The sequence below is a fragment of the Meles meles genome, chromosome 5 (assembly GCF_922984935.1).
Source record: "Meles meles chromosome 5, mMelMel3.1 paternal haplotype, whole genome shotgun sequence".
NCBI lineage: Eukaryota > Metazoa > Chordata > Mammalia > Carnivora > Mustelidae > Meles > Meles meles.
Genome location: NC_060070.1, coordinates 42272272 through 42343553, shown reverse-complemented (window position 1 = coordinate 42343553; position 71282 = coordinate 42272272). Strand labels below are relative to the sequence as shown.

General features: G+C 45.8%; 1 protein-coding gene across 1 annotated transcript; it reads right to left on the bottom strand.

Moving 5' to 3' along the window:
- Window positions 1-26109: 26109 nt before the first annotated feature.
- GABRR2 (gamma-aminobutyric acid type A receptor subunit rho2) lies at window positions 26110-67701 on the bottom strand. Its single transcript, XM_046004323.1, has 9 exons — window positions 67523-67701; window positions 62372-62478; window positions 36805-36872; window positions 35057-35280; window positions 34132-34214; window positions 33793-33933; window positions 30429-30581; window positions 29237-29433; window positions 26110-26616 (listed from the first exon to the last, which is right to left on the bottom strand). Exons 1-9 carry the CDS (start codon window positions 67633-67635, stop codon window positions 26305-26307), a joined length of 1398 nt encoding a protein of 465 aa, XP_045860279.1. The 5' UTR covers window positions 67636-67701; the 3' UTR covers window positions 26110-26304.
- Window positions 67702-71282: the final 3581 nt, after the last annotated feature.

The window sequence follows — 71282 nt, the reverse complement described above, 5'->3', positions numbered from 1 at the left end:
TAGAAGTCACCTAATTAGCACTAGTTAGTAACCTGCCTGATAGACCCTTGCCACCCCCTAAAGGAAAGTAACCTTGTAGTAACGAGTCTACTTTTTCATCTAGTATAACTTCCTTGTCCCATCCCTTTTCTGCTTATACACATCTTTCATTTTATATAGTTCTTCAGAACTCCTTTCTATCCGCTGGATTAGATGCTGCCTGATTGGTGAATCATTGACTAAAGCCAATAAGAGCTTCAAAATTTACTCGGTTGAGTTTTTTAAACACCGTATATAATTTTTCTTTTTCTTTAATGCTTATTCAAAGCATGATATAAGCAATGGGCCAGCGTTTGTTTCTTCATAAAAAAAGGGCACTCCCAGACCTTGTGGACGACGATAGCACAAGGTCTTTCAAACCATTGACTCTTCAAATCTCAGCTGACATGGCTTGGATAACTTTCAGAGGATATCGGTGGAACTTAGTCAGGATTTCCAAGACTCTTTATAGCTGAAAAGCAGACAGTTCCATGAAACTGCTAACCCATCATCCATAAGAAAGAGAATTAATTATGTAAGACCAAACAAATTGGTGCAGGAAATTTTATTGAGGTTATTTGGAACACTGTTGACTTGTTTTAATGTCCTATTTGTTGGATGTGTAAGGAAGCCTTTCCTTTTTTCTTCTTATGCTATATGCAATTCACAATAAATTTGTAAATTCTACTGTCATAAACTAAAACAAAACATTTAAAAATGACATGCGGTTCTAACTGACACAATTAATTGCCCTCCTCGGGTAATTCAAAAACTGACTTAGTCTCTTTACTTTCAATATAATTGTTTACATATGTTCAGTAAGTATCTGTCCTCCTTTGTGCCAAGACATAATTGGAAGAGTCCATTATGCAAGCAATGCCTTGCCTGGAATATTGTAGTTGAGAATGATGCTCAGTTAAATAGATGTGACAAGCCATTCTAAAGAACGAAGTGTGGGGGCCCCCGGCTGGCTCAGTAGATAGGGCATCCAACTCTCGACCTAGGGATTGAAAGTTTGAGCCCCACGTTGAGTGTAGAGATTACTTAAAAAGAAAACCTTTTTTAAATTTTTTGAAAAGAATAAAGAACAAAGTTTGGCTGCAATTATGGAGTCAAAGCTTATAAAGTCCTCCCAGGAAAACTGACCTGAATGAGTTCATAGAGTCCAGCCTGATAGATAGTAAGGAAGTTCACTTCAAAAGCAAGCCATTGGGATATTTTTTCAAAACCTCAAGAAGAAAGGAATTTACCCAGATGCAAAGGTACTGCAGCTAAAGTCTGGTGGAGTATCTTGGGACAACAAAGAAGATGTGTTTTTCCAAGTTTCTTTACGAACACTTACAGACAGAAGTTAATTTGGGACCATTCAATACTGTATGACTCTAGATTTCTCCAAGTAGGCTGAGAGGAGGCCTGTCTAATCAATAAACAATTGTGATGCACCTATCTAATTAATCAGCCAAACCTAATGAGACCAGCTTTTTTTGATGACCAAGAATAATCTTTAAATTATGTGTGTTCACAGGGGGGAGGAAGTCTGCTAGGAGAAACTGTCAGATACTGAAAGGGACAAAAGAGATTATTGGGTGTCCTTGCAGTAGAATGCTAAGCCTTGTCCAGCGGACCCTCCAGGGATTGTGTCATCCTCTAGGGATGTGGCCCTTGATTGTCTTTGACCAGATTATTTTACAACTCTGTCCAAGTAGACATCAACATGTTCAGAGATGATAGTAATGTATCTTTTCTGTCTATAGCTTTGCAAAGTATTCCTTTTGTTCAGTACAGAATATAAATCTCTATAAATCAAATCCTCATATGAACTAGTTGTAACATCTTACTAGTCCTCTTGCTAATTAATGATCTAAATAAAAACTTTGATATGTGTTCATTTTTATAGTTAGATGAGAGTTATAATTAGATCTTCTTATATAAATTATCCTTTAACAGCAGTCAATAAACAGATGTTGAAAATAATTCAATATATAGAAATAAGGGCAGAATATGTGATGTTCCAGAAGTCAATGCAAGCCAAGCATGATTAGATACTCAATTGGTAGTGACTTGCTGACCTGAAGAATCAAAGTGGCAAAGGGGAAACATCCTGGGGCTGAGTACACAAAAATCTCTAGGCCAAGAAGGTATTGAGGGGTCCATTAAAGAATCTTTGGTGCTCATGTTGTAATATTGGAAAATGTGTTTCTTTCTAGTTTGGAAGACCCTGGACATAACCAAAGAGGGTAAATCCAGATGGCCTCAAATACCCATTTCTTACCTTCTCTCAGTAGTTTAGCAGAGAGCGGGCTCAACAGGTCTGAGTTTAGCTCAATGCAAGGACAGTCTGATGCTAGATGCCCAGCCTTCCTAACAAGGCCACTTCTTCCACCAGGCAGAACCCCATGGGGTGAGGTACTGTCTTGGAGCCCTTTCTGCATCTGGGCCTAGCCAATCATATCCAGCCCAAGCGCCCTTCGTGGGGGATCATGAGGGCTCAGAAATACTCAGAAAGTATTGTGCCTTCCCTACTTATAAGTGCTCTTACTAATGGTTTCCCCTCACTAACACCATGTGACTCTACAGCAGAGTATCCATGCCATTTTTGCAAGATAAAGATATAGGAGGACTTTGTAAGATGACATGGGGCCTGACACAACCAGCTGGGGCTAGCATCCAGATTCAGGAAGAGAGACGGAGTTGGAAATCATGATCCAAGAATTACTGAGGACCCAGACTGACTTACTCAAGTATGGTATTTCCAGACCAATTTTAAATACCACTGTTTTTGACCAAATTCTCCTTTTCCTTTATTCAGCATACCAGTTTCCTTTATTTCTAACTTCTTCTTCCTCTCTCTCTTTCTCTCTTTAGATTTATTTATTTATTTGAGAACAAGAGAGTGCACATGCCAGCAGGGATAGGGGCAGAGGGAGAGAGAGAAACTCAAGCAGACTCCCTCCTGAGCAAAGAGCCTGATGCAGGACTCAATCTCACAACCCTGAGATCATGACTGAGCTGAAATCAAGAGTCAGATGCTCAACCAAATGAGCCACCCAGGCACCGCTCTAACTTCTTTTTTTTTTAATTCCTCACTCATCATGGCCTTCTCTATACCAATGCAGGACCTCCAGGTTTGTATTCCTTCAGTGGAGAAATGATCATGTAGTAGTTGAGGCCAGGTTGCTTTCTCCTTGCCATTTCTAGGCTCTTCAAGTGTCCCCTTGCCTCCAGCCCTCAGAACGAGCCCAACATTCACTGACCAAGAAGGTCAACTTCAGACACCACATCCTGGCTGTTCCAAGACAATGGACCTAGGTCTTCATCAATTGTTTTCAAGTTACTCACTCTAGAGCATCGCTAGCAACATGCACCCCAGTCTTGCTCTAGCTTTGAACTCAGTGCCTAAATGTGGTTTCCTGGCATTGGACTGAAACTTGCCAGGTAGGTAATTAGAGATAAGAGAGCAAAGAAAATGAATTGGATGAAACAATGACTGGAAGAGTCATTTTTCAGTTCCTGATGCAGATACTTATTTACTCACTGTATTGCTTAACCTACAATTTAAACTGTTGTATAATTGAGACATTCAAAAACCAACAATAAGATAGAATATTGTTTCTTTCTCCATAACAGTTCAGAGGCAAGAAGTCCAGGTTGATGGGCAAGTCTGATCCACACAATGTTTGTTCCATCTTGTTCCCTCTTCCTAGGCTGCATGGTTCATAGGGTCTTTATATGCGTGGTTAAAGCTGGGCTGCCCGGGTCATGGGGAGAGGCAAAGAGAAGAAATGAAAGGCAAACAATTTCCTTTTAGAAAATGACACAAGAGGGGCGCCTGGGTGGCTCAGTGGGTTAAGCCTCTGCCTTCAGCTCAGATCATGATCTCAGGGTCCTGGGAACAAGCCCCGCATCGGGCTCTCTGCTCAGCGGGGAGCCTGCTTCCCCCTTTCTCTCTCTGCCTGCCTCTCTGCCTACTTGTGATCTCTGTCTGTCAAATAAATAAACAAAATCTTTAAAAAAAGAAAAAGAGAAAATGACACAAGAGCTGAACTCATCACTGCTATTCACATTCTCCTGGCAAGAAGTAGACCATTTCCCAACTGTGAGGAGTCTGAGAAGGGCACTTTCTTGAAGAGTCACCTTATGCCTAGTTAAAACTCCCTCATTATGTAAAAACAGGAGAATACATTTGGGGGAACAGTCAGCAGTCTGACAAACTCAAGTTTTTCTCTCCAACCCAGGAGTCACATAGCAGTGACTTGAATCACAACTTTTATTCCTATAAACCCACTTTGTTGGGCTCTTTTTCCCCTTGGCCCCTTCACATCTGGAGATCGGTCAGAGCAGCCAGCTGAAACAAAGAGGGAACAAAATGTCCATCAGACCATTAATATCAGGCATACCAAGAAGGCTGTGATATTTACAGCAGACACCGACTGCCATCACCCCTGTTCTGCATCAGCAATTTTAGTTCAGTCCAATTCCCTGATCTCTAGGTCTTTTAAAGCCCATCTGTAATGTAATGTGTCATTTTCCTGTTGAATTACTAATCCATAAACCAGCTGGTATTGATGTCACACCGAAACCACTTAAATTACTTAAGTATTTAATATGGTGGTTATAAGAGGCTATTTGGAGATTGCCTACCATCTATTTTACAATTTTTGTGATGGATGGGATGTCTAGATTAGTAAGAATCCTCAGTTAGGGACCCCTGGGTGGCCCTGTCAGTTGGGAATCTGCCTTCAGCTCGGGTCATGATTCCAGGGTCCTGGGATCGAGTCCGTGTCGGGCTCCTTGCTCGGTGGGGAGCCTGCTTCTCCCTCTGCCTCTGCCCTCCCCCTGCTTGTGCTCTCTCTCTCTGACAAATAAATAAATAAAACATTTTTTAAAAAAAGAAGAAGAAGCAGCCTCAGTTAACTGGATTGAGTTTTCCACTGTCTAAGTTTTTGGGTATGAACAAACCCAGCCAAGAGTTCCACAACGGCTCCAGCCACAACTACAGTGCCAAGGGTCAACAGACCATCAGAATATAACCCTTTGATAGCACAGTCTGAATTTTATCCACACATATTTTTTCCTCATGAGAATCATCACAAGCTTGGTGCCTGACCCTTGATAGAAATCAGTGAGTATTTACTGCATGAGTCGATGTCTTTGTCTAGATTCACTTTTGCTTTTCTTTCTTCTCGCTGTGTATGTGCGTCTGTGTGCCTGTGTGTGCGTGTGGAGGCACAGTTGTTCCAGCACCATTTGTTGAAAAAACTATCCTTTCTCCATCAAATGGCTTTTGCTCCTTTGTTGGAAATCAGACAACTATATTTGTATGGGTCTATTTCTGGCCTCTCTATTCTGTTCCATCAGTCTGTGGTCTACTCTTTCACAAATACCTTACTGTCATGATTACTGTAGCTGTAAGGTAGATCTTGAAGTTGGGTAGAGTCAGTCCTCTAACTTTGTTCTTCTTCGATATTTTAATGGCGAGTCAGGATCTTTGCCTTTCCATATAAACTTTAGAATCACTTTCCTTTTATGGTTTTCTGAAGCACTTCGAATAAAAGCTAAACCCTGTATCCTGGCTTTGAGACTTCTGCCCATATTCCCAAGTTTATTGGGTTACCTTCTCTCATCTCATCATGCTCTGGACTTCGTGTTAGATGTGACAGTTTCCTGCTATGGTGTTTTATGTGTCATCTTGGAAAGGCCATACAACCCAGTTATTTAATCACACATTAATCTAGATCTTGCTGGGAAGGCATTCTGTAGATGATGTTCACATCTACCATCAGTTGACTGACTTTAAGTAAAGGAGATTACCTTTGATAATGTGGGTGGGCCTTATCCAATCAGTTGAAAGAACTTAAGAGTAAACCTGAGTTTTCCAGAAGAAATTCTGCCTTGTGACTACAACATCATCTCCTGCCTGAGAACTCCAGCTTACCGGCCTGCCCTATAAACTCTGGACTTCCTGCTCCAACAATCACATAAACTGATTCCTTGAAATAAATAAGGTAGGGGATAGATAGTTAGATAAATACAGATATGTAGAAACATAGATCTGTATCCTATAGATTCTGTTTTCTCGAGAACCTTGGCTGATACATATGGGTGCCTCAAACTCAGCCTCAGGGACTGCCTGGAGCTCTGCTGGCTCTTCTCATTCTTTAAATCTTAACTGAACATTGCCTTTTCCAAGAAGGCCCCCAACCACCTTACCTAATTAGATTTTGTGTCCTTCCCTTTCTAGCTACTCTGAACAAGATTTCTTTTGCTCATCACTTAGAATCTTTGCTGGCTCACAGTAGGTGCTCAGTAAATATTTAGTGAATGAGTAATGAACCTATTCAATGCCCAGTGCTTTTATTTCCTAAGGAAGAAAGAAATAAATACATTGACAATGTTTTCTAGTTTAATTTTGAAACCTTCCGAAAAATAAGAAACAATTTCAGATGTTCATGTAGGGATACATTTTAGGAAAACGATCAACAATGTTTGAAATGAAAATTATTTTTGATTAGCATTGATTTAGTTTTTTAAACATGATATCATAATTGCCCCAATTTTCTCACCTTCGAAGTTCACCCAAATCCAAACCATCCTGTGTAGCTCATCTTTTTTGAAGATTTATTTATTTATTTATTTCACAGACAGAGATCACAAGTAGGCAAAGAGGCAGGCAGAGAGAGAGGGAGGAAGCAGGCTCCCTGCTGAGCAGAGAGCCCGATGCGGGGGCTCGATCCCAGGACCCCGAGATCCTGACCTGAGGGGAAGGCAGAGGCTTTAACCCACTGAGCCACCCAGGTGCCCCTGTAGCTCATCTTTTTTATAAAATAACCTTTCATGACCACAATAGCTCATCTTGAGCTTTCTTTCTCCATGTACTGATAGCGCTTACTCTGCACCACAAACTTTAGTATTTCATTATCTGCTAGTTAAAGTGGTTGGCTACTTGTCTCACATACACTGTGTTAACCTTCTTTCTCTAAGGACAATATAAAATGTCATCAACTGTATCTTATTCATCTTTTTATCACACCAGCACCCAGCACAAGACTTTGTACACTGTTGGTTGAAAAATTACATTCTTTTTTGATGCTATATTTCTCAACATTATGGTAAAATAATAAATGTCTCAGGAATGCTTAGACAAATTATCTGGTGATTCTCTGAAACAACAATCCCTTGAACATTAGGCCCAAATCCTTGGGACGTTGGACATTCAGTCTCCCTCCTGTGAGGCAACCCCTACTCTCGGCTTTGGCAAGTTCTTTCCAAAAGGAGCCACAAGTGGGTTTTTTTAAATGTGATGTTTAGTTTAAATTGATTAGAGGTTATAAACATAAACTAGCAACAAAAGGCAGTAAGAAAAACATATATGTAATTCCCCACCCTTGAAAAAGAGAATGAAGGCAGCAGTAAACATTCCTATTTTTTTAAAACTACCATGGTTTGTTATTTTAGATGATTTGAATTTTTCCCTCCATAAGGTGAGAACTTGAATTTTTCCCTCTGTAAGTAATGAGAGGAGGACTTACTATATACAGAGTATATCCAACACAGTAATGGACATCTTGGGTGACTCTGGATATTTTTTGACTTGTTGTACTGTAATCTCTCATTTGGAGAGAGTTACAGCTGAGTTACAGCTCCATCTAGGACTAACAGTAAATAATAAGTATCTGTAAAGTGCTATGTCCATGGAAAGAATAATACCACAGAAATAATTTGCAACAATTCCTCAACAAGTGACCCATGGAAAACCTATAGACAGTTTAAAATAAAAAGTAGTCAAGGGGCACCTGGGTGGCTCAGTTGGTTAAGCGTCTGACTCTTGATCTCAGGGTCATGAGTTCAAGCCCTGTGAAAAGTAGCAAAAATAGTGGCTCTCAAGAAACAGAGTCTTGGGGTGCCTGAGTGGATCAGTGGGTTAAAGCCTCTGCCTTCAGCTCAGGTCATGATCCCGGGGTGCTGGGATCGAGCCCCGCATTGGGCTCTCTGCTTGGTGGGGAGCCTGCTTCCCTTCCTCTCTCTCTGCCTGTCTCTCTGCCTCCTTGTGATCTCTGTCTGTAGAATGAATAAATAAAATCTTTTTAAAAAAAAAGTCTTAACTATAGAGAACAAACTGATCGTTATCAGAGGGGAGGTGGGTTGGGGGATGGGTGAAATAATTGAGGGGGGTTAAAGAGGGCACTTATCATGATGAGCACTCAGTAATATATAGAAGTGTTGAATCACTATATTTTGTGCATGAAACTGATGTAACACTGTATATTAACTATAGTGGCATTCTAAAAAAAATTTTTTTTAAAACTAAAAAAGGAAAGAAGTAATATCTCTCAATCACTATTTCAACCCACCCAATGGACTGAAGACCACTGGGTGCCCTTGGAGAAAACAAATGGAGTCCAGCGGTCTATAAATGTACTGTATCTGCAAAAAATAAAGGCTTGACTCAAGCAGGCTTAAAAAGAAATGTATTATCTCACAATAACAAGAAATCCAGGCTCCAGGGTTGTTTAATTTAGTGGCGTCATCTAAAACTCAGGTTCCTGGGGGCGCCTGGGTGGCTCAGTTGGTTGGGCGACTGCCTTCAGCTCAGGTCATGATCCTGGAGTCCTGGGATCAAGTCCCACATCAGGCTCCCTGCTTGACAAGGAGTCTGCTTCTCCCGCTGACCTCTCCCCTCTCCTTCTCTCTCTCTCATTCTCTCTCTCTCTCTCTCTCTCACATAATACATAAATAAAATCTTAAAAAAAATAAAAATAAAAAATAAAACTCAGGTTCTTAAAGAACAACAACAGCTCAGGTTCTTTCCTTCCATCATTCTTCCACGTGTCTTCTATTTCCTTTCCCATGGTTGACTACGGCTGCCAACAGCAACACATTTCCTCATTCATATCCAATGGGAGAGAAAGAGAAAACCTCTTCCCAGAGTATGGAAGATAAGCCCTTCCCTTCAGTTTGACTGGGCCAACCAAGTAAGGTCGTAAGTCTACCCCTAGACCATTTACCTTCTTCAGGGGAACATGTGATCCGAATGGCTCAGATGAATCAGAATCCCCCTCTGCCCTGGGAACGGGGTGGACACTTGAACAAAACTGGGGCTGTGACTCAGGAAGGAAGAAAACAGGGTGCCAGCTGGCTCAGCCTCCAGTGGTGCCTGCCACAGGTGGGAAGCCTCTGGGGATGGAATGTACGACCCATCTTGGCCGCTATTGCCCAAATGCCCTAGTGGCTCCTGTGGTCAATAAAATGCAAACCCATTTTGAAAGTGTTTTGGAAGTGCAGCTGAATTCATAAGGGCCTTTAAAGATTTTATTTATTTATTTATTTAAGAGAGAGAGTGAGAGAGAGCATGAGAGCAGGATGAGGGGCAGAGGGAGAAGCAGACTCCCCACTGAGCAGGGGGCTGGATGCGGAGCTCCATCCCTGGGTGCCGGAGGCAGACACTTAACCGACTGAGCCATCCAGGTCCTCATAAGGGTCTTGAGCTATATATTTCCTGTTAGTGATGTAAACCTGTGAATGATAGCGCTGGTCCTGTGGGCACTCCGTGCAGGCCTGTCTCCCTCTGCTGGACTCATGATCAAATTGTTACCGCAACTTCTTATCATTTCCAAGCCTGTCTTTAACTGAAACACACAGGCTTCCAGGTTCCAGTATAACTTACACAAACACAAAAAGTCCCCTAGTTCTTGTTGATGGAGTTTGATATGCTCATCCCAGCTCTACGGGAGTCTTTGCGGAGAAAGAAGGAAATACTGTGATATCAGTCTATGCCTAAAGCCACAGTGACCACTCAGAGCCCTTCACGGGGTGTGTTGGGATGAAAGAGGGGGGTGTTGATGTGGGGGTGCCCTCAGTGGCACTTTGTGGTCTGAGGACTGAATGCAAAACACAAGGACTTCTTTCATCCGCCCAAAGCCACCCAACCGCTGGGTAACTCCAGCTTGTAGCTGAACGGCCCTGTGGCATTTATGAAACATTTTACTTCCGTGGTTCCATTTGACCCCAAGACCCGGCCCCGGAAGTTGGCACAGCAGATTACTACGTCTACTTCATGGGTGAGGAGGCTGAGGCTCCAACACATTCAGTTATTTTCCGCAGGACATGTGGTTAATAAACAGGAAAACTTGGGCTTCTGATCCCAAAGCCTGTGCTTTTCCATTGACTCTAACTCCTCCCTCTTCCTGAAATGGCTGTTGTGTGTGCAAAAAGATTTGTCACACAGTCTTCTTATCTAACATGTTGTCCAAGGCATTTTGAAGACATCTTAGATATTTTAGTTAATTAGTTCCAGATTATTCCCTGCTAATTAGGGAAAATGATCCATTTAAATGAAGAAGGCTTTTTGGCCATGGTAAGAATGAATTCTTTGAATGAGAAGCCACATTTGGAGCTCTTCAACTCTTGAAGAAAAGAAAGAATGTAATTTAATTTTACCATAAAATAAACAACAGGCCTAGGCTGAACTCAGCAGCAGAAAAGAAGGACATAATAGTTGTGCAATGTAATGTATGACTATTGGACTTTTTTCAGCATGAGACTGTCTTGACTCACAGATTAACTTTGGTTGGCTTATAATTCCTTAAAAATAAGCTGACACAAATTCCACTCTCTGGATCTGTGGAAAAATCAAAACAAAATAGCCAGCCTCACCGTGTATTCCTTTGTCTCCACTTTTTCAATGACTTGGTTCTTTGCTTTAAGGAGAGAGAAAACACTGGGGATCCTTAAAAGTCAGTGAAATGAACACTTTTTGTGGATTTGTGTCCACTTTCTGCCCTCTGACTGTCAGGGTTGGCTTTCTTTAGGGCCTTTTTTTTTTTTAATTAAAAAAAAATTTTTTTAAGATTTTGTTTGTCAGAGAGAGAATGCACAAGCAGGGGGAACAGCGGTCTCCCCACTGAGTGAGGAGCCCAATGCAGGGACTTGATCCCAGGACCCTGGAATCATGACCTGAGCCGAAGACAGAGGCTTAACCGACTGAGCCACCCAGGCGCCCACTTTATGAAACTGACGCACTGCCTACTGCGCTAAGGAGGCACCCCAGGTGCCCACTTTAGGGGCTTCTGAAATCATCCTGAATCTTGCTCCACACCCTGCTATCCCACCAGGAGAACATCCAGGACAGCTCCAGATGAACACAAGAGACGGGTTTGTGGAGGGTTGCCGTCCCTAACCGTTGGTGGCATCTCCTAGAATCATGACCCTACCAGCTGGAGGAGGTGTTAGCGCTCTCCAAGTTAATTTGCCTCATTTAGGAAGAGAAAACAGGTCCAGATGGGTAATTTGGTTTGGGTCGCTTTTCCCAAGTGGCTACAAAGTTGTAGGAGGTTCTTGCTCTTATTAGCTCCATTTTGGTACACCTGGTGATTTCCTGTCTTAGTCAATGCTGAAGATAGAGCCAGCCAATCCCTGGTGATGTGGTTTTAGAGCCCATGACTCCTGCTTCTAATTATTCTGTAGAAAATACTAAAGAAAGCAGCACAGGTGGTTTTCTCAGCAGATTCTTCTAGAGTTGAATGTTCGGTTTCCGGAGTCACTGAGTTAAGCTTCACCCAACTTTAGAACTTCCACAGTGTTAAACCTCAGTGTTAACTCTGAAACCTCAGTGTTAGGGACATGTAATATTTTAGACAACCATGATAATTTTGCTTAAAAACTGAACTTTACTTTGGGTCCACCTGAAGGTATCAGTTAGTATTAATTAGCAATGTTATTGTATTTTATTTCTTTTGTTTTACTTTATTTTTAAAGTTTTTATGTATTCATTCATTTAAGTAATCTCTACACCCAACATAGGACTCAAACTCATGACCCTGAGATCAAGGGTTCCATGTTGTTCGGACTGAGGTACCTAGGTGGCCCCCGGCTTTTTAAAGAGTGGTCGCTGGTAATTTCAAAAGAAAAAAGAAAAAGAAATGTCGTGCTGCCCGCCCACCCACCCACCCTGCTGTCCTCACCTGGTCATGCAAGGAGCCTTCCAACTCAGTTATCCACAGCCTCAGACAAAAGGGGGTTTAACTTAAGGTGCACAAGTGGTCTATGAGAAGCAAGGCCAAATGTCCAGGTGAGGACAGAGACATTCCAGTAAGTGACCAAAGGGCCTTGGACACGGGGATGCTTCCTTCTCAGCATTCAGTGCTACAGTGTACTTCCCAGCTCAGCTGGACACCTTGGTGTGTCCTGGGAAAGATGGCCTCAAGTAGGAGCTCCCAGGATCTGTTCCGTCCTGCGGGTGGTTCTGATTGTCTCATAAATAGAGTATTTGCTGAGAGCGTGGCTGACCCAGCAGTCTCCCTGCAAACCTCCAGGAAGATCAAAATGGGAAATCCCTGAGATTTTAGGCAAGCTTTCAGCCTCCTTCTCATATCTTACAGACAGCAGGCCAACAAATCTGAATATAGCAACCCTCCCACAAGGAAATAAAGGCTGTAGATGTAGACAATTACTGTAAAGTGAGCTGTAGGGAGGAGGTATAATGACATCTTTTTAGAAAGGCAGATGGTACAATAGTAACAGCTCAGATTCATGCCAGCTCTACGGATTAAAATCCCATGTATGCCATTTACACCCGTGTGGCCTCTGGGCCTCAAGCTCTTCATCTGGAAAATGGGAATGATAGCAATAGTATTTACCTTTTAGGAAGGTAAATGAGTTAATAAATTTTTAAAAAATGCATAACACATGAGAAATACTCCACTGCTGTCTTTTGAGGGAAACCTGTGTGAATTTGTCACCAAGAACACTAGCACTTTGCACTCACACAAAGCTTTAAGCTGATGGATACTTTGCACGCATTCTCTCATTTGCTTCTCAAAAAAAACAAAAACAAAAAACTTGTGAGGGAGGAACTAGTGTCTCCGTTTTACACATAAGAAAACTAAGAGTCCAAGAAGTTTCTCCACTGTAAAATGGGGCCATTAATAGCCCATCAGGAGTGACTCATCTCTAAATTATAAAACGCATTTTCAAACCAAGCCTACGTTCTTCATTTGATGGCAATTGGTAGATAACAACTTTTTTAAAGCGTGTGGATTGGTAATGTTTCGCTTTGTCCTACCGTCTTCTGTGATTCCTCACTCACCCCGGGATCTACACTAGGCACAGTTCCGGTTGCAACTTTGCTACCTCTGAGCTTTAGTTGAGTATCTCTGAGGCACATGTTTCTGTGGTAAGTCAGGCACATACTCACACATCTCTGTCAGATCCTTTATTTATAAGTTATACATTTATTATTTATGCACTTAGTTACATTATTATAACTATTATAAAAAGCTTTACTTCTCCAAACTGAAAACAAACTAAATGTTTATCAACAGGAGAATGGATCCAGAAATCATGGTTTATTCATACCATGAGATACCCCTCAGCAGCAAATAGGACTGAGCGGTCGATATTTGCCACACCATGAAGGAATCTCCAAAATGGTCGCCGAATGGAAAAAGCCAGACACAAAAGACAACATGCTTTATGATTCCATTTATGAAGTTTTTGAATTGACAAAACAAATCTAATGGTGATAGATCCCAGAACAGTGGTTGTGAGGTCAGGGAGAGGCGGGTGTGAGGGACTGACTGGAAAGAAGGCACTAGAGAACTCGCTGTGAGGTGTCAGAAATGTCTTCTGACAGGAAGGCAGGTTAGAGGGTATACGCGCTTGTTAAAACTCACTGAACCGTTCTCATGTTAAGATGGGTGCATTCATACTGCAGTGACCTCAATAAAAGCTGTGGGCCATAGGTAATTTATACAGTTATCTAATAATAAATAGTTTATTAAAAGGTAGCTTTTGAATTAAAATAAAAATTAAACAAACAAACAATAAATACATAAATAAAAGGTACCTTTTCCAGAAATACAGATACAACTAGCCATGCCCACCATTTAGATACCCATATCCCTGTGGACTATTGGTTAACATGAAGGAGACAAAAACAGAAGAGTATTGTAGAAAACGAAAGATGCCTTTGTTTTTGGACATTATGACCTCAAGGTAGGCAGTAACTTGAACCACAGGCACACAAATGATCCAAATTACTAAACCATTAACTAACAACACACTGTGAATCACAATATGTTGTTTTTAAATGTAGTCTTGTTTCTTTCATTAAGAAAGAGCCTCCAGGGGCTCCTGGGTGGCTCAGTAGGTTAAGTGTCTACCTAGCGGGGGATCCCAGGGTCCTGGGATGAGGCCCAGCATCACTGGGCTCCCTGCTGAGCAGAAGGAGCTTCTCCCTCTCCCTCTGCCTGCTGCTCTGCCTACTTGTGCGCTCTCTCAATCTCTCTGTCAAATAAATTAATTTAATTTAATTTAAAAAAGAGCCTCCAGAACAATAAGCCCCAGCTCCTCACCTCACTTTGGCATTATTATTAATACATATATGTCATATTTGCTTATCGACTCAATGTCTAAAGCTATCCCAACTCAGAAGAAGCTCTCCTCTCTGTCCCCTTTACATCCTTTAGACCAGAGGGAGATCTCAAAACAATGTCCTACTGTTAACTAAGAGGATGGGGGTGACTCATGGCAAACCCTTCATTATTCCTGGGAAAACAACCCCAGAATGAGAATCACCTCAGAGGCTTTGTTTTGTTTTCTTGCCTCTAGTAATCGTGGCCCCCTTAGAGTGTGGGGAGAGCAGGCCAGCGCAGCCTCTGGAGAGAGAAGTCACATGGTGGGGGGTGAGGGGCGGGAATGAGTGGCAGGAGGAGCTTGAGGCCTTTACAATCCAAGGAGAATTACCTTGGACTTGCTGACCCCGTTTGCTTGTCCCTAAAATTGGCAGTTGGGGCAAAGGAAAACTCCGGCCCTCTTTCACAATAATAAATGATGGCAGGGACTCAGTGCCCAGGTCCTATTTCTAGGCATAGAAACATTCCAAGTCTCTGAGCTCAGTAGTAACAGAAACTTCTGGCATGAACACATTTCTTTTTTTTTTTTTTTTAAGATTTCATTTATTTATTTGACAGAGAGAGAGAGAGATCACAAGCAGGCAGAGAGGCAGGCAGAGAGAGAGGCAGGCAGAGAGAGAGGAGGAAGCAGGCTCGATCCCAGGACCCTGAGATCATGACCTGAGCCGAAGGCAGAGGCCTTAACCCACTGAGCCACCCAGGTGCCCCTGAACACATTTCTTTAGAAAGACCCATGTATCTCTGCCCTGCTTCACAGTTGAGATAGGAACAAGAGGTATCTGGGTGAGGGGGGAGGGAAGGAGCCAGGCAATGGCTGAACATTTTGTCCTTACTTACGACCTTCCTAACTCTTCTCAGCTGGGGTTTCATGGAAACAAGTGGGTGTGTTCTTGGGTGGTATGGCAGGAGCTGCTCTTTCCTACACTATATGTTTTTCCTTTTCTTCCAGAATTCCCTATTTTTAGCTAAGTATATGACTATTCAGAATAAATACATTTCCCAGCATTCTTTGCAGCTAGATGTGGCCATGGGACCAAGTTCTAGCCAAAGGGAAAGTGTGTGACAGCCTCCTGGAACTTTCCTTGAAAGATAGGTTTTATTGAAAGGATGCTCCACTTTTCCTTCTTCCTCCCCTTAAGCGTCCTGCATCTTCAGTTGCAGAAACGACTGCTAGGATTCCTACCACCATCTTGGACCATGAGGTCAAGGGCCAGAGGGTCTCACTAAAAGCAAATGTATTGACCTGCATAATATTCAACAACATCAAGCAATTTTTTTCAAAGGAGCTTTCCCGAGCCCAGAGCTATGCTCTAGGAAGCTCAGTGAAAAGCATGATTCAGTGAATCATGAGACGTGAGACGTGACTCATCTTATCATTCCAACTTCGTAGAAAATACATGAAGTCTGGGTATAGGTGTCCCAATGGGTCAGAAGGTTGAGAGGATGGAATCTCTGGCCAAAAGAAGTCTTAACCCAGGTCGTATGCTGTTACAAATTCATGTCATTTGATGAATATTAACTAATTTAAATTCTGTACCTGGCAAAAGAGAGTATCTGCGTAAACATTTTTCTTCTAAAAACTAGCTGTCTGCCATTATGCAAGCTACTCAACCTCCCTGGGTTTGTTCTTTCCACAGCAAAATGAAGAACGAGTCCTCCTCTTGGAAAGATGGTACCCAAGAGCGCCAACTGGTCCATGACAAAGTTTTCATCGGTCCTTGTGAGGAAAATGTCTGGGTAAAATGCAAACTGGGTTCTCTTGTGAAGAATTTTATATACTCTGAGATCAGGTCAGTGCTAAAATTTTTGTTGTTTTAGAAATTATTGCAATTACAGATGGAAGGGCAATTTTAAATGGGCTGTAGGGCAATTTTAAATGTTTTCTTTCTTCCTCTCCTTTGCCTTCTTCACCTTCCTCCTCCTCATACCCTCTCCTGTTCCTCTCCTTGTCTACCTCTGGGTTGGGCCCTGAGCTGAGGACTTTGAACACATTAGCTTACTCCTCATATCCACCCAAAGAGGCCAGAATTACTGTCTTTTTTTTTCCCCCAGATGGAGAAACTAAAGCTCAGAGAGATCTAGTACATTGTTCAATGTCACACAGCTCACAAAATGTAGTCACTGAATCTCCAGACTCCTGCCTCCATACTGAGCATGAATAAGATATTTCTGTAGCTAACAGGAAATGACATGGTGCAAGTAAAGCAGCCGGCATGTCATCAGGCACATAAATGGGTACTTAACAAAGAGTAGTTAGTCATTCATTCTTTCCATCAATATTTGCTGAGCATCGATCATGTGCCAAGCACCGTTAAATGCCTTAAGACACAGCAATTAAGAATACAGATGGAAACCCTGTCCCGTGGAGCTTACATTCTGGGGCTTATAACATGTGTGATTCTGTCCTCTGCTGCAGCTTTCACCCACACTCACTCTCTCTGCTCACAGGAGGAATGAAAAAGGGCTGTGGCCATGTTGCTCTCTCCAGCCCTACAACGGCAGAGTGGGCATCAGAGGAGAAAGGGTGCTATTGTGCCAGCTGCTGCCAGCGTCCAGAGGTGGAGCAGTGGTGTTCTCTTAGGGAAGAGGACAGGTGATAGGGACAGGGAGAAGGGGTGAAGGCTGGCAGCCAGAAGATCAGGCACAAGGCTAGGCACTTCTTTGGGGGCAAATCTGAAGTCAGTTCAGAGGCCCGAAATTCTGTGGGCCATTGGTGCCTGCTTGTCCCTCCCAATCTCTAACCTCTTATACCTGGGCCACGAGGAAGCCAGGTACCTTCTGGATTGATCTGAGCAGTGCTAATGGGAGAAGACTGAGGCTTCCCTGGAGGCCTTTGTGTCTTGGACTCCACAGCTTTCCTGCAGGGAACCATGAAAACTGAAAGGACTTGGGGTCAGTAGTCCTGATTCAGTCCTGGCCCTGTAACTTGCTATCTTTCCCTCTTATCTCCTCTGTGAACCATACTTCATGGGGTTCTTGGAAGGATTAAAAGACAGGGCACTTGCTCATAGTGGGTTAAGTATTCTTTGTTGGGCTGGTTGGTTTACCCAAGAGTAGGATGAAAAAGTTGTTGGGAAAAGAGGAAAGGTAAGCTTCTCTTCCTTCCTCACCGTCCCCCCATTCTGGCTGGGTCCATTGCCTTGTTCCAGAGGACCATTGCTTGGCCAAAGCTAGGAAAGCATGGATTAAAAGAGGATAATCACAATGTAAAGGAAATTTCTTAATGCTCAAATGCCCACAAAATGTTTTGGGAGCACCAGTAACATAGTAATTGATTCTGCTTTGGGAAGGAAGAAGATGTCAGGAAACCAGCAGAGGGGAGGTGACATTTAAGCTCAACTTTCAATGATGAGCAGAGGTCCCTAGGGTTTTGTCGTTTGAAGCGTGGCCTGCCAACCAGCAAAGTGAACATCTGCAAGGTGCTTGTTGGGAATGCACAATCCTGGGTCCGCCCCCCCGCCAACCGTGTACTGAACCACAGTGTGCTTGTTCATGAGACCCCTGGGTTATTCACATGGACAGCAGAGTTTGAGAGGCCTTGGACTAAATGGACAAGATGGAGAAGAGCATTGTCACCATAAACCTGGTAACTTTAGATTAAACAATGGTTTTCTACAGCCAAGGTTTATTTTTCAATTTCTCTTTTAAAATAAATCCCAAACCTAATGTTCTCAGTGGCTGACCCAAATGTCATTTCATAATGACATCGGAACGTCTGAGGGTGAGGATTGAGTGCTTTATCCAATCTGCTAATGGGGAATGTTTTTATACTGCTGGTGCAGATGCTCACCCGTAGCTCTGGGGCTTGGACAGGCTAGGACATAGGACCCTCCTGGCACGGGATTTAGGTCTCTGTGCAAACAGGCCACCGCATCGGCCCTCAGAGGGGTTGCGCATGCAGCCTTCCTTGTGGGAACAAAGTTGACTCATGTCACATTTCCTAGTGGTTGGTGTGGGGGTGGAAATGGGGGTTCCAGCTGCTTCCAGTCCACTGTAAATCCCACAACCACAGGTGTCTGCTCTTTGGCAATGGGAGGAAAAGGGGAAGAACTCTCTAAGGGTTGTGGTGGCAATATGAATTCTCCTGGTCTGTACCTTTTTTTAAAATATATTTTTTTAAGATTTTATTTATTTATTTGAGAGAGAGAGAATGAGAGAGAGAGAGAGAGCATGAGAAGTGGGAGGGTCAAAGGGAGAAGCAGACTCCCTGCCCAGCAGGGAGCCCGATGCGGGATTCGATCCCAGGACTCCAGGATCATGACCTGAGCCGAAGGCAGTCACTTAACCAACTGAGTCACCCAGGCATCCCTGGTCTGTACCTTTTAAACAGGACACACAATGCCCCAAATATAGCTTACTGACTATTTCAAGATTAAGGAATTTGAGAAGCGGTTTGTGCAGGAAGGACTTTCCACCATCCCCTGAAGCAGGTCATATTATGAGACACCGTCCTCTCCACATCCAGAGCAAAGGAACACTCTTATCTCCAAAGATGAAGGGACACAGAGAGAAATCTGAAGAAACAGGCCTTGCTAAGTCCCCCACACCTCCCAATTTACTACACTTACCTCATACCCTTTGTCCTATGACATCTTCCCACCACTCTTCACTCTTCATCAAATCAAGCACAAAAACACTCAGGTTTAACCATTTCTTTGGGTCTTCATGTCTTTACAAAGGTTCAGTGTCACATAAGACTTGTATTAGATAAATATGTAGACTTTTCTTCTGTTAATCTGTCTTCTTCCGTTTCATTTTCAGACTCAGCCAAGAACCCTAACAGGGTTGAGGAAAATTTTTTCCTTCCCTACAAGAGCACAGGTGGTGAAAACCCATAATGCTTTGTCCTGGCCACTTGAATAGCTGCATGTCCCATAGGCCAGCTTCCAGCCTCAAGAGCTACCCACGTGTCCTAGTTGACTCCAAGTTTCTACCTGGGTGTAGGGATGACTCCATGCCCACGTGTTCCAGCATAACTCAGACAGGTTTGGGTTTTCCTTCTATTCTTTCCAACCCCATCAGTATCCATCTAAGCAAGGGAATAAATTGCCTTTTTCCTGAAGATAGTATGGAAATAATTGTTTGGGTTTTTTTGTTTGTTTGTTTTTAATATTTTATTTATTTATTTGAGAGAGAGACAGTGAGAGAGAGCATGAGAGGGGAGAAGGTCAGAGGGAGCAGACTCCCCATGGAGCAGGGAGCCTGATGTGGGACTAGATCCCAGGACTCTGGGATCACGACCTGAGCTGAAGGCAGTGGCTTAACCAACTGAGCCAGCCAGGTACCGCTGAGAAATAATTGTTTTACACAAAGTCCATCTACTTAGATGTGTTGAATACAATGATGTAAGGCAGCACACTTTAGTGGGTATGTAATAGGGGCAATCCTTCCCATCTTAGCGGGGTTTACATGAAAATTGTGTTGGGAACAATGTATCCCATCCTCACCATGGGGCCAAGCACATACAATGCACTCAATACTTGGCCCTTTATATAACGAGGTTGCTTTAACATCCGCTCTATCTTCTGCAATAGAGGCAGTAGCCACACTGTCTCCTGGCAGCGTCCGCCCCATGCATGGACAGAAGATGGTTCAAGTCCTCAAGACTGTTCCTTGTCCACAGACCTGGTGGCCAGGTTATAAACACTGTTTTTTCAGACCAGTCCCCTAAATTCCAATAGAATAGTTCAGAGAACCAACAACCGAGACCACAACCCTCAACCAGTCACCATGTTATTTTAAAATCCTCCAAGAAAACAAGTCCAGCATATACTTTCCATCGTAAATAGTCATAATCCTTGGAGCATTTCCCCTTCTATCTACAAAAATCACTTACAGGTAAGAGAAGAGTCCCTCTTCTTTAACATCCAGCTGTGTGCTTGATCCCACTGAACCTCTGGCCTCCATCTTGCCATGTCTGTTCAGTCTTTACCCCTCACAATTTGTTATGGTTAATATTGCCCTCAGCCAAACCCTCCTCTGTGTGAAAATTTCTTCCATTTTCCATGACACAACAGTCTTCTTGTTCTCCTTCTACTTCTCTGATCAGTCCTTCTCTCCCTGCATAAATATATACTCCTAAGGTTTTGTCTGCAGACCTCCTCTCTTCTATTTTGCTCCTGAAGTTTCATCTACTTGGACAGTTTCATATAGGAGGGCAGTCCCAAATGCTTACCTCCCTCCAGCCCCAGACTAACATTTATAACTTTCATTCACATCTATCTCTACCTGTCTGCAAGTCCCAAACTCCTCACCCTCTCCATGGAATAGCTATTTCCCCTGGTTTCCCAGGCTCTGTTATGTCAGCACATGGCCTGTGGCTCTCACACATAACTGAAACTGACAGGAAACTTCTCCACTATTACTATCATTCTTTTTCTGCCTTATTGGTTTCCTTAAACTATGTAGCTTTCCATTTTTTGAATTCCCGGTTCTCCCTTCTACAGATGTTTACAGATGTTTACAAAGATGGAACCAAAATCTAATGTCTTTGAAAAGTTCTAACCTTCTATTTTTAAAAATTTTATTTATTTATTTATTTATTTATTTGCCAGAGTGAGAGGGCACGTGCGCACACACACAAGCAGGGAGAGCTGCTGGAAGAGCAGGCAGAGGAGAAGCGGACTCCCTACTGAGCAAAGAGCCTGATGCAGGACTCAGTTCCAGGACGCTGGGATCATGACCTGAGCTGAAGGCAGATGCTTGACTGATTGAGCCATCCAGGAGTCCCAAGTTCTAACATTCTAAACCGACACAAAACACAGAACTCTAATCATCTTCAACATGTGTGGCTCAGAATGGACCAGACAAATTTCTCCCCTGGGCTTATTCCTCCCCCCACCCCTTTTTAAAAAGATTTACTTAAGAGAGAAAGAGAGGGGCAGGGGTCAAGGAGAGAAGCTCAAGCAGACTCCATGCTGAGCACAGAGCCCAAAGAGGGGCTCAATGGTACAACCCTGAGATCACAACCTGAGCTGAAACCAAGAATTGGATGCCCAACCAACTGCATCACCCAGGCGCCCCATCTTCCCCAGGTTTATTCTAAGTGGAATGAACCTAAAAGGACCATTGATACCAGGATCAAGGAACTAGGAGGACGAGAACCTGAGACTTTTGTACATTTGGTAGAGTATCTGCCCATTGCCTTCTGAACACACCTCAGCTTTCCTTCTGCCATGTTACCATCCCCTCCCCACCTTTTCCACAAGTTGAACTTATATCTATCCATTGTTCAGAATTGACCACAAATAGGATCTATTCCTCAAAGCCTATGATCTCTTCTTCCTTTGAAATACACCCACTGTAAGCTTCTTAATCCCTGAAAGGTGTTTCCTATTTCTTTCTTTTTTAAAGATTTTATTTATTTATTTGAGAGAGAGAGAGAGAGAGAGCAGAGGGGAGGAGTAGAGGGAGAGGGAGAAGCAGGCTCCCCAATGAGCAGGGAGCCCGACACAGGGCTCTGAGACCCAGAGATCATGACCTTAACTGAAGGCAGATGCCTAACTGACTAAGCCACTGAGGCCCCCCTCTCATTTATTTTTTTATCTGCCTGACCTGGACACAAGACCCCCAAAGACAAGAGCCTAGTAACTCTTGGCTCCATGGTGTCAAAGAAATATGTCCAGTCACCAGCTTTTGTATAATGCCTATTTCTTTTATTCTAACATGCATAATCTTTCACAATTTAACACTGGTAAAATCAGGACTCATAATCACTGGCATGCTATAATTTACTTAGTAGCATTTTTTCTTAATAGTACATAAAATATGGGTGCATCGCACACTGATGGTACCATAGATTCAGTGAAATAAGGTATCATTGAAGCCTCCCTGATTACAATTATGTTTACTCCTGTCTTCCGTGTTCTCAACATTTCCTTAGTTTCTTTTTTATACTCCTACTATTGTCTCCTCTTTCCCTCCTTTAATTTTCTCCTTTTCTCAAACAGAGTCAGACTCCTTTACACTGCAATAAGGCAGTGCTAAATACAGTGGTTTCACTACATCGTGGTTCCCCATGAGAAAATGCTGTTTATGATCATGAATATGTTTCCTATACAATTAACTCCAGTTAACTATATAAGCTAGTTAAAATATATCTTTATTTTTTTGAAGTGTGAATGGGCCACCATATTATACGAGCCTCAATTTATGAAGACAATGTTGCCAGAAGCAAAGTAGTGTTGGAATTAAAGAAGACAACAATAGTAATAGAATATATTTAGTGACAACGTAATTATCATTCTTTGAGCTCCATTGTGGCCTAGGAGAGTCTATAGAGAGTAAAAATTTCTAAACAAGTCTGGATGCCCTGTCCCATCCAATAATCTTTGTTTACGTAGTTTCATCCTTCATCTGTCAACAAGGCTGGGAAATCCAGTGGTTTGGGGCCAGACAACTCCATGGAGGGGAAGCGGTCCTCATTGGCACCGGCATTGGGGAACCTGCCATGACATCCAGTGTTGTGGAAAGGGCTAGTCTTTCACTTCCTCTTCCCATAGCCTAGGATCCAGTCAAAACGGGGATGACTTGTCCCACAAACCCTATACTCTGCAACCCCAAACTTTCCTGCCTTTCTCATGTCTTTGGTCAGGCTGAACTTTCGTCTACAACGGCACTATCTAACGACAACCGTCTGTGTTTATGGAAATATTCTGTGGGTCTGCACTACCCAATACATCAGCCACTAGCCACATGTGGCTATCGAACAGAGCACTTGAAACATGGCCAGTGCAGTAGCAAGAACTGCACTTTTAATTTTACTTATATTTAAATAGCTACATGGCTAGTGGCTACCATACTGGACAGCACAGATCTAGAATGTATTTTTCTTTTTTCTTTCTTTCTTTCTTTTTTTTAGAGAGGTGGGGAGAGAGCGCAGGGATGGGGGATAAGGGTGCGGGGAGGAGCAGAGGATGAGGGAGAGAAAGAATCTCCAGCAGACTCCCTGCTGAGCACAGAGCCTGATGCAAGGCTCCATCTCACCACCCTGAGATCATGATCTGAGCTGAAATGAAAAGTCGGATAGCATGTACTTTTTCTACATGTATGTCTAGCATGTACATCTTCTAGAAATCTCCAGTCTTCAAGGGGCACCTCAGAGGACGTTTTCTCCATGAGATCCTGTCTTCCCAGTGGAAATCTTTCTTTCCTCAGTACTCCCACTACATGTTGAACCACTACAGTAGCGCTTAACACTTTTTACCTTGTAGATATTTGTATACCCTGTTCTCTACCAGCCCCTTATCCCACGGCTGGACTATCTCCTATTCTCGATCCAGACATCTGGTGCTGAGATACTTTAAGATGTTAGTGCATGGATCTATAGCAGCAGTGCAGCAATCAACATCACCAATAAACAATTGGCAAAGATTCCTGTGCAGTGAACAATCAGCCTTGACTAAAGAAAAGATTCGGGCCCTGGCCTCACCTTCTGGGAGCCCTTAGAGGAGGCTCTAATAGGAGCCCTTAAGCCCTTCTCAGCCCTTAGAGGAGGCTCTAATAGGAGGGTCTTTGTTTAGCTGGAAGCCTGGGGCCATACCAGATAGTCTATACAGACCACATTTTTGATGGTGGAGGCCTTAGGCTAGGAGTTGTCGCCTCAGCCCCTGGAAGGGCTGGAAACTAAGAGGAGCCAGGCAAGCAGTTAGACGGACCCACGTCCATACCTTGCTGGACGTGGGTATGTTCCCCCGGTTGGCGGTACTCGGTGCATATTGTCGCACATCACTGCTGGGAGAAAGCAGCCCTGACTGCTCAGTTGTACTGGGTAAGAGTTGAAGTTTAAGTTCTCTGCCTGGTTTCTCCCATACCCTGCGGTAAAGGCTGCTTTCCTTTGCTGATTTTAATCTGTATCCTTTCACCATGTTAAACCATAACCTGAGTTTAATGGCTTTTCTGAGTTCTGAGAGTCCTCCCAGTTAATTATTAAACCTGAGAGTGGTCTTGGGAACCTCCCAAACTGGCCACTGCCGAAATAATTTATGCCATGCTGTTGCCTAGAGTCCATCCTTCTAAGAGTTGATCTCCTCAAATCCCTGCCCGGATCACACCAGCTCTGGGCTGGTGGGCTGCAGGCCACAGTTCAGATCAGGGCTGGTAGCCAGAGAGCGGAGTCTGGCCCTCCACATAGGCGATGGAGTGGTGAAGCAAGGAGGTGTCTGGGACCAGGATCGCACAAGGTATGGGAACAGAGGTGTGTAAGGGGACTGCTGAGAGCAAAGAGTGGAAAAGCTGGGATGCATAGGGCAACTGGGCGGCAGTTGTGGTGAGCCGGGAGAGGATCAGGCATCTACGGGCCCCTGTCTTGAAACTTTGGGAGGCTCTGGTACCCACCTGTGCTCTAATCCTCAGGAACTAAAAAATCCCTGCCCCCTGGGAGGCAGGAGCTGTGGAGCAGAATGCACAGGCCAGAGCTCACCTGACTTAAGGCAGGGTTATCCTATCTTTTGCTGCACCATTTGTATACTCGTGACTGAAGAACCAGACACCCAGACCCCGGGCAGGAAGGTGGAAGGGGCAGTAGGTAAAGGGAAAGAGCAGAACAACTTCTTTTATTAAGCAAGACCTCTGAGCTGGACACCAGAACAGCCCTCTGATTCCAAGTGCTATAACTCAAAGAGAAGGCCCCCTTCTCAAAATCATGTTCTTTATCTTTCCATAAATACTACCAGTTGGGGGTTCACTTGAGTTAACTATCAAACACCTAAATTAGGGTTAAGAGAAATGGTCATTCATGACTCACTGTAGATTCAATTAATCAGATTGCTTTCCTAATTTGAGCTTAGCTACATTAGAGGAAAGTCACTACCTTGTGGAAGAGAGAAAGCATTCGAGGGTGTGGGGCATTTCTGGTTAGAGAGTTCCAGGGGTGGGGGGGCAGGGCTTGGACATAGGGACTATTAAGGACATCTGTCTGCTGGGGGAGAAGCTCACAAAGAGAGGTAGGGTGGAATACAGAACACATTTCCACAGCAGACCCAGGCTCCTTCCTCCCCAAGACGAAGTTCTGTTATCACCAATTCTCAAGTCCCTGGCCCTCTCCCCAGCACCGGACTTGTCTTACATGAAGATTTCAGGAAACAAGGATTAAGCTGGCTTCAAGAGGATCTCCTAAGAGACTGGAGATGCTTTTCTAGACAGACCTAGGGAGTAGAAGCACCAGCAAACAGAATGTGTCTGTGGGGTCAGTGGGGGTTGAGGGAGGGAGAGGGCGGAAGTACCCTCTACTATATGCAGAATGAGTGCAGGCTTAGAGAAGTTCTCTAAGAAAAGAGACTTCTATTTGTTCGTTTCCACAGGACCTGGCACAGGGTGAGTACTTAATATTTAATGAAAGGTTGAATGGATTGCAAAATCATGGGAGTTGCCAAACTCACCCAGGTCTCATTTCCTATCTGGGATCTGAGCATGTTTTCCTTCCTAGGTAGGCACTTAATCTAGTGGTATGGGTTTACAGTTTTTTAAAATTTCCTCTTTTGAATCCTATTTCTCATCTCCTATCCAGAAAGCTCTATGCTTGCCCTTTATTCTTCCTTGTCCCTTCACAACTGAATTGTAGGCTTCATTAGGGTCTCAGAATATCTAGGAGACATTTGAGTCATTTTTATAGGGACAGGGGCTCTTATGAACCTGTTTACACACAAGAACAGAAGAAGTCCTGGAGAGGTATAAATTAGGACCAGAACACACAACATTAATGAAGAGCAAACCCATGAGGTCAGGGGAAGGGCAGCTGGAGGGCCCCTCAGGAAGGGGGCGCTGCCATGGTGGCCCAGGAGCTATGGCTCCGTCTGTGAGGGGAGCGTGGTCAGCGGGTCCATGTGCAGACGGCTGGCCAGGCCGTCTGGCCTTTTCCAGGCAGGGCCTTGGGCCCCTAGGAAAACACCGACCAATAAATTAAGTTGAAAAATATGTAGGAGGCAGGAAATATCAGCCTGGAATATTTGTCAATGGCGTGTGTGTTCTGGAAGATGCGAAGACCCACGTGGCCCTTCAGAAACCCCTTCTTCCTGGAAGAGTTGGATTCATTGCTCAGAGCCAGGTGGACCACTATTTTGTCTTGTCTTTCTTCTTCTGTCAGAATATGGCTTCTTGGGTACCCGGCAAGGCTGTTGGCCTCAGACTCACTGTAGCTTCCGTCCAGCATCATGGTTCTTGAGGAAAGCATTCCAGACATGCACGGAAACTACGGGCAGGAAACACAAGGAAGGTGTCAGTCATGGTTAGGCCTTGTGGAGGGGCTAAGGCAGTGGCCTGGGCCCAGAGCAAAGCCCCTTGGCTACTCAGAACCATGGAAAGGCAAAACTAGAAGGATCTCCAGAGATTATCAGTCCAGTGATTCTCTGAATATTAGAATCGCCTGGGGAACTCTTTAAAATGGCCACTTCGAGGCTTCACTCTCAGCTAATTAATTTGAAGCTCCCCGGGTGATTCTGCCATGCAGTGAGGGCCCAGAATGACTGATTTAGTCTAAACGCCTTCAATTGCAGAAGCAAAAACTAAGACCCAGTGAGGCTATACAGCTCTCCTGAGATTACATAGCTGGTGTCAGAGTCAGGACTTTAAACCCACGCCTTCTGAGGCACCTGGATGGATCAGTCAGTTGAGCCTCTAACTTGATTTCGGCTCAGGTCATGATCTCAGGGTCATGGGATCGAGTCCCACATCAGGGTCCACACTAAGCTCAGAGTCTGCTTGAGATTCTTTTTCTTCCTCTCCCTCGGCTCCTCCCCCTGCTCGCTCTCTTTCTCTCTCTCAAATAAATAAATAAAATCTTTTAAAAATATATTAAAAAAAAAAAAAAGAAACCCATACATTCTGATTCCAGTTGTGGGTTTCCACGTCTTTGTGCATGGATCAAAAGATGACTTGGGAGGAGACTGTCCTTATTCTAAAGAGTTACCATTAAAGTTCCCAGTGCCGGCAATACATTTCTAAATGGTTCAACTGCACGGACAAAAATACATTAATATGGAGAAAGAGCTCACAGAAAAAATAGCAAAACAGTAACAAGTGTTGAGTATAAGTGCAGAGTCTATGGACGTGCCTGCTTCTGCAAGTATGAAAATGTTTCTAAAGGGCACATGGGTGGCTCAGTAGGTTAAAGCCTCTGCCTTCGGCTCAGGTCATGATCCCAGGGTCCTGGGATCAAGCTCCACATCGGGCTCTCTGCTCTGCAGGGAGCCTGCTTCCCGCCCCCCACCCCCACCCCTCCTGCCTCTCTTGTGATCTCTGTCTGTCAAATAAACAAATAAAATCTTTTTAAAAAATGTTTCTAAGAAATTATGAATTGGGAGGAAGGAAATGGTTTCCCTTTCCCTCACAATCTGGGTCAGCAAAGAGTGGGCTTCCAGCTGGCACCAGCTTACAATTCATGGGCCCATACTTGTCAGGTAAAGGCTTGCTATTTTTCCAACAGCTCTAGACAGGAAAGTTCATTGGCTTATAAATCAAAATTTGTGTTTAAATATAATCCATAAGTGCTTGACAATGACAAATGTGCAGATTATTGAAAATTTGAATATTCAAATGCTAAAGTGAAAAATGTTTGAATAGAATTTAGAAAACAAATTCTTAAACAGTCTAGCCTATTTGGAGACAATGTAGAAATATTTAGAATATATGTAGAATATTTAGAAATATATATAGGCTTACTATAATATATTTAGGTATAATGTGGGTATTGAAAGACTGTTTTTGGAAAGGTAACACATCCTCTTTTCCGAAAATTTAAAGCTCTCTTATGTTAAGGAGCTACCAGCCACCTAGATGTGCATAAATGTGGGATTTTCATGTCCCCTGATTTTTATAACTTCTAGCTAAACACCCATTTTGGTTAGCACAATGGTGACCAATGATTTGGTAACAAGTTGGCATTTTATTTCTTACTGTGAATAAGAAGACTCTGAATATGAATTGAATGGACTTTCCCTCCCTATATCAAAGGCCCACGCACACTGCCCAAACTCCCCTTTGTATTCTCTCTCATAACTACCATAGGTTAATATAGGATAGTGCAGTATGGTAGAGATAGCATAGTATTTCCAAAGATTCTAAAGGCTAAAGTTGTATGTGCCTGAGTTTTCACTGGGTCAGAGTACAGATAAATACAGGGGTTCTTAATTCTAGAACTCTCTCCTTGTCTGGTCAGAGGATCTGCAGGTAGCTTCCCTAAGCATGTCCAATAGTAATAGTGATACCTTATGTCTGTCCAGAGCCCCACAGTTCCAGGACAACTTTTGCATACATTACCTCCTGTGACCCTTACACCAACCCTGGGAGGAAGGTGAGCTGAGGGTTCCTCTCTACCTTTTTTAAAATTTTTTTAAAAGATTTTATTTATTTATTTGACAGACAGAGATCACAAGTAGGCAGAGAGGCAGGCAGAGAGAGAAGAGGAATCAGGCTCCCTGCCGAGCAAAGAGCCTGATGTGGGGCTCAATCCCAGGACCCTGGGATCATGACCTGAGCCGAAGGCAGAGGCTTCAACCCACTGAGCCACCTAGGTGCCCCCACTGAGCCACCCAAGTGCCCCCCCTCTACCTTTTTTTACAGATGAGGAAACAGAGGCCCAGCAGAAGCGGCAGAATTGGACCTGAGAACTCAAGTCTTCCTATCCCTAGTCTTGGTCTGAAGACTTTTTGCCTTGTGGGATCCTTGGTGGTAGAAGCTAGAACCTAGTCTAACATAGATCCTCCCCCATTTTGCACAAACATGCCCTGCTCTACACGGCCCCCTCCGCCCCCACCACTCTCATGGAACCAGGAGCCTGTGCTCCCGCAGGAGGTGAATGAAGCTTGTCTTGCCTTCTCGCGCAGCTTGCGCTCCTTGCGCTCCTGCACGGTGGTCAGGTAGTTGACGGCTGCGTACTCCAGCACCGACAGGAACACGAACACGAAGCTGACCCACAGGTAGATGTCCACCGCCTTGATGTAGGAGACGCGGGGCATGGAGGCGTTCACACCCGTGATGATGGTGGACATGGTCAGCACGGTGGTGATACCTGCAACAGGCTGCGTTAGGTCAGCTGCTGACGAGGGTACACAACTGTCCCCCACCACGTGTCATGCAGTCACCGTTTTACATCCTCCCTGTCTAAAACCCAGCAAGAAATCCCACGGGGCATGGAAACGTCCAGGCTGCAGATCTGCTCCACTAGGGGCAGGCGCCTCCCCTCCTGGCCTGCTCAGGGCTGCTGGTCTCCTTCACCTGTCAGCACCCTCGGGGACCTGCGTGTTGGTGGTGTGGCTGATCGGATGAGCTTGGAAAAGGACCCCGTCAGATGTGGAATGCGAAACAGTGACTGAAGGACACCCCTGAAGGAAACTGCCCACACCACAGGGAATGGCCTCATTCCCTCTCTGAGCCACATTTACTCAGTCTCTGAAGACTGTGGAAATTCCTGGAGTCCTGTCATGCTAGCTGCTTCATTGTGCCTTGCTCGGTTAAACCCTCACATTTATTGGAACCCAGGCTGATTTCCTCCAAGTTGACAATGACAAGCTGTTACCGTTCCCTCTGGAATTTCAGGTCTGCAAGGACTAAAACCACAACTCCAGGGAGTACAGCCTCTCCCTCCCCAAAATCCCCTAACCCCGCCCTACCTTCAGAATCTCAGTCTGTCCAACCAAGGCCAATAAACATAATTTTTGTATTTACAAAATGAGGTTTTGGCATTTGCAGAATTATCTTATTTATCGAAGTACTGGGCCCTGAGACTGCTGGCGGGGGACGTCCATCCCCCAAACAGGCTTGATTTTTCTGAAGTCACTGGAGCAAAGCTGACATAGTTTTAGCTCCCTGTGGTTTTCATGAAGTAGTCTAGGAAACGGAGAGCAGCGTGCACATGGTGAAGGCAGCAGGCGGGAGGAACATTTGCTCCTTCTGGCTCTGGCAGCCCATCAGCTAAGAACTCTGAATGATGATTTTACCTTTTCTCCTTATAATGACCAGCTGAAGAAAGAAACCACCCTCCCACACCCCAGCACATGCTTTTACCCAGAGAAACTCTGGCGGGCACAGCTCTGCGGTCGATCCAGAAGGACACCCAGGACAGCATGACCATCAGGGTGGCAGGGAAATAGGTTTGGAGCAAGAAGAAGAAGATGTGGCGTCGCAACGTGAAGTTAATGTACAGACGGTTGTACCAGCCTGGGGGACACAGGAAGGAGCCATTGAGGTTCAGTTCGAGAGGCAAGAACAAACTGTTCCTTAGGAGAACCCCCCCCCCATTGCTCTGATCTTCAGGAGAAAGTTAATGATCCATTGACTTACTCTACTACATCTCCTCTCTAATATCTAAGCCCTCTCTGCTATCAATAAGGATCTTGCCACTACCTGATGCGTGTTCTGTTTCATTCAACATTACCTAACCTCTCTTCTCTTCCCCTAACATTTTGGGGGAAGGTAGAGAGAGAGATAGGGTTAGTTGCTTGTTTGGTATTTGTTATTTTCCACCCACAACCGTGTTTCCTGAGGACTCACTACTCAGGAGGCTAAGAAGTGGGACGGGTTCCATTTTATTGAGGCCAATACCACCGGGGCAGGAGCCGGCAGAGCTGCCGTATGACTGTCCCCTTTGTCATACGTTGGGTCAGCTCAGCCTGTCTCCACATGTGTCACCAGAGGGATGGTTGTCAACAAGGACTAAAATGGTAAGGCGTCCAACGAGCCACGGGATCGATACCCAACCACTGGGACCAAAGATGGTGTCAAGGACAGTACAAATGCCAAAATTAGACTACAGCTGTGTGCACACACCCACCCCTCTCCAGCTCAGCGCAGCCTGGGATAATGACTCAGGCTGCCCCCCAGAAAAACACTGCCAAGGTAACAACGTCTACCTGGCTGGCATGGAAGGTTACTACTGAGTCAGGTGAGGGGAGGGTTGGATCCATAGGGAAAGGCTGGAACGATAGGCTGGGTCCAGACAAGCTTGACACATGGTTACTCTGTAGGTTCCTCGGTGGTTTGAATGAGGTAGGGGCTTTTAGTGGAGTGGGCAAAGACACAGTGATCCGCAGATAGGACAGAAACTCCTAATCGTTCATTCATCCCACCACCTTTGCCCTGTCATCTCAGCTTTAGTTTCCCTACTTAAATTGGTACCCATGAAGCAAATCATATTGTTCCTTAGGTTTGTACAGGGTCTTTCTGGAAAGGCTGAGGGTTGCCTTCATTCCGTTAAGGACTATTCCATTACCCTTTCCTTCTAAAAAAAAAACCAGGGAGAGTTGCCTTGGAAACAGTAAGAGGGAACCAGGAACTTTAAAAATGTACACTCTGCGTTCCAAACAGAGCACTCTGTGGTGAGATCGCAACCCCTGGTGGTTGGCGGGGGGCCGGGGGCGGGGGCGGGGGATGATTAAGCTCCTTGTTGGTACATGGTAAATAATGGGAGAGGAAGATGCATTTTAATCTGGACTCCAGAAAGGAGCGGGGACAAGATAAACAAACAAACCAGCTTCTCTTTCAATACAGAAAACATCTAAGAGGAGAACACAGAGTGACTAAGGCAGATTGTCTGGCCACCTACTAGCCGTGTGACTTCAATAAGCAACTTAACCCTTCTGAGTCTCAGTTTTCTCACCTATAAATCAGGCATAATAATAACTACATCATTGGTTTGTTGGGTAGAAATTATTAATTCATATAAAGTGCTCAAAACAGTGACACATAGTAAAAAGTTATAGAAGACATTCTTAAGAATGGTTTTAGAAAGAAAGTAGGCTTGAACTTGCCAAGAAGAGATGAGAAAAGACCATTGGGTGACAATAGGTACCAGCAGAGAAGGGAAGGGAGGGAGCGTCCCACAGGACGAGCCCTGTGGGCATAAAGTAAAGCCGGCTTGGGCCGTTCGGAGACTCACACCACCTTGACTGAGGCTCAGTCTTTTTCAGTGTTTGATGTTGGGGACACAGGGGTGTGCGTGGGGGCAGGGGAACGGGGAGATAGACGGCAGCCAGGCAGGGGCAAAAAAGATCTGCATGGAAGGGCCTGGGCTTCTCGGCATACGGACAAGGGGGAATGAAGTGAGAAGTCCCTTAGAGTCCTGTAGCTACTGGGGGGTTATCACGGGGTAAACCGTGGCCCTTAGAAAGATATGTTGAAGTCCTAACTCCCACTTTCTGTGAATGTGACCTCATTCAGAAATAAGGTCTTTTCACATGGAGCCAAGATGAGATGAGGGCATATTGGGTTAGGGTGGGCCACAATCCAATGACTGACTGGTAGCCTTACAGAGGAGGGAAATTCATGACACAGATACACAGGAAGGGCGCATGTGAAGACACAGAGAGGGACACAGAGAGAATGCCACATGACGACAGAGGCAGGCATTAGAGCAAGGCAACACCCACCAGAACCTGGTGAGAGACAAGGGTTCCTTCCTACCGCCTAAGCGGGGAGCATGGTCTGCAGCTTTCTGGCCTCCAGAACTGTGGGCAAATACATTCCTGTTGCTTCAGGCCCCCACTTTGTGTTTATTATGACAGCCCTTGGAAACGACGGTGGGACTAGAGAACTGACAAGGGCATCTTCTCAAAACTTCAAACACGGCCCAGGGTCCAGGATGAGTTACATTAAACACAAAAATAAATCTATAGAGGCATTGGGTAGGTCAGTCAGTGAAGCGTCCGACTCTTGATTTTAGCTCAAGTCACGATCTCAGGGTCGTGAGATGGAACTCCGCATCGGGCTCCGTGCTCAGCAGGGAGTCTGCTGGGGATTCTCTCTCTCCCTCTCCTTCTGCCACTCCCCCCACTAAAGTAAGTAAGCAGGTAAATAAATAAATTAATTAATAGGTCTAAAAATAGGTAAGAGATACATTTTCTCAGAAAGCTATCATCCTTATCATCAAGTCAAACAAATCAGACTACAGAATAGCACATAAAACAGGACCCCACTTCTGTACAATTACATCATTAAATCAAAGTGTTCACAAGGATGTGTGCTAAATTGTGAGGAGTGGCTGCCTCTGGCCATGGGATTTCAGAGGAGAGCAACTTTTAAAATTTATGCTTATCAATGTTGCTTATGTTTTGCAGAATTATGCATTACTTAGGAATACACATTCATTTTCATTGGCATGGGACAGTTCAAGGCTGGAGGGTTCTTTTTTTTTTTTTAAGATTTATTTATTTGACAGAGAGAGACACAGCAAGAGAGGGAACACAAGCAGGAGGAGTGGGAGAGAGAGAAGCAGGCTCCTCGCTGAGCAGGGAACCCGATGCGGGGATCCCAGGATCATGACCTGAGCCGAAGGTAGATGCTTAACGACTGAGCCACCCAGGCGCCCCTAGGCTGGAGGGTTCTAAGGTATTTTCTTCCACATTTGGATCAGACCGTGGCAAACGTTAGCTACCAGTGCTGCTGTAGAAGGCCAGTCTGGAAGTGGTGTGAAATTTCTGAATCAGAAACTGGGACAGGGAGATCTTCTCATCGGTTTTCAGGGATTCATCCCCATTCTTCCAATACAGCATTAGATCTTCATCTGTGTATGCATCTTTGGGGAGAGGAAAATAAGTTAATTCGACTCCTTTACTTTGGAGGTGGCTGAAGCCACAGGGAAATCCTACACCAGCCTTGGAGTAAACAGGCCTTAACACTGGCAGGCAGTACTCAGTCTCATGGTTACAAAAATGGCACAAAGACTGGAGCGGGAACGAGGAGGAGATTTGTCTTCGGGAACACTGGTACTTACAGCTTTCCAGCTCCAAAGAGCAGGTCTGGGAGTCCAGGGGAAAGTGGCTGAAGTCCATGTTGCACATGGCAGTGACCGTAATCCTAGGCAACCCAAACAAGCATGTTGGCTCGTGCAGTGAGTTCTCAGCTCATATGCCTGCTCAGAGCAAGAAGAACACCGACACAACCAAGAGTGGCTGCCTTCTCACAGCTGCTTCAGAAGCTTGGAAACCCCAATCTCTGCATGGCAAGACCCTAGTTTTAGAGTCCCATCTTCCGCAGGATATGTTATCAGCGCTCTGCTGCGCCCCCCGGCCACTGAGGATGTTGGCTGTCAGGGGAGCACACCTGCACCTTCTCTGCGCGTGGCCCTCAGCCCGTGGGCTGCCTCCCCCAGAGCTGCCTGGGAGGTTATCACCCCCCCACCACCACCCCAAGGCTATTAGCATCCGGTTCCGGTGAACCCTACCAGCAGGCCAAGAAGATGTGGAATAAGCCTGCATCATTTCACGTTAGCCGGGAAGCCGTCTGCAACAGCACTCAGTCAACAGCCGCTCTTGTCGCCTTTTTTAATCTTTATCACCAATAAACTAGAATCATAGGTCATGGCTGGAAGGTGCCTAGAAGGTCATTGGCTCCCTCAACTCACTCAGGCCTACCTAGTCTCCTAACCCGAACTTAAGCGCCGCAGTGATGGGGAAGTCGCTGACTACTAGGGCGACTGTTTTGTCCTCAGAGAGTTCTAACCGACATCAGGAGTCTCATACCATAGAGACACAGGCCCAGCCATGGTGACCTACTCTTCATGGCCAACCAGGCAAACCATACGTATGAGCATGGTGCCGGACCAAGAACCTGGGTACAATGGTGACAAATGCTTTGCAGTCGACCAGGCTGACATACATATGAGCGTGTCGCTGGACCAAGAGCCCAGGGACCATTACCTCATGCTGTACAGCACGTGCCCATCTGGAAACACCCGCAGCATGATGTTGTCAGTGGTGGTGTCGTGGATGAACGACCGTTTGGAGTGAACAAAGAAGACGTCGGGGACCCAGATCTTCTTTACCAGCCGGCCATCGAAGGTCATGCTCTTGTTGCTGGTGCTGGGAAAGGCCAGCCTCTCGTCCTTCCAGTAATGCCGCAGGTACAGGGTCATGGTGAAGTCCTGCAGGAACCAGAGGTGACACCAGACAGACGTGCTTAGCAAGCTGCCTTTCTTACAACCTACCCGTCATCAGCCAAAGAACAGCACACCAGAAGCTCAGGCGCCGGAGGGCGGCTGCCTGCCTCTCCGCGGCCACTGGGGTGGGCAAGAGAAGGGCTCATTGTTGTGCAGGCGGGAAGTGGGGTGAGAGCCCAGTACAGAGAGCAGCCCTCTCTCAGGGGCTGCGAGTGAAACCTGCAGCTGTGAACCTGCCATGGGGGCCACAGAAAGAGATTGTCCTGGTGTCCTGCTCTCTCTCACCCAGACTTGCACACACGGGGCTCTTTTCCTATTGGCTAAGCTTTCAGTGTCACGTGAGTGGGCACTGGGAGAAGCCCACACAGCCCAGTGTCCCGTTTAAGAGAGTTTTGCATGTGGGTCTTGAAGAATCTTTGAAGGCAGAACTGTGTCCTGCGTGCCATTGAGTCCCCAGGCCCTAACTCGGTGCCTGACAAGGCACACAGTAAGTGCTCAATAAATATTTGCAGGATGCAAACATGGAGGGGGATGGTCGATAAGTGGATGGAGACTTGGGCAGCTGCGTATCTGCTATAATTTTAGCCTGAAAGCTCATTCTGTTAAACGGTGTCTCCTCGCCTGCATCGTTGAGGCCTTGAACCAAGAGGCTGGCCCCTTGTCACAGCCAGTAGACACGAGTGCTAAGGTGCAAGTGTGAGTAAGTAAGGAAGTGCCCCCAAACACCTTCTTCTGGAGCGGGGGCGGAAGGACGCCTGCTGGTGGTGCTGGTCTCATAGGGCCCACTTCTGCTTTACCAGCGCACCTCTACCCCTCCTGGCTGTCCTGCAGGGTCACCGGTGGGCGGGAGCACCCCCACCCGCCCAACCCTCCGCCCCCACCCCTTCCTCGCTTTGTGCTCTGATGTTTTAGTTTGTGCTTCTAGACCTCCTGTTTCTTCTGCCCCCGGGGCCCTTTCCCTGCTCTCCCTCTGGCCCTCTCCACCCTGTTTCCTTATCTGTTCTGAACTGAAACAAGGCTTCTTCAAAAGCCTTCCCTGACTGCCTGATCTTCGTGGACCCTGGCAAGGACTGCGCAGGGGAGGCATGTTCAAGGCGGGCACTGGAGAGCAGCAAACGGCAGAGTTTCTGTCTGAGAATGTCCCCTCCCGGGCTCCTCCAAGTGAGGTTCATCTGACCGATCCCATCATGTGAGGGCGGTGTTCAAAATGTAAGGGCTGGGCCTCACCCCCAGAGACTGATTCAGGAAATCTCCGGTGGGGCACAGAAATCTGCATTTAACCAACTTGCTGAGTTACTTTGACCCATCTCATTGAGAAGCCCTGTTCTAGTTTCACAGCACCTGATCCAACTTCCAGTCCCTAGGTCTATCCTCTGCAGCCCTTGCTCTGCCCACCCAGGCACAGCCTGCCTGCCCCCCTCCCCAGCTGCCCCAGCCACAGGTGCTGTCAGAACGTTAACCTCAGAAGCCCACCCTGGGGCTGCCCCACCAGCCAAGGGCGCCGCGTACCATGTCCACCTCCGAGATGCTGTCCAGGCTCTCCACCTGCACGTCCACGCCCACCGGGATAGCAGGGCCTGCAGAAGAGCAAAGCCAGCTGGTGAAGGCCCATTCTATCTACCACTGGGTCAGCAAACCCAGCCCTTCCTCATGGGGGAGAGACTGACTGGGGCAGAGTGAAGCAGTAGTCCAAATTCTATGAGGGTTTCTTGCTATTTCCTGCCATGTTGGGTGCCTGAGCTTTCAGATGGGGAGACCCCATCTGCCTTATGTGCCTTTCCTGGATCAACGTGAGTGTTTAATTCATGTTTATTGCATGAATCGATGAGCTGGATTACTACTTCTACATCCCGGCACTGTCTCCATAGGGTAGAGAGAATAATGCTCTAGTGTTTCAGTAGGGAACCTGGTCCACTGTCCTGCCTCCTGTGACATTTATAAAGGACAGATGAGCCCTAAGAGCCTCGGACCTGGGCCTGGCCTGCATGCCCGGGGCTGGGTTCATTCGGTCACTCAAACTATACCTCCCAAATACCTAACAGGTAACCGGAATCCTGCCTTCCAGAAGCCTTCCTTCTGGTGTGAGAGAAGATCTCTGTGCAGTTGGATCACAGCCAAAGACAATACTGTACAAGAATTTTAAATCCTTTCAGGACATGTCAGAAGAGGAGTAGGAGAGCACATAGCACAAGAGCTTGACACTCAATTCCCTCTGGCCCGTGGCAAAATGTCCAAAATTGTGTTTAGCTGTGGATTTAGTTCTGGCATCCTGTTGTATTTCTTGGGCTGGATGATGGTTACATTCATTTTGTGATAACTTAATGGGCTGTCCACTTACAACTTGTATACTTTCTGTGTGTATGTTATATTTCTATAAATTGTTTTTTAAATTTTTTTAAAAGATTTTATTTATTTATTTGACAGAGAGCACAAGTAGGGAGAGCAGCAGACAGAGGGAGAGAGAGAAGCAGGCTCTCCGCTGAGCAGGGAGCCCGATGTGGGGCTCAATCCCAGGACCCTAGGATCATGACCCAAGCTGAAGGCAGAGGCTTAACCCACTGAGTCAACCTGGCCCCCCAGTTTTTTAGATTTTAATTTTTTTTTAAAGCTAGAATGGGGAAAACGAAAAGCCTGTGTTTTCAAGCATATTAACACATGCTATTATACTCAGAGACAAAAAAACTATCTCTGAGAGAGTCAGGAGGCAGCAGTGCTGGGTTCCTGGGGAGAGGGCATTGTCTAGAGGCCAGCTCCGCTGCACCTTGACCTCTGAACCCCAGCCAGGGAGTGCAGGACCAGGCCATGCTGACCCACTGTCGTCTGAGCAGGGAGAACCTGAGGGTGGCCGAGGGAGTCTGGGTCTTAGGAATGAGAAGGTCTGGAAGGCACCAAAATTTTGGTCATGGGCAGGGAAGGAGGATCAGAGACCTTAACATGGAGTAAGAACCAGAAGGCTCAGTCCTCAGTTCCCGCCCACACTGGGGGACCAGGGGTCCTCATGGAGGCGGCCCAGGACATTGGATGGGCTCACCGACTCACCCCAAATCTCCCTGTATACCTGCTAATACTTACAATCACACCATTAAAGATTTGGGGTTTTTTGCTGAGCCCAATAGAATGGAAGGATTTTATTGATTACCAAAGGGACGTAATGGCTATTTTCTGTGTTCTTAAACATCTAAGGAAATGAGTACAATGCTTTTTTTTTTTTTCCTCTTTCCCCCTCTCAAATCAGGGTGTATGCTGATCTTTTTAATTTTCCCATGTTTTTCAACTGATGGCTTAGGTCAGGGCCCATGAGAAGTCCCTGCTCTAACAGCTGTGTTCTCTTCTTATTCCAGGCTGCGGGGTGCTTTGAAGGTGCCAGAAGTGGAATGTTCGGTGTAGGGAAGAGTCCCCCTCCTTATGGCTGACTAGTCTGCCTTTCTCTCCCAGTGAGGCTTGCAACACGAGGGGGTTCTGCAGGCAGCCTGGTCAGTGTTCTCTCCTGGTACCCAGACCCTGCTTCCCTCTCCGGGGGCCACGTGCTCCCAGCACAACCCTCGGGGAAGTGGGGCTGGTTAATTTCCTCATCCTGTGGACCTTCTGTTAGCCGGAGATGTTACAATGGCCCAGAGTCCGAACTGCTAACTTTGGTTGCCCTGTATTTCACGGGGGTGTGCTGTGCATGATCCGCTCTGCTTCCCCCTCCTTTCCTTTCTCTAAAGTGCCACGTGATCTGCCACATCCAGTTGTCCCAAGAGCCAAAGGGAAAAAAAACAATACAACCATCAGCTTCTTTGGACCTACCTCCCAGTGGCCTGGTTTTCAGATAATGGGCACAGTGTTTGAATAGGAGCTGGTTTTGGCAAAGGACATGTTCAAGATAAACTATATCAGCTTGCTTCGAGTCTGAAACTGTGTCTCTCTGTTCTCAGGGCCTGGCCTGCTCTCCACAGCTCCAGCTGCCCTTCTAAGAGAAATTTGATAACACCTGTGAGGGTGGCGTCAGTGCTCTGGAGGTCCTGCCCATGTGGGAGGGCAGGTCAAGTTCTCCGGAGACCTGGATTGGTGGAGGTAAGCAATCTGTGTGTTCAGGAGGCTCTAAAGCTGCCTTCTGGGGGACTCACACCTCAAGTTTGAACAGAACCAATGCCCTTTCCTCCTTGGTCTGAGTGCAATGGGGTTGACCATTGACCTTGACCCACCCCATTACCCAGGCTCTCCGGAACTCTCTATTCTGTGACCTTTCCTAACCTGATTTTTGGGAGAAATTTTACCAAAGAACTGGTCTTTCTCCTTCTTCCCTGAACAATTTTACGTTTTGAGTAGGACTGGGCCCCCTGGAGTGTTAGAAAGAAAACAGTCTAGTTAAACTAAGCAGGCACTCATGCCTTGGCCTCTTCACACTGCGGTGGGTTTTTCTGCTGTGAGAAAGAGAGATCTGGTAAACCAAATAGAAGTCACTGGTGGGATTGCAGGCAGTATGGCCAATGAGGTGACAATTCAAGGCAGCATAAGGGAAATACATGTGTAGCCCAGGATTTTCTTGGTTTCTAGTCTTCCTGTCATTATTCTCCTCACAGGGCCCTAAAAAGCACATGTTAGGAATTTATCCATTTTTAAAATCAAGATATGTGTCGTTTCTTCCCCACTGACTCCAAGAAGGAATGTGAAACAGAATTTTCAGACAAACTAAAACAGAGAATAGGCCAGAATGTGTCCTGCCCTAAATGAAGATGTTTTTCAAGCTGAAGGAAAGTTTCCCAAAGGGAAAAATGGAAATGCAAGAATGAAAAAAGAGAAACAAAAATGACAAACATATGCATAATTCTAAGTAAACACTGGCTATATAATACAATATTAATAGTGTATTGTGGGGATGAAAAACCTAAACAGAAATATAAGCAAAAATAACATTTAAATGAGGAGGATATAAGCAGAGGGCAAGTGTTAGGAGATCTTTGCGTTGTCTTGGAGAACAGTTAAAGTAGCTAATTAACACACTATTATGATAAGCCAAGAGTTCACCCTGTTTTCTGGGGAGCCGTGGACAAATAGCAAGAATATGTGTGTTCAAACTAAAATAGGAAAGCCTAAATAGGAAAAACAAAAGTTAACCAATCCACAAGAAAAGAAGTAAGGAAAGAAAAAAAGAAAGACATCGAATTGGTTAGACAATAAAAAAAGACAAGAGTAGGATGACAGATTTAAAACCAACATGTAAATTATTCCTAAATATAAATGGACCAAATGTTCCATTTAACAAACAAATATTGTTCAACTTGGTAATTCAGAAATGCTAAAAGTTTGTCAGACTGGATCAAGAAACAACACCCAACTTTATGCTGTTTGAAGAGATGCACTGAAAATATGAGATACAGGAAAGCTGAACGTAAAAGGATGCAAATGATATCACATGCCAATACTAACCAAAAGAAAATGGGTATAGTTGTATTATATCAAATAAAAAGTACACAAAGAGAGATAAAGAGGCTCATTTCATAGTAACAAATGACTCAATTCACCAATAAAATATAAATATAAATTTGTGTGCATTTACTGATATAAACTCAAAAGGCAAAAATCAAAAGTGGACAGAATTGAAGGAGAAACAGGCAAATTTACATTCATAGTGGGAGATTTTAATCCTTCTTTCTCAGAATTTATAAAACAAGCCAAAAAATCCTAGTAAGGACATATAAGATGAAAAACAAATCAACAAACTTGACGTAACAGACATGTGTAAGACAATGAATGCAAAAATTATACAATAAAAATTCATTTCAAGCCTTTGTTGAACATCTACAAAAATTTTACCATATACAGTGCTAAAGAGCCTTTTTGACAAATTTTAACGGACTGGAATTGATATAACTATGAATTCAATAAACATTAGAGATAAGCAACAAAACTATAACTAGAAAATCTCCATACATTTGGAAATTCAGCAATATACTTCTGGAAAAACTCATGGGTCAGTGAAGGCATCATAATGAAAATTAGAAAATTTTAACAAAATGACTTAAAAAATAGTACACATCAAAACTCATGGAATGTAGGCCAAGCATTTCTTCTAGAGAAATTTATAACCTTAACCATCATCTCAGAAAGGAAGAAAAGCTTAAATTCAATTTACAAGGTAGGAAAAGAAAAACAAAGTAGATGAAAGGAAATAACAGAGGTAAGGACAGAAAGCATTGATACAGAAAACAAACATACAACTGAAAGGATAATTAAAGCCAGATATCGGTTCTTTGAAAAGACTGATAGAACTGATAGAACTCTAACAAGATTGATCTGGCAAAAAGGAAAGCAAAAATAACCACTATCAGGAATGAAAAACCCATCACTGTATATGCTACAAATATAAAAAAATTAAAAGATGTTATTCTTTTTTTTATTATTATTAACACATAATGTATTATTTGCCTCACAGGTACAGGTCTGTGAATCATCAGGCTTACACAATTCACAGCACCATAGCACATACCCTCCCCAATGTCCATAACCCAGCCACCCTATCCCTACCCCTCTACCCTCCAGCAACCCTCAGTTTTTTCGTGAGATTAAGAGTCTCTTATGGTTTGTCTCCCTCCCTATCCCATCTTGTTTCATTTTTTCCTTCCCGACTCCCCACAATCTCCCACCCTGCCTCTCAAATTCCTCATATCAGAGAGATCATATGGTAATCATTAAAAGATGTTACTGTGAACAACTTTTTGCCAATAAACTTTTAAAATTTAGATGTCATGAACAAATTCCCCGAGATATAGAACATATCAGTCAACACTGATAAGAGGAGAAATTCAAAAACCTGAAAAGTCCTATAACTATTTTTTAAATGTTGCTTTTTTATTTTAAAAATTTTAATTTAAACAATCTTTAATTTAAATTTTCCCACAAAGAAAATGATAGGTCCAGATGTCTTCACCAGCAAATTCTAGCAAAGTTTTAGGCGGAAACAGTACCAGTCTTACATAAATTCTTCTAGAGAATATCAAAAGATTATTTTAAAAAATCAAAATACATGTCAAAAGATACCAAGTTATTTTATGAAGTTAGCCTAAGAACTGCACAAGAAAGCAAAATTACAGGTCAATCTCACTCTTGAACATAGAATCAACAATCCTGAACAGAATATTAAGCTGGATCCCATCCAACAATATGTTTTTTTTTAAAAAGGTAAATCACTTCTAAATCAGGTTTATTCTGGGAATGCAAGGTTGTTTTAACAATTGAAAAATCAATCAAGGACTTCCACATTGAGTAATTGCAAGCTAAGGAATTCACAGTAATATTTCTACTGAAAACTACAAAGCTAGGCAGAATATTAAAATTTCTTTCTGAAAACTTTGAAGTTAACAAGTTAAACCTGGATTAGGATGTGAGAGAGAAACAGAGGCCCAAGGAGACGTGTTCAAAATTTGGATCTACTTTTCTTGGGAGAATTTGCTAACTCGGGAAGGCAACTGAGGAGCTGAAGGAAGCTCTTGATGGTTTTGGGAAGCTTCAGGGCTGGGATTAGAGACCAGGACCCACCAAACAGGCTAACTCTGAATTAGGAAGCCCAAAAGTACACCCTAGCAATGAAGGTAGATAGGCCCTTGCAGGATGTGCAGCTCAGCTTCAAATCACATCAGTCTCTACAAGTGGGTTAGTTCTCTGGAGTGCTAGTAGCCTCAGGCAGCCCGGGCTATCAGTGCTACCAGGTACCTGGTAGAAATAAACAGAAATTCTCTCTGGAGAAAGATATCACCATGTGAGTTCGCCAGTTATTTCTATTCAAAATATTGTAAATATAATATATAGCTCATAATAAAGAAATAACCAGGCATACAAGAAAGTAAGACATGACAACCAGCAGAAAAAATAGAGAATAGGAGCAAGGGGCTTTAGATATTGAAATAGCATAAACTTTGAAATATCTTAGTGTACTAAGTGCAAAGAGATAATAAAAATTAAGACTGAGGATTTCTGCATAAAATTCTAAACCATAAAAATAGAATCAGGCACCTGGGTGGTGCAGTTGGTTAGGCTGCCAACTCTTGGTTTCCGCTCAGGTTGTGATCTCAGGGTCATGAGATCGAAATCCACACGAGGCTCATGCTTAACAGAGTCTGTGTAGGTTTCTCTCTTCCTCTCCCTCAGTCCCTGCCCCCCCCTTTCTCTCAAATAAGTAAAAAAATAAATCTTAAAAATAGAATCAATATAATTTTCCACATTAACAGAAAAAGCCTTTGCTAAAATCAGTGTCCATTTAGGACACTGAGGAATAGAGGACTAGAAGGGAGCTTACTGAATTTGAAAAGTGATAGCTACCAAAAAATAACTACAGTAAATATTATATTCATTTGTTTTTAAAGATTTTATTTATTTATTTGTCAGAAAGAGAGAGAGCACAAGCAGGGGGGCAGCAGGCAGAAGGAGAAGCAGGCTGCCTACTGAGCAGGGACCCCGATGAGGGACTCGATCCCAGGATCCTGGGATCATGACCTGAGTCGAAAGCAGATGCTTAACTGACTGAGCCACCTAGGCATCCCTTATTTATTTATTTATTCTAGAGAGAAATAGAGACAGCACAAGCAGGGGGAGGAGCAGAGGGAGAGGGAGAAGCCCTCCAGGGCTTCTAGGCCTCTAGGGCTAAATGTGTAGCCCTATACAGGCCTCAATCTCACTACCCTGAGAGCATGACCTCAGCCAAAATTGAGTTAGTCACCTAACCAACTGAGCGTCAGGCACTCAAGTAAATATCATACTTAAAGGTAAAGTGTTGTAAGATTTCCTTTCATATTGAGAATGCCTGTGAATGCCACTTCTATTCAGTATTATTTCAAAAGTTCTAGATAGTACAATAAGGAAGGAAATGAGAAAAATTATGACAGCTGGAAAAAAAGAAACAAAAATAAGATTTGGGTATAAAATTTTTTAATTAGCAGATCAACTACTAGAAATTAATAGGGATTTTAATAGAATGTTGAATACAGAGTCAATATATAAAAATCAAATTTAGAAAAGGAAATTTTTGCAAAAATGCTTTTAATGATAACATCAAATATGCCCAGGAATAAGTACCTAATATAAATCTAACAAAATATCTGGATGTCCTCTATGAAGTAAACTATGAAGTATTACTAAAAGAAATTAAAGACCTACATAAATGGGAAAATAGATCCTGTTCCTATATTGGGCGATTCAATCTTGTAAAAATCTGAATGGTCCCATATTGGTCTACAGACTCAGTGTAATTCTTTTTTTTTTTTTTTTTAGATTTTATTTATTTGACACAGAGAGAGAGATCACAAGTAGGCAGAGAGGCAGGCAGAGAGAGAGGGGAAGCAGGCTCCCCACTGAGCAGAGAGCCCGATGTGGGGCTCGATCCCATGACCCTGGGATCCTGACCTGAGTCGAAAGCAGAGGCTTAACCCACTGAGCCACCCAGGTGCCCCGGGACTCAGTGTAATTCTAATCAAGATCTCATTATTTTCGTATGGAACTTGACAAAATGATCATTAGGAAATTCAAAGCAGTCCATCCTGAAGAAAAACAGGGTGGGAGGATGTGCTTTACCAGATATCAAGATTCATTATAGAACTACAGGAAACAGGAGGTGAGGGACTGGCATAAAAATGGACAAACTGACAAATGAACAGAGTAGAGAGTCCAGAAACAGACACACATATTTAAGGACATTGACTTATTATAAAGATGTCACTACAGGTCATTGGAGAAGGAATAGTATTTTTAATAATTAATGCTGGGAAAATTGGCAATATATATGCAAATCACACAATATGCAGAAAAACTCCAAGTGGATTATATAAAGATCTATTTAGCCAGAGTGCTTCCATCCAGTTAAACAAATAACTTTGTTGTTTAAAACTTAAACTGTCCCTGCCCCCCTTCCCCCAGGGGACTTACTTAAAAACAAGCCCCGGAAACCAGCCCCAGGTAACAAAGCCCAAATACAAGGGTGGGTCAGGCCAGGTGGAGACATCAATGGGGGGGGGGGGCGCCTACTGTCTCCCTAGTTACCCAGGAGTATGGGCCCTGTCCTTTGAGCACCTTTTGGGTGCCAATTCTGACCAAGGTGATAGGCTGGTTTAAATATCTACTAGGGTAAATTGTAATTCAATTGGTCACTTATGTGTGACCTAACATGACTGTGCAGCTTTCTCTGTGTATTACAATTTCATTGGCCACCTGTGCATGGCCAGGCCCAACCACGTGGCCTTTGCCCTTAAAAACTAGTTTGTGAAGCAGAGAGAGATCGCCCTCTCTGTAAGTGGTGCGGCCCCAAACATTCGATCTGATTCTTGATGCTTGGCGCGGAATAAAGCTTTGCTTGACCTTCGCTTTATATCAGTCTCGCTCCTTTAATCACGGACCCATTATTGGGGAACCTAACAGATTATAGATATGAAATGTGAATTTCACAAAGGTGAAAAGCAAAACAACAAGCTCCAGAAGGTAACAGAGGGGAATATATTCTTACCTCAGGAGAGCAATATTGGGACACAAAAAGCACTAACCATAAGAAAAGATCAATAGATTTACACTGAAATTAAGATTACCTAGCAAAGCGAATTATTTGGTGTTAGAAGTCAGGATAACGGTTGCCCACGATGGAAGGATAATGACAGGCGAGGAGACTTCTGGAAATACTGTTTCTTGATCTACATGCTCAGTAATGAAAGTGTTCACTTTTTGAGATTTTACTAAGCTGTACACTTACGATTTGTGTATTTTTTCTGTATACGTGTTACAATTCAATAAAAAACTTTTCACTGAGGGGCACCTGGGTGGCTCAATTGGTTAACAATCTGCCTTTGGCTCAGGTCATGATCCCAGGGTCCTGGGATGGAGCCCTGCGTTGGGCTCCCTGCTCAGCGGGGAGTCTGCTTCTCCCTCTCCCTCTGCCACTCCTCCTACTTACGCTCTCTCGTTCTCTCTCTCTGTCAAATAAATCAAAAAAATCTTAAAAAAAATTTTTCCAGTGAAGAAATCAAGAACTCCTATTTACAAAAATACCACAGGCAAAAAGCTCATATGTGGAATATATATATATAATTCCTAAGAGTCCCATTAAGAAAACATCATACAACCCAATACAAAAACAGGCAAGAGACTTGAATAAGCATTTCCAAAAAAGAGGAAATAATAGACATATAAAAGAGACATAACTTCATTTGAAACACAAGATATTACTAGTCCAATTGACCAGAGTCTCAGCTTAAACCCCGCCTTTTTTCTAGGAGGATTTCCCCGACCCCCTAAGTGAGGCTGCTGAAACACACGGTGTCTTGTACTTTTCCTACCAGAACACTCATCTACTTTCCCCATCAACCTGTGGAAAGGAGGGTTATCTTTCTGCTTTGTCAGCTCGAAAATCTGCACAGGAGAAAGCATCTAAATCCCCCACCACCGCCCCGCCACACCCCCACACCTTAGAGGAGGGTAGGGCAGTTTGCATGACAATAGAAAAGAAGACCTGAGGATAACCGCAGAGGTTCCTCTGAAAATGTGGAAGCAGAGCAAGGGGGGAGGGTTGTATGTTGCAGCTCTCTGGTCCCACAGGTGGAGAAGAAAATGGTCATTTACCAACTCGGGTTAAGGAAGCAGGTCCCTGAGTTCCTCACTCCCATCTGCTCCAACCAGTAAGTCAGTGGCTTGAGAAAACTCTGCTGTAGGAATGACTAAGGTAAGAAAGGGGAAGAAGAGAAGCCCAAGAAAGCCACCTGACCCTCCTAAGGACCCGAAGACAGACCAGGCTCCAGAGCCGGATGGAGGGCCATTTCTCTGTCCCTTTGGTCCCCTACCTGGCCTTGTGTTCCCTCTTTTGCCCTCCCTAGTATCCTTCATTCCAGCTCCCAGCTGCCCTGGCCTGCTTTGCTCATGTCTGTGCTGTGTTGCTCCCCACTGATGTCATCGGGTGGAGATCATCTGTACAAGGCAGGCAGGGGTAGTTATCCTGAGCTCCATGGGGCCGCTAGGGACAGGTGCAAGGATTCTGCGAACCTCCTGACATCAGATATAAAAGTGTGTGTGTGTGCACGTGTGTGTTTGTATGTGTGTGTGACAGAGAGATTATTACTATTCTGGCAAAAAAACCAGATTTTCAAAGGACTCTGTGATTCCAAAAATGTCAAAAATTAAGTCTATTGTGTTAGATCACCAGGAGCTGAGTTTTGGCTCTATCATTTACTAGCTGTGTCACCTTGGGCATACATAAGTTCTCTGTGCCTCAGTTTCCTTATCTGTAAAATAGGTATAATATATTCCAACCTCATATTGTTGTCATGAGGATTGAATGGTTAATCTGTGCAAAGCCCCTGTGAGGTTTGGCATATAAGATGTTCTATAAAGAGTTATATTATCACTGTCATTATTACAGGGGCTTATCTTGCCTAGAAGGTGGAGCCTGAAAGTTACTGGTGGCTATTTCCCTCAGCACTCACAGAACGGAGAGCCTGGCCTGAAGGAGGCTTAAGACACATGGGGACAGAAATGACCGCCACGCTATTAGCACGGGTGTCGTCACTGAGGGGACACGCCGCAGATCCAGCTCCCCAGGGAAATTACAGGTGCCCTGGGTCCTCTGCCCGCCACACCAGCATAACCACGCACTGTCCCAGGACCCCCCATGGCCAGATTCACGTCCTGGACGGTCACCCAGCCTGAGCTGCAGGGGAAGCACAGCCTCACTCACCGCCAGCAGTGTGAGCGGAAGGTGCCACAGAGTGAAACGGGGAAGCCGGCAGCAGAAAAATCTCTGCGGGCTGCACTTGAAGAAGGGCTGGCAATTATTAGTTGTGCGTGCTCCCCGTTCCTAAGGAGTTACAACTTGCCAAGCCAAAGGGAGACAAGAACACCTCAAAGTTTGTCAAAAGAGATGTTGTGGTCAGTAGTGGATTAATCAGATTTGTCTGGAGTATCTTTTCAAAAAATTAATTAATTTTAAAATTATGTCCAATATAGTGTTATATTACTTTCCGGTGTCTGATATTGTGATTCCGCACTTCCGTATGTTACTCAGTGCTCGTCGTGATAGTGCACTCCTTACTCCTGGTCACCTATTTCACCCACTGCCCCACCCATCGCCCCCGTGGTAACCATCCATTGGTTCTCTAGAGTTGAGTCTCTTTTTAAATTTTTTCTCTTTTTTTCCCTTTGTTCATTTGTGGTTTTTTTTAATTTCACATATCAGTAAAGTAATATGGTATTTGTCTTTCTCTGATTTATTTCGCCAAGCATTATACTCTCTAGATCCATCCATGTTGTTGCGAATGACCAGATTTCATTCTTTATTATGGCTCCATAATATTCCATTCCAGCCTCATCCATTCCTCTGTCAGGGGACATTTGGGCCATTTCCGTATTTGGCTATTGTAAATAATATTGCAATAACATAGGGGTGTTATTAGTGTTTTTAATTTTTTAAATTAAATTTAAATTAAATTAAATTAAATTAAAAAATTAGTGTTTTTAATTTTTTTAGGTAAATACCCAGTAGTGGAATTACTGGATTATACAATAATTCTGTTTTTAATTTTTTGAAGAACCTTCATAGTATTTCCAAAGTTTGCATTCCCACCAACAGTACACAAGGGTCCGTTTTACAAACCACATCCCCACCAACACTTGTTCCTTGTGTTGTTGATTTTAGCTGTTCTGACTGGTATGAGGTAACACTCATTGTAGTGTGATTTGCATTCCCCTGGTGACGAGTGATATTGAGCATCTTTTCATGTATCTGTTGGCCATCTGTACGTCTTCTTTGTAGAAATATCTGTTCATGTCTTCTGTCATCTGGCAGTATCTTTCCAAAGATACCATCTTTCCAAAGCCCCCTTTTATAACAAAATTTTCTCAGACTTTTAGTAAAATGAATTGAAACAAAAAACAAGACCTTAATAATGATTCTTCATTATTCTTCTTACTTTGATGTTTCGGGTGTCACAATCTTCCACAGATCCATTGCAGCTTACTCTCAACAAGACCTTCCATGTATGTGAGCTTCCTAAAGTCTCCACACCTTCACCGACTGCCTGGTTCATCCTTTCAGACCGGCATTGCCCATTGCACGTCCATTAGACCGTGCCCTGAGGGGTACAGTTGGGAGTACGGAGACCAAGAAGACACAGTGGCTTTCTCCAGGTGACTAAAATCCGCTAAGGGGGACAACGTGCTCTGTTTCAGGACACATCACAAAAGTGATATAATAGAAGCACCTGGGAGATACTACAGGAGGAAAGCTCTATTAATTCTAACCAAAGGCACTGTAGAGAATTTTACAGAAGAGACAACTTTTGATTAATTCTGACAGTGGGCACTGGAGAAAGTGTCACCATAGAGACCGTGTTTGGGCTGGGCTTTGAAGCAGTGGTTACTTCTAACAAGTAGCGAAGGGAAGAAGGGCATTTCCGGTTGTATGAAGAGTGTCAGGAGGTGTGGAGGGGGGAGCGAGGTCAGTAATTAACCCACCACTTCTCAGGTGTGAAAAAAAAAAAGGCAGCTTCTTTGCAAAAGCTTATGCTTCAAAGTCTGAAAATTTTTCAATTACCAACTAACAGCAGCTGAGTCTAGTCTGGTTTTTAAGGTGTTTCTGATTTCCTCTCACCTTAGGTGACCTTGCAGCCTGGAGGAGAAAAAGGCCCTCGAGTCCACGCTGGCTGGCCTCTGCCATGAAGTATGTGGCCTGGACTGACCCGTGGACTGGCGTCTGCTGAGATGGAACAGACTTCACCGGTTTTTTGACAAATCCACAGTCCTGGCTTTTGTCGCCATAGCAAAACCCTTCCACCCAGTGGCCTCTGTGTGCAGACCTGAAGCCTGTGTTGGTCTGCTGGTCACTTCAGCATTCTGTATCAACTCAGTAAGACCGCAAACACACACACACACACACACACACACACACACACACACACACGCACACAACACACACACACACACACGTATGCATCCTCCCTCATGTTATCCCAGGGCAGTGAGCCATCAGCCTCCCTCCCCTACCACATCCAACATAGTTCTTGGGTTCCCTCAGAAAGACAGACTGGCACTCAGATGATGAAAAAACTCCATGTCGTACCATTCCAAAGAGGGACCAGGTTATTTCACAGCGTGTCATATGCTGTTGGATTCCATTTATAGGGCACTCAGGAATGAGCAAAACTAATTCATGTGACAGAGGGCAGCATAACGGTTATCCTTGGGAGACACCATCTGGAAGGGGGTATGAGGGAGCCATTTGAGGAGCTGAAAATGTTCTGTATCTTGATGTAGGTCGTGTTTTTAAGGATAAATATTCACATATGTAAAAATTCGAGCTATATATGAGATTTACGCACTTCACCTTACATACATTTGGGGTAGGCAGAATAATGCCTCCCACGGAGATGTTTCTATCCTAACCCGCAGAACATGTGAGTTTGTTAGGCACCACATGGCAAAGGGGAATGAAGGCAGCAAATAGAACTTAGGATGCCAATCAGCTGTCCTTAAAACAGGAAAAGCAGCCTTGATTTGGCGGACCCAATGGAATCACAAGTGTCCTTAAATGTGGAAGAAAGAGACAGAATGGTTCAGAGTGATGCAACGTTTGAGGAACTCACCCTGCTGCTGCTGGCTTTAAGGACAGGGAAAAAGCCAGCAGCCAAGGAATCTGGGCAGCCTCTAGAAGCCAGAAAGGGCTAGAAAACAGATTCTTTCCAGAAGTTCCAGAAAGGAGCACAGCCCCGCTGACACTGTGAGTTTACCCCAGTAAACTTACAGTTTACCCATTTCGGACTTCTGACCAATAGAACCATAGATAATAGAACTGTGTGGGCTTAAGTCTCTAAATGTGTGGTAATCTATTCAAGACCTACAGAGCACGAACACAGTGCTCACTTCAAGAAAATATTTTTTTAGAGGCAAAGAGAGAGTGTCCTAGGTGGACAGGGGAGAGTGCAGCTGTCCCTGTGTAAACGGTGAAGAACGTGTCCCTGGGCTACCTCAGTACGTACAAGGTACTTTCCACTGCTGACTCACCAAGGAAACAGCCTCCATCCCCTGTCCTTTGTGGAAACAAGTTTGCCTGTAAGCAGCCTTGCCCTTTTCAAGGACTCTCTGCTTAACTGTCTTGGGGAAACTCCTCAGATATTCATCACTGAGAAAGGTCAGAAGGGCCTGCGCAGATGCTGGGTGGGCAGAGACCCCAAGGAAGGAGGTGCTTGCTGTGGACTGGTTGTGTCTCCTCTCCCACCCCCCGAATTCATACAGCGAAGGAAGCCTACTTAGTTCCCATGTGATGGTCTTAGGAGGTTGGGGCCTTCAGCTGAGTAGGGCATGAGGGTAGAGCCTCCACAAATAGGACTTATAAAAAGAGACAAGAGAGCTTGCTTCTCTCTCCCTTAACCCTGAGAGGATGCAGCAAGGAGGTGGCCATCTGCAAACCAGGAAGAGAACTCTCCCCAGGAACTGCACCAAAGGCACCCTGATCTCAGACCTCCAGCCTCCAGGACAGTGAGAAATAATCTTCTGTTGTTTAAGCTGCCCTGTCTATGGTATTTTGTAAAAGCAGGATTTTTGGTGTTAGGACTTTAGGATCTAGGCTGGACTGGGTCAGGACCCTACTACCTTGGCTAGCAGCAACAGCCTCACCAGGCAAACGTTTGCAATCTGATTCTGGAGTCCTACCCCTGGGCTCCTGAGCCAGGGGCTCTGGGCTGAGGCCTGGGAGTTTGGGTTTTCATAAGCACTGTGGTAAGGCTTATCCACACTCAAGTGTGAGAACTTTTGGATAGCTGACCTGTAAGGAGACTTCCAAAGTGAGATTTTACTATTTCCCATGCCCTAATGGCCACTTTCTTCTTCTTGTTAAACTCCCTTTGGCTACCCGTCTCCACTAACTGTCTCCACCTCCTCCCTGTCCTCCCCTCCTGACCCTTGTTGAGTCACTGAGTCTAGGAGTCTTCCTTGGGCCCAGTCCCTCTGTGGTCTCTGCCACAAAGCTCCTCCCTGCAGATGCGAGGTCTTTCCCTCAACCAACTCTCCCCTGAAACCCCACACCAACTCTCATTGTCCCCCTGAGTCCCACCTCTGACCCAACTCCAAGAGCCTGATTGTTGTCAAAGATTAAAAGAGCCATCAGAGGGGCGCCTGGGTAGCTCAAGGGGTTAAAGCCTCTGCCTTCGGCTCAGGTCATGATCCCAGGGTCCTGGGATCAAGCCCCACATCGGGCTCTCTGCTCAGCAGGGAGCCTGCCTCCCGCTCTCTCTCTGCCTGCCTCTCTGCCTACTTGTGATCTCTGTCTGTCAAATAAATAAATAAAATCTTAAGAAAAAAAAAAAAAACTTACTTGCTCTCAAAATTATTTAAAAAAAAAAAAGCCATCAGAGGGTGCCTGGGTGGCTCAGTGGGTTGAGTCTCTGCCTTCGGCTCAGGTCATGATCTCAGGATCCTGGGATTGAGTCCCGTGTCAGGCTCTCTGCTCAGCGGGAAGCCTGCTTCCTCTTTCTCTCTTCCTGCCTCTCTGCCTAGTTGTGATTTCTCTCTGTCAAATAAATAAAATATTAAAAAAAAAAAACAACTAATGATGTACTGTATGGTGACTAATGCAACATAACAACAAAAAAAAAAGATTAAAAGAGGTCTCCATTGGATATCTAACAATTTCTTAAATTTAACATCCCTAAACAGACTCATTAATGGGGCCTGGCATCCTGTCCTTTTGGTGCTCAGTGACGTTGTTGTTTACCTGGTCTCTCAGGTGGGGTCAAGGGAGGGAAGGAGTGGGATTGGCCCAAGGGGGATTGCAGGGGAGAGGCTCTTTGCGGGAGAGACCAGAAAGGAAAGATTAATTTCAGGGGAAGGAGTGAGTAGGAGCACAGCATGGGTGGCAAGTTAGGGTTCATGCTCCAGAAGGAAAGGGCCAAGAGCACTAAGGAAGGATCAGAGGGGTCTCCTCCAAGGGCAATAGCTCCTGGGGGAAAAGCTGCAGGAGCTCCAGGAGCCAGCTTTCTCCCTACCTTCAGCTCCCCAACCTCGAATGTAACTGTGAAGCGCTAGACCACCCCATGTGGGAAAAGGAGGAGGAAGGCCAGGGAGATCCAAGAACCACTCAACAGGAGGCCACAGCTTCAAAGAGAGCCATGACCTTGCCTTGTGCTGACTCCATGGACCTCAGCAGGGTCAGATGAGTAGCAGTTGAGGCCTTGGTGGCCAGACTCCTACAGCTTAGAAGTCCAGGGTTGAATCCCTGCTAGAGAGGAGGCCACAGAGTAAAGCACGTGGAGAGCCCTGGGGCACTCACAGGTCTGGGCGCCCCAAACATAGAGGGTGTCTTATATGGGAGTAGTTCTAAAGTATCATCCCAGGTGAAAAGCATCAGAATTACCTTAGAAACTTCCTTGGGGGGTGCCTGGGTGGCTCAGCTGGTTAAGCATATGTCTTTGGCTAGGGTCATGATGGGATCGAGTCCTATATCGGGCTCCCTGCTCAGCAGGGATCCTGCTTCTCCCTCTCCTTCCCACTCATGTTCTCTGTCACTATCTCTGTCTCTCTCAAATAACTAAATTAAAAAAAAATCTTTAAAGAAAAGAAAAGGAACTTCCTTAGGAAAGCATCACATTAGAGACATCCAACCTGAGAAGTAACCAGGCAGCAATATTGCCACGTGATGCAGCAATTGTGATATCGAGATATGACAAGAAATATAGATTTGGTCTTCTTCTCCAGTTCCTGGCGCAGAGCTTTAAAAAGCTTTGTAAGTTCCTGAGCGATAGGGGTGAGAAGAGTATCTTTTTTATTCATAACAGACTTCCAGCAAACATTTCTGAGTTTAGGCTAGTGAGGAGATAGCTCAGGATAGGGGTTGCTTATCAGGGGAAGCATCGATGTGATTAGAGGGTTGGAACTTCCAGCTGCTACCCCAACCTCCGGGGAGAGGGGGGACTGGAGGTTGAAGGGATCACCAACAGTCAAGGATTTCATCAAGTATGCATGTGTAAGGGAACCTCTATAAAACCCTATCGACAGGGTTTGGTGAGCCTCCAGGCTGACGAACACATCCACGTGCAGGGAAGGTGGGAGACCCCTGCTCCACGTGAGAGAGCGCCTGTGCTCAGGACATTTCAGTTCTCACCCTATGGACTTCCTCATCTGGCTGTTCATCTGTCTCTTTCATAATACACTGTATAATAAATCAGTAACAGCAAGTGAAGTATTTCCCTGAGATCTATGCACCATTATAGCCGATTACCGAACCTGCAGAGGGGGGTGGTGGAAACCCCTGATTTTGTAGCCAAGTCAGACTTGCACAGTGACTTGGGAACCCACTAGTTGTCTTGGTGTCTGAAGTGGAGGGGTGGTCTGGCGAGTGAAAGAAGGAATCTACGATTCTTTCAAAGCAGAAAGTGCTAGTGTTCAAAATAGCTGAGAGATGGCTCGTGTTAGAGGAAAGGAATTAAACAGGGTTCTAGATGTGGACAGGCTGTTGGATGACGCAGGACACCATGGAGCAGGGGCGATGTGGACAGATAGACGCTCACAGGCATGTGCCGGGACTGAGAGCCTTCTAGGAAGGAAGAGTCGCGGTTAGGGGTGGGGGAGACGGGAATGAGCTGGGCTGGACTGTGGAGTCCTCTGGAGCTAACAGGGAGAAGCAGGGGCTGCATTTCCTCTTGAAGAGTATGGGAAGCCTGTCCCTTGTGAGGGAACAGCACAGGAAAGAAAGGTTTCCAGAAGGTGAACCTGGCCATGGGGATGGGGGGGGGGGGGGGTTGGGGGGAGCGGCATGAGGTGATGAGTCAGGATTGCACTAGGCAGTGCTTCTAAACTTCTTATCTTTATTGCCCCTAAAGAAAAAATTCTAATGGAATTTAAGGTTGTCAATGAATTTAAACTTAAATGAAATACTAAGAGAAAAGACTTTGTCGGGGAGGACTGAGTTTGGAGGGCCACAAACCACTGTGAGCTCTCTCTTTTCACCCTCCAAGAGCATGTTGAGAATGTGTGGTGTAAGGGGGTGAGGCAGGGGAAAGTGCGGGCAGATCTGGCTGACCGTTTGATGGATGAATGGATTCAAGCTGGTTGACTGGGAAGGGAAGGAGAGCAAACTCAGGAAGGGCTCCTGACCTTCCAGCCTGAATCGCCTGAGAAAGAGCTGACAGAAAATGGGCAGGTTCACGAAGTGAAGGCTGAAAGCGCTGGGGTTTCCGTTATCACATGAACCCATGCTGCCTGCCTTCCTTCCTGAATTCAGTCCTTTGCTGTGTGAGATTAGCACTGGAAGGTGTTCTCCTGTGTTCTAGAAGTTGATGTGGGGAAGGTGCTATTGGCCTAGACGGTGCCCCAACCTGCCCCCCATCACAGGCTGAGTTCAGTCCCTCGGTCTCTCTGTGTCACTCAATCTCAACCCACCCAATGCTGACCTGTGGGTTTGCCCCTCCAAGCCCACTCTCCTCCCTGCCTGGTGCTGGGGAGCTGACATCTATGGACAGCAACAGCACTCGCAGGCCCGCCTACAGGCAAGAGTACAACCAGAGACCCAGACGCCATATTGCTTAAATATCTGAAGCTTGTAAATCAAGCTAAAGTACGACAACATGACATAGAGCCTATCCTACCTCGTTGACAAATACACCTTCCCAACAAACCCAAAGGCAAGTCCAACTTCAGAATTCTTAGACCCCTCAGAGTTCCAGGCTTACACATGGCAGAGCAGGGAGAGTGGGCCCAAGCCTCTGTGCTTTCTTTCCCTCCCCCCTGTGTGCAGAAGAGCCTCTTTTTTTTTTCTTTTTTAAAGATTTTATTTATTTGACAGGGAGAGAGACAGCAAGAGAGGGAACACAAGCAGGGGGATTGGGAGAGGGAGAAGCAGGCTTCTCGCTGAACAGAGAGCCTGAGGTGGAGCTCCATCCCAGGACCCTGAGATCATGACCTGAGCCGAAGGTAGATGCTTAACAAGAGCCACTCAGGAGCCCCCAGAAGAGCCTCTCATGTATGCATGTGGATACCCCCACCCACGTGTCTGAGCTCCATCCCACCCCCTTCCAACATGGCTCAGCCACCTCGCAGAAAGAGGGGTGCACACATGGGTGATGCAGTCCCCTTCAGGGCTTGTTTAGGGAAGGGGCCTGCGCAGCTCCTGGAAACAAGCTCAAGGTAGTGTGGACAGGTGAGTCCAAGCTCCTGTGCTCAGATGTGGCCAGGAGGGAGACCCCACGTGAGCACAGACTTTGGGCCCCACAGCCTGGGGAGAGGTTTGGCCAGAGCAGGGCCCGTTGCCTGGGCCTAAGGCCGCTACTGACAACAATGGGTTAACTCCTGCCTCCTCTTACCCTTCAGGCCTCAGCCTGGTACTGGCTCCACTCCCAGCACATTACCCTCTCCCCCCTCCCCACTCCAAGCCACCCATCTCTTCTGGCGGTTACTCTGTCTTCTCCCATTGGCTTTTCCCGGATGCCGCATCTCAGTGAATGGCCTCCCCCGTGGCAGATGCTTAGGTGTCCCCGGTTCCCTGATGGCATCGGAGCCTGGCTCCCTTCTTAGCATCTCTCAGACCCCTCCATTCTCTCGAGGGCCTTAGCTTAATCTCCCGTGGGCTCTGTTCTGGAGCGGAAGTGGCCCGCCAGTGGCCAATATCCACTTTAACTGTTCCAGCATCCTCCCACAAGCCCTCAGTGAGCCTCCTAAAGCACACGTCCTCCCAGAGCTGCCCTGTCCGGCCAGACTGATCTCTCTGTGCCCCAGCTCTCCCTCCCCCCACCCCACACACACTAGATAGAGTCCAGCTATGGGGAGCTGCTCATATTCCCTGACACACTTCATCTTTATCCAAGAGCACCTTTCTCCCTGCCTTGTCCTTTGTCCTCTTTTTCCCGCCTATTGGCCTCACCCACTAAGCATCTCCCCAGATTCATGGCAAGCATCACCACCTGAGTGAAGTCATCTCCAGTCCTCTTTCTGAACACACCTCACTATTCCCTCAGTCCCCCTGCTCCATCAGAAGCGACGTCCTACATGGCTCCATCATTTCTCTGTTCCCTAGTAGACTGTTAGCTTCTTGAGAACAATCTATCTTGTCAGGCAAAGTCACAGAATGTAAAGGACTCCAATAGCGCATGCTTCCCAGGCAAGGGTGGCTCCTTGGTGTTCCTCCTCCCTGGCTCCTCAGGGCAGCAGTTCCCTGCTGCGTGTACCCAGCAGACCCTGACGCGTTAACCCTGCGGCTCCCGTACTTTCCTTCCCACCACCATTTGACATCCTGATGTGAGGAGCTCATCAACCCTGGTCTTCCAGGGTTCCAGCATAAAAACTCTAAGGACTGTGGCTATCTTGCTCACTCTTGGGTCTCCAGATAACACAGACCCCACTGACACATAGTAACAGCTCAAAAAGTACAGGGCTTCTTTTTTTAAATAGGCTCCACACCCAGCATGAGGCTTGAACTCGTGACCCTGAAATCAAGAGTTGCATGCTCTGCTGACTGAGCCAGCCAGGGGCCCAGCAGCTCAAGAAATATGTATATGTCTTATGAACTGAAGTATTTTGGTTGGAAAACCTAAGCTACTTTGTTGCCACCATTCTTTTTAACCAGCCTGATAAAGTCCTTGGAGATAATTCAAGAGTCCGTGATGACCCTCCCTCCCTCCTGGCCATCCCTGTATACAGTGTGAATTAAAAATCAGCTTTGTGCAGGTGGGAATGTGAAATGCACAGCTGCCATAGAAGAAAATGTGGAGGGTCCTCAAAAAAGTAAACAACTACAGAATGACACAACAATTCCACTTTGGAATATACCCCCTAAGAATTAAAAGCAAGGTCTCCGACAGCTATCCGCACACCTGTATTCGTGGCAGCATTACTCACAATGGCAGAAAGGTGGAAACAACCCAGTATCTGCTAACGGATGGTTGGATAAACAAAAGGGGATCTATACACCCAGTGGAATATTACTTGGCTTTAAAAAGGAAGGACATTCTGATAACATGGGTGAGCCTTGAGGACATTATGCGAAATGAAATAAGCCAGTCACAAAAATCAGTCAAAAACTGTCTGATTCCACTCACACAAGATACCTAGAGTAGTCAAATTCATAAAGACAGAAAGTAGAATGGTGGTTGCCAGGGACTGGGAAAAGAGGAAGGAATGGGAGTTAAGTGTTTAATGGGTACAGAGTTTCAGTGTGGGAGGATGAAAAAATTCTGGAGATGGGCGGTGGTGGTGGTTGAGGAAAAGGGTCACTGACCTGTACCCTTAGAAATGGTTAAAATGAGGGGCGCCTGGGTGGCTCAGCGGGTTAAAGCCTCTGCCTTCGGCTCAGGTCATGATCCCAGGGTCCTGGGATCGAGCCCCGCATCGGGCTCTCTGCTTGGCTGGGAGCCTGCTTCCTCCTCTCTCTCTCTCTGCCTGCCTTTCTGCCTACTTGCCTACTTGTAATCTCTATCTGTCAAATAAATAAATCTTTAAAAAAAAAAAAAAAAAAAAAAAGAAATGGTTAAAATGATAAAAATTTATGTTCTATATATAACCACAATTTTTTTTAAAAAACTACATTTAAATTAAAAAACAACAACAACAACAAAACACCAGCATTGCAACCCATCTCCTAACACACAGAGGAAACCCCCACCCCCACCCCTACCCCGCCCCAGGTCTCTGGAGCTTCCTCTAACCAGGACACATACTGAATCTGACAGCTGGCAGCTTAGGCAAGGTATTTTCGTTTCAACTGATCCCTGGGATTATTAGGAAGCTGCTAGATTTTTAATCTTTTCTCCTTCCGGACTGAAAAGGTCACCCATGGGGTATCTAACCTTAGATAAATTCTTCTCTACTTCAACTACTTTTAAACATCAATCCACAAGGAAGCCCCTCTTAAGGAAATAAACTAGAAAGAGAAGACAGGAGTTAGACATCCCCCACGAAGAGCAACAGACATCTTTGTTCACATGACCTGCTTAGGGTGCACCGGCACTAAGAGGAGATGGTGGTCAGGACGGGCTACTCCCCGGGAGCCTGGCACAAGGAAGGAGTGCCTTCTTCACTTGCCCAGAGTCACCGAGGTGCTGCCCGCCAGCCTACTTTCTCGGAGACCTGCCTGACACCTGGGCAGTGTCCCCCACCCAAAGTTGAGGTGCTGTTGGGCTAGGACCCTCAGGGGCACCCGCAGGGAAGGCTTCCTGGCTCTAAACCATCTCCAGATCCTCCACACTCCTGTGATGACCCCATCCCACCTGCTTGGTCTGAACTGATGTCACTAGCCGTCTTATCTGTGGGCGGGTGAGTGTGCAGCCTTGCCACTTGCTATGTGCCCCCTGTCCCCCACTTCAGCCAGGTGATGTCTGGACACCCTGAAAAGCCTTGCACAGGATAAAAGGTGCCCAGAGGACCAAATGCCCTGGGGGAGGGGATTGGAAAGAGGGTGAAACAGACCCCACCCTGTGCTTTGGGAACTGAGATCTGAGAGGTATGAGCCTCAGGTCAGGGCCTTTCCAGCCTCAGAGGCTTACTCCAGCAGGGGCGGGGACTGTCCTGACCCCGCACCCTGCTGGGCCCCTTTGGTAGGTCCACCGGTGGCAGGGATCGGGGCACAGGAAGTCCCACTTGCTACTCAGATGTGGCTGGAGGAAGGAGCTCCAGGACTGGGGCTGCAGCCTGCTGGAAGATTCTGCTCTGAGCCAGGTTTTCCCGGAACGTGGCAACTCTTCACCTGCCATTCCTGAGAGCCAGCTCCTGGCTTCCGGGCTTTCTCCTGGAGGAGGGGGCATTTTTATGAGGCTCTTAGTTCTGCGGCTTGTATCCCAGATGAAACCAAAATTCTGTTCTGGCTGCTCTGTAGCCACCTCCTAAGCCCCCCGGGCCTCAGACTCTTATTTTTTACCCCAGGTAATCTGAGGGTTTAGAACAAGTGCCTGCCCAGGCTCCTACCAACAGCCTCCGGTGGAAAGTTACTGCAAGTTCTTCGGGATAGTACCTGCCCCCATACACACACACGTGCCCCACAACCCCGTGCACTAAGTACGACTTCAGGAACCCCTGGGCAATTTTGCTTTCATGGGCTCCTTCCTCCATTAAAAAAAGGTTAAAAAGCATATTTTATTTTTATAAAAAAGCATATTTTATAACTGTATTGGTATGAGGTGAACATATAATTACATAATATATAAGATAAAGATCTTTTTAAAAAAAGATCTTAAAATATTTTCTCCTACCTAACATTGCGTTTTTTCTTCTTCTGATTTTAAAATATATTAAAATATTTCCAGAGGCTTCTAAGAGTATCACTGTGAGCATTTGACACTATGCCTACTTGCCTGCTGGATAGGTCAGCCCTGCGTTGAGGGATGTACAGGTAGAAGGGACAAAAAAGGAGACTCAGCCAGGAGGGAGAGCCTAACCTCAGCAGGAGTGTGACTGGAGCGAGTCCCTTCACCTCTTGGGCCTCAGTTTCCCCATCTGGGGAAAATAATAATATCTACCTCACGGAGCTGTTGTGAGGACTAAAACAAGATCCCGTACGTACATTCCTTGACTAGAATGGTGCCTGCCACAGAAAAATCACTATAAATGTGTTAGCTGTCATGAATACTGTTGTGTGATATTGTTCTCGCTGCTTAGCCAACCCTCTGTATCTTAACGGAGACTTTATGAGAAAGGCAACAGGGACCTTCCCGCTGATAGGGTCGTCTCAGACCTCCTGGAGCAGATACAGCAATTTCTGAGCTGCTCATTCAGGAAAACTTTGTTTTCCTAAAATTCCCTGTCTGCATGACTATGGTGAGCCCCGGGGTTGGGGTAGTGCCAGAGGCAGGGCAGAGAGAAGGGAGCCTCCTGCCCTGAGCCCGTGGTGAGCAGCAGCGCTGGGCAGGAAGAAGAGGCACCAGTTGTAATCTGCCTGCTCCTTTCATCCTCCTGCTCAGTAGGTATGAGAGCTCAGGGATGGAGGGGGAGGCTTTGAGGCCATTTAAAATGCAAAGGCCTCTGGGATAAATGAATGTCTAATCCCTTAACAGGCCCACAGAGGAAGACCTGACAGCTGGGTTTTTCTAAGGGGACCATGAACCCTTATGTGTCAAGGGCTTTACATACATTATCTCCTTTAATCCTGACAACCCCCCCCCCACACACACACACCCATGACAAGATGATGTAGGGATTACTATGCCCATTTTACAAAACAGCAAACAGAGGCTCAGAGAGGGTCTTTGACTCGCCCACAGATCACCCCTACAGCCCCAGGGACTTAAGAGAAGATCTGGAGGGACGCCTGGATGGCTCCGTGGGTTAAAGCCTCTGCTTCGGCTCAGGTCATAATCTCAGGGTCCTGGGATCGAGCCCCACATCGGGCTCTCTGCTAAACAGGGAGCCTGCTTCCGCCCCACCTCTGCCTGCCTCTCTGCCTACTTGTGATCTCTGTCAAATAAATAAAATCTTTTAAAAAATAAAAAAAGAGAAGATCTGGAAAGGGAAATAAAGGGATTGGGAAGCCAAATGACCCAGGTCTGCTTTGGCTGGGGCCCAGTGGCTGAAATGCTCTGGGCCTCAGTTTCCCGAATCCACAAGGTGGGGGCATTGGTCCTCCCAGTTCATGCATTCTGCTCTTCTCAGCCCACTCCCTGCCTGCTCAGAACAGATGGCTCCTTTCCTGGCCTGCCTATGGCATTTCTCCAGTTCCTGGAAGGGACAGCCACCAGCCTTGCACGATCCCTCCCTGACTCCAAAGCAACAACACCCCCCTTGCAAGCGAATCTAGGAGAGGACTTGTCATGGGTTAAATTGTTGTTGCTGCAGTTCCCAGCTAATCACAGGGAGGCTGAGTAGGGGAGCCATTCTGTGTCCAGACTCTCCAGGCTGGCTCGTATTTGAGGAAAAGAGAGTTGGCAGCTTAGTGGCCAGCAACACTTCCGTCGACACCCCTCTAGCTCACTTCCTTCCAGCTCTCCTCTCCTTGAGAAAATGAGGGACTCTGGAAGCCCAGTTGGGCTTATCTGACTGTGAGTGGGGAAAATCAGGGATTCAGGGGAGGGCTGTGCCTGAGAGAATGGGACAGAGCAGCAGCGGGCAGCCCCAGGGACCAGGCCCCTCGCCGGCCAAGGGAAGCACTCGGTCCTACCTCCAAAGGCGGGCCTCATGGAGAAATCATGATCCTCCACTCTGAGAAGCGGCTGAGGTTTTTCCTTGCGGATTTTGGTCACGTCAAGGTTCTTCTTATAGAGGTGACTACAAAAACAAGCAGGAGACATTTTTCCAACAGCCCACAAAGGCATTTGGGGAGGTTACTTCCTGCGGGATTTACTTGTTTGGAACCTTTTATGACTTGAGCACCTGGGTGAATGGTGGGGGCATTCCCTGAGATGGCAAAGGGCACGTTTGTGGTGAAGCGGGTGCATTTCATTCTTAGCCATGTTGATTTCGAGGTGCCTGTAAGATACCCACGGAGAAGGTGAAAACAAGGTGGGGGCACGGGCAGTAGGAGTATTTTCACTTCTGTCAGCCTTGCAGGTTCTTAGTGTCACTGAGGGCTCGGCAGAGGTCCCTGGACCTCCTCCCAGAGCCCTTGACCTCTGCCTTTAAACACCCTCACTCCAGCTGCACCAGCATCTCCCTTTCCCACAGCTCTTTCTCATCAGCCTTCAAACCGGATTCAAGTCTCTCCTCCCTTGAACCCAAACTAAGCAGAAGGTCTGTCTGGACCACACATCTTCCTCACACAAAATTTATTGAAAAGTGTTCGCATTACAGGTGTGGTAGATATATTTGTCTTTAAACTTTAAACTTTCTCTTAAAAAAAAAAAAAGTCTCCCCTCTCCTCACAAATCCACAACCCTCCCAGAGACCTGTGCGCCACAGGCTGTAGCTGCCTCCTCACCCCCAAGCACTTCTGCGTCACTTGAGCAGGCCCCGAGGCCCTGCTGAGTGCTGGCTTCTCTGCCACCTGGAGGACCAGGCCTCTGCTAGAAACCTGGTCTTTCAGGACCAAGCACTGGGCTGTCCTATCACCGGAGAGTTCGTTCTCAATTTCCATTGCCGCCTCCCTGCCCTCAGCTCACCCCTTCAACGCTAATATCCCCAGAGCCCTATCCCAGCCGCCTCCTCTTCTCCTTCTTTGGCAGGCGAGCCTATGTCTGCGGCTTCAGTTGTCATTAGCCTGTGGATGATTCCGGCTTCTGTACCCCCTGCTCTAGATCTTTTATCCAACTGCCAAACTGATGATGCCTCGATGGATACCCTATAGCATTTAAACTCAACACACCTCTAGTTTGAGGTGGTGTAGGCTGCAGGTTGAGAGGGGATTCAATAAAAGGGGAAGGGGAGGAAAAGGCCTCAGGGGCCCACGGGGACCGGGCCAGGCAGAGCCTTGAAGACCATGTTGGGACTTCTGTCTTTATCCAAAGGAGATGGGAAAACACTGAAGGTGTTAAGCAAGTTGGAGGAAGAAGTTGGAGTTGCTTTTAGACAAGCCCATTTGAGGGAAGTCCAATGTAACGTCTTCCTCCCAGTGAGCTGGAATATGGAACCCAAGTCTGGGTCCCTCGAAGCGCGGTGGTCACTGTCAGGGTGCCTCCACCAAGCTTTCACTGTCATGGTCTCCACCCCAAGCCTGGCTCCAGAAGTCAGGAGGGACCAGGCCCGGTTCCCTGCACAGCATTTGCATGACAGGCCACACTGGACACCCAGCAAAGGCACCGCGGAAAGGCGGAGGAAGAGCTCAGCCTAAGGGCTTAGCACATCACAGACATAAAATTGTGAGTGCAGCCAGCGCCCTACCCCTTGCCTCATAGGGAGCAAATCCCGGCTGGCCAGCAGTGTTCCTCTCCATTTAGAGGGGAGGATTTGGGAGCGGAAGTCGCAGAATTCCAGCCCCACTGCAGGAGAGAGGAGATTGAATAAAATGCCTGTGCCATTCATGAGGACCCAGAACTGGGTTTTTGTTGTTGTTTTTAAAGGAACCAGTTACTTGATAACTCAGGCCATTAATATCCCCAGCCTTGGGCTTTTTGTGCGAGCCAGATGCCCTCAGTTCGTCCTTCCAGTGCCCGGATGCCTTGGCCCAAAGACCCTAGACTCCAGGGGCCATACTCTGAGTCCCAGCCCAATGCAGGGGAGCCAGAACCTCCACAGCCTTGGGTGGAAAGGGAGGAAAAATTTGCTCCTGACCCCTTCAGGAGGCAGGGCTGGTGCCACCATGCTGAGGTTCATTCGGTAGGCATAACAGCGGGCATGACGACCATGCCTGTACGTGTCACCCTCCCTCTGTGCAGGCCCTGAGCTGTGGTTAATCCCTTATCCCAGGGGAAAAGGTCTCACGAGCACCATTTTCAGTTGGAGAAAGGAGGTTCAGAAAGATTAGGAAACACTGCCGTGGCCAGGGAGCCACAGAACCAGGGTCCAAACCTGGTTTCTCTGACTTCCTGGCCCCACCTCCTTCCCCAGGCCTCTGGGGAGGGTGGGGATCACTGGGAATCGGGAAAACAAAGCTGCCCCTGGACCTGGCACCACGTGAGCCACGAGGCAGACCACGAGAAGGCTGGCCACGGAGGCTGCAAATGGGAGAGGAAATCTGGAAGGGGCCCCTAGGCTCTGGGACCAGGAGGAACCAGAGAGTGTTATCTGGTGAGAGCCCAGACCCCCAGAGCCCAGCGCTAGGTTCATTTTCAGATCTCCAGGGAGAAGGGCCTCTCTTGCCGGGTGGGGAGCAATCACGGGGCCAACTCACATAGCGGGCAGAGAGGGACTGGAATAAAGCTGGAGAAAGAAAGGAGGGGAGTGGAGAGCAAATCAAATAGTCGGGAGAAAACAGGTTCAGGTGGCAGCAGTTCCATAAAGGGGGACTCGAAGGGTGGGAAAACCGGAAGCAGGTCTGGAAAAAGCACCTTCTGAGCTGAGTAATTGTTTTGTGAGAGTGCCTTGGGGAGATGATACGGAAAGTATAGTAGGTTAGAAACGATCCTAACAGTGTGTGTGTGCGTGCGTGCGTGTGTGTGTGCGTTTGTGTGTGTGTGTGTGAGTGACTGGGTGAAATCCTGTGTACCGTGTATGGTATGTGTGTGTAAGACAGTGCGTAAGACAGTGGAAGGTGGGGACAGACTTCCAAGGAAAGAAGCTACCTTACAGAGATGAAGTGGTCTAAAAGTCACGTCATTTTGTTCCTCTTTAACCGTACAGCTTAAATCTTGTGTGTCAACGATGAAAGTAATATTTTAGTCTGACACTTGGCTGAAATTTTTCACAGACAGACAGAGCCTTATGATGGTCTGAACCTGCACGTGCCCTGGTGGATTTAGAAAGGCCTAGAATCATGTTCCCTAAGGTGACATTTTCTCTATCCTCTCTCCTAGCCTCCCTTTAATAATTATTTTTTACTTCTTGAATGTGTGGGTTCATCTTTTCTTCCACTTTAACACCCCCTGGGACGGCCCATAAGGGTCAGATTCAGTCTGTCCCCAGGCTCATGCCAGTGACACAGGTATGACAGCCCAGGCTGCCGAGCAGGATCCCTGAGGACCCCGAGGGGCTCGTGTTGAACCCCAGAAGTGTTCTCAGGGAGTAGACAAGTCCATACATGCTTTTCCTCTAGGCTGAGAAAATCAAGGAACCTACGTTCTAGCCCAGTGGGGTCACTAGGTAGCTGTACGAATTACTCCTGCCTTCCAACAGACTTCTCAGCATCCATAAAATTGAAACGGTGTTTCCCAATACGTGCTCTGTAAAATATGAATCCCACAAGATAGTCCCAAAAAAGCAGGGTTTTTTTGAGAAACTGTATTATTTATCGTCCTCTTCAAGATTCAGAATGTCTATTTGCATAATAAAGGTTCGAGAAGCTGTGCTATAAAGACAGCTGTTCAAAATGATCTAAACCAGAGTTTCCCAAGTTTCTTTGACCCCGAGACCCCCTTATCACCCAACACCTGTTCACCTTTCACAGTCTTAGGGCTCAGAGGAATTGCAGGATCACATGACCCCTGAGGTTCCTTCCAATTCAAGAGCCTCGAATTCTGGCAACATCCCCAGGATGAGATTTGCAGAGAGTGCCTCCTTCCTGTCCTCCTGGACAAGTTTTATCTGTTTGCTTTCTGCATGACTAGGATTAGGTCCTGCAGAGCTTGGACCTCCCAGAGAGCGGCAGTCTCTGAAGCAGGTATATTCCTGGAAGCTTAAGATGGTCTACTGGGATGCAGAAAGTACAGACTGCAACTCTCACTGATAGTTTTTATCTGAAAATAATGAAGCAATCAAGTTTTACTTTAATATACATATGTGTAATAGTCTATGTATATAATTTATAGGTAGATCTGTTGGAGGTACAATTTCAAAAAATTGTCACCAGTAGCGATGCCTGATTAAAAATAAAAGCCAGTGACATAGAAAATGTGCCTCCATATATTAGTTTATATTCACAATCTCTAGTTCTCGCAATGGTTAGTAGAATGGGGAACAGATGTGTGACATCTTACACACGCCCTCTACCTCTCAGCTGCTTGCTCTTTTCTTCATGCCGAACAGTCGTGGTTTCCATCAGGCCTGGGGTATCAGGCTTTGTCCATCAGTTCAAGCAAACTTACTAAGGAACTTCGATTTGTAATATGATTTTCAATGCACATTCCAGGCAGAACCAATATCTTGGAAATGTTTCTGTTACATCGTGCAATGGCAGTTCCTGTTGCCTACACATGTATTTTGGATAACCCAGCAAATTTCAAATACCTTTTTAAGATTGAAACAGTGAAATGATACCTGATACAGTTAGAAAGCTGTTCCCAGTCCGATAATTTAAAGAGGACAACTCTCGGTTACATTTGTTCTCAATAGTTCAAATTAAATTCCTATCTACGGGTCCCCCTACCCCTCCCCGCCCCTCCCTTCTCCTCCCCGCCCCCCCAAAATTATTGAGTGCAATTACTCAGCAGGTCCCAGTGGTCCCTACAGGATGTCATCCTGAGGAACAAAGCAGCATAAGCTGAGAAGTACAAGATGTTTTTACCCACGAAATCTTCAACCACCTGCCTGAAATCGAAATGCCTGGACAGAACACCGATACCAGAACAAACTCCTCAGCCCGGTCTGGCTTTGCTCTCTCGCAGCTTGTGACCCTAGAGAATATCTGTGCTCTGAGAGGCTGTTTTCAGCGAGGTGGTGGCCCCATCAACCTCTGGCTGGAAAACAGATTCCAGCGGGTCAGTGGAAGCCCCAGCCCTCCTGGGAGCTGGCGCGCTGAGCGCACCTGCAGGTGACCTTCCTCCCCTCCCACCCAAGCCTTTACCTGGGCTTGGTCATTTCCAGCTGCCCAGTTGATCTTCTCCTCTTGGGCTTTCTGCTCTCCACAAGGGCCGTCAGGCAAAACAAGAACAAAATGAGTCTTGTGAAATAAGGCATTCTGGGAACGTGTACGATGCCACAGACAGCTCTCCAGTAACCTGCAGCGGGGCAAGCCCCCGCGGGCTGCACGGTGCATTCAGTCTGTCATCTGGTGGCGGTGCTTCTCCAAGGGGTTTCGAGAGCACGACTGGCCGGACTGGTTTCTTCCGATTAAATATTTGATAGTGGTGCTCGTCCCAGCCCACCTCACACCGCACCCCCCAACCAAGGCGTGACACGAACACCAAGGCTTGGCCCTCCCTGCCGCTTAGTGATTGGCCATTAGTCAACAAGTTTGTCCTCCTGTGAAATTCTGCTTCCGCTGAATCCCAGAGCAGCTTTGGCTAAAACTGTTACATAAAAAAAATTTTTTTTAAATTTAAACCTCTTGAACATGCCAGCTCTTTGCTGAGATCATTAATCCTTCCCTCTGGCTGCATAAAACCGGTCTGTCACATCCACTGGGGAGACAGCTTGGGTTCTGAGTGGATTTGCAGGGAAGACCTGATGGGCAAGAGGAGTGAGTGCATGAACGTGCTCAGGAAATGCTAAGTAAACGCACGAATGACCTGTTTTCACAGGGTTGCTTTATTTCTCTATCTAAGAAAGCATATTTTGCCCATGGCCAAGGATGCTTGCTCCCCCCCCCCCCCAATACACGTTTTCTGAATGAAAAGACATCTTATCAAAGCATAAAATCCATTTTGATTTTGAAGGGATGTACAAAGCAAAGGACAATTCATGATTATATAAGCTCTTCTTCCTATCATGAGCATAAGATTAATTTGGGTCTTTAATCCTAAAATGTATAATATCACCATAAATTAGGCTTGATTCCTATCCTGGAATGTGGACTTGCAAACATTTGAAGTGTAAAGATACACGTGTTTATTTTAGTCTACTGAACAGAATAAAATGTTTAAAGACTACTTATTTCTTGCCAGCTGTGTCGGAGGTGGAGAGGAGTTTGATGTGGTAAAGACATAGGGAGATGAGGCGGGAGGTCCAGAGAAGTGATAACCTCCCTTGGCAGGGAGGGCCAAGCCTTGGTGTTCGTGTCACGCCTTGGTGGGGGGGTGCGGTGTGAGGTGGGCTGGGACGAGCACCACTGTTCACCGGAAGTGAACAGAATTGGGGTTTTATTAGGTAAGAAAGAAAGGAAAGTGGGATGACATGAGCCACTTTTTTTTTTTTTTTAAGGAATTCCTGAGGTCAGTTGGATCAGAGAAGTTATAATAACAAAGGAGGAGGAGTTCCTGCCCTAAAGGAAGGGCAGATGGAGGAGGAAGAGGGCAGATGAAGAGGAGGGAAGACTGAAGAGGGAGATGGTCAAGTTCTTTCTGAAGTAGAATACACTTGCTGACTGAGTAGGGTGGGAGGTAAGAGGAGGCAACAGTGATATCTACAATTCCAGACTGGAGGTGGGACTGGTGGATAACTGATATCTGTTAGAGGTAGACAGGTTTGGTGGGGAGATAACATAGATTTTGACTCATGGAATTTGAGGTATCATGGGACTTCCGGATGCCCAATAGGCAGCTGGAGTATAGATAAGCCTGGAGCTCAGGAGAAAGGTCTGGACTGGAGAATTAAGTCTGGAGCCATCAATGTATGGTGGTAGTTTAACCACAGCAAAGGGTGAGATCTTCCAGGAAAACAGAAGTCCCAGTGTAAGCATAGAATCCTCAGGAACCTATACTTTCTTTTTTTTAAAGATTATATTTTTAAGTAATCTGTATACCCCATGTGGGACTGGAACCTACAACCCTGAGATCAAGAGTTGTCTGCTCGGGCGCCTGAGTGGCTCAGTGGGTTAAGGCCTCTGCCTTTGGCTCAGGTCATGATCCCGGGGTTCTGGGATCGAGCCCTGCATTGGGCTCTCTGCTCAGCAGGGAGCCTGCTTCCTCCTCTCTCTCTGCCTGCCTCTCTGCCTGCTTGTGATCTCTGTCTGTCAAATAAATAAATAAAATCTTAAAGAAAAAAAAAAAAGAGTTGTGTGCTCTACTGATCAAGCCAGCCAGCCAGGTGCGCTGAAACCTGTACTTCTAATGGACGGGTGGGAAGCCTGAACAAAAGTACAGAACTAGCAAAGATGTTGACTATGAAAACCAAAGGAGTCTCTGGGAGTAGTCAACAGACAATGTTGTGAAGAAGTGACAGCAGGAAACAGGTTATCTAGCTCTGGCAACCAGCACACTGTTCCTAACTTCAGTTAACTGTAGTTTCAGCTGAAAGATGTGGCAGAAAGCCAAAATACAGGAGTTAAATAGGAATTTGGGAGTTGGAATGATTCCATATGGGGACTAACTCAGTGGTTCCCCAATCTGGCCACTTCTCAGAATTACCCAGATAATTCGCTTAAAAGTCTCACTGCTCCTAAAGATTTAGTGGGGAAGGAAAGATATCCATTAAAGTTCTTTTCCATAGATTTTGTTCAAAAGATGGTGCTTCTGACTAGAACCCTCGAACTATTCATGGATATTGTTGGTTTTCAAGAAATATTTGTGTTGGGGCTCCTGGATGGTTCAGCTGGTTAAGTGTCACACTCTTGGTTTCTGCTCAGGTCACGATCTCAGGGTCATGGGATGGAGCCCCGCATCAGGCTCTCTGCTCAGCAGGGAGTCTGCTTGAAATGCCCTCCCTCTCCAACTCCTCCCCCACCCTCTCCCCCTTTCTCTCTCTTTGTCTCCCTCAAATAAATACATAGATCTTTGGGGGAAAAAAGAGAGAGAGAGAGAGAAATACTTGTTTTGTTGCATTCTGGACATTTTAGGTCCTATCAATTTTTTCTTTTCTTTTAAAGATTTAATTTATTTTTCAGAGAGAGAGAGAGAGCACGTGCAAGCACACAAGCAGGCAGAGTGGCAGGCAGAGGCAGAGAGAGAAACAGGCTCCCTGCCGAGCAAGGAGCCTGATGCAGGACTCGATCCCAGGACCCCGGGATGACCTGAGCGGAAGGCAGCAGCTTAACCGACTGAGCCACCCAGGTATCCCTATCATTTTTTTCTTTAAATCTCTCTTATTTTCGGTAGTTGAATTATTGTGATTATGGTATGGAGAAAAACTCAGTTGGAGATCCGTGTAATGTTTTAAGTAATGTCTTTATTGAAGTATCCTTCACATACCATAAATTTACCCCTTCTTAAAAATTTTTTTTAAGATTTATTTGAGAGCACAGAGAGTGAGAGAGAGAGAGCTTGAGTGGGGACCCAGGGAGGGGGAAAGGGAGAAGCAGACTGCCCACCAAGCTGGGAGCCCGTCATGGGGCTCAATCCAAGGACCCTGAGATCATGACGTGAGCCAAAGGCAGACACTTAACTGACAGAGCCACCCAGGTGCCCCAAATTTACCCCTTTAAACTGTGGCTTTTGGTATAGAGTGTGCAACCATCCCCAGTATCTAATTTTAGATCATTTTCATTTCCCGCCAAAGAAGCCTATACCCATTAGCAGTCACTGCCCCTTCCCTTCAGTTCCCTTCAGTCCCTAGCAATCACCAACCTACCTTCTGTCTCTAAAGATTTGCCTAAGGTGGGTATTTCATATACACAGAATCCTACACTATGTAGCCTTCTGTGTCTGACTTCACTGGACTTGATCTTTTTTTTTTTTCTGGCATGATGTTTTCAAGATTCATCGATGTGTTGTCCTATGTATTAGAACTTC

What these genes read in the sequence shown, in the direction of transcription:
- GABRR2 (XM_046004323.1), bottom strand. Translation starts at nt 67,635, where the DNA reads ATGCCTTATTTCACAAGACTCATTTTGTTCTTGTTTTGCCTGACGGCC. An exon ending in GCATCTCGGAGGTGGACATG is followed by an intron (nt 35,281 to 36,804) that starts GTACGCGGCGCC and finishes TGGTTCCTGCAG; the next exon opens with GACTTCACCATGACCCTGTA. An exon ending in GCCCGCCAGAGTTTCTCTGG is followed by an intron (nt 29,434 to 30,428) that starts GTAAAAGCATGT and finishes AGCCTGTTGCAG; the next exon opens with GTATCACCACCGTGCTGACC.